This window comes from Trichomycterus rosablanca, chromosome 18 (genome assembly GCF_030014385.1).
Source record: "Trichomycterus rosablanca isolate fTriRos1 chromosome 18, fTriRos1.hap1, whole genome shotgun sequence".
Taxonomy (NCBI): Eukaryota; Metazoa; Chordata; class Actinopteri; order Siluriformes; family Trichomycteridae; genus Trichomycterus; species Trichomycterus rosablanca.
Window position 1 is genome coordinate 5,252,712 of NC_086005.1, and position 72,089 is coordinate 5,324,800.

A 72,089-nucleotide genomic window follows, 5' to 3' on the forward strand; every position below is an offset into this window, starting at 1 on the left:
TGTTTTAATTGTGACAGGCCCTTAATGCACTGTGAACATAGTTCATAAGCACCAACATGCTTACACATGCTTACAAACATACACTGTTCATGAGTGCACACAAGTCTACACACACACACACACACACACACACACACACACACACACACACACACACAGAGGTACAGAGTTCATGAGCGCTCACACACACTCACACTGTTCATGAATTCACTCGCCAACACACTCACTCATACACACACACACACACACACACACACACACACACACACACACACACAGTATCTGAGTGCTCACACTGTTACATTAAGGTTAGGGTTTGTTATTTGAGAACAGGAGACACTATTGCTGCATCAGCTCAGTTCAGGAGGATCAAGTCCTGCACACAGTAAGTTTATATTTGTTACACAGTGACTTTATTTAGTGCTGATGTCTCAGAAAACCTGCAGTTTGTTTAAGCTGCTGAAATGAACATTTGTGCACAATGTAAAACGTCTCATTAAATGAATGCAAACATGAAGTTCAGGTTCAGTGTTTGTTGTAGTAGCTAAATCCGAGCGTTTGCAGAAGGTGTGTTTATTCAGTGTTATGTGTGTTTGCAGTAAAATATGAACATAAATACATTCATTATTCAGTATTATTCACTTATTTTTAAGCAGATGGTTTTATTTGTGCTGGTTGTAGTGCTGTAAGCTTTCTGAAGCGCTAGCTATGTTGCTAACTGCTATAATGTAAAATAAACACAGACTGACCTGAATGTTAAAACACTGGACTGGATTAAAATGACTTAATTACTTCTTGCACTTGTTTATAAATCATCCGATGGTTTGTAGTTTTTTGTATTAACTAACAGCTTGCAAGAAAGTTTGGACACCCTGCACAAACAGACTGCACAATGTCTGTTATGTTATTTTATGTTACATATGGGCAGTTGAAGCCTAGTGGTTAAGGTACTGGACTAGTAATCCAAAGGTTGCTGGTTCAAGCCCCACCACTGCCATGTTGCCACCGTTAGGCCCTTGAGCAAGGCCCTTAACCATCAAGTGCTTAAACAATACACTGTCAAAGAACTTTGTAGAAAAGCGTCTGCTAAATGCTGTAAATGTAATATTTGCCAAGTTCAACATATTGGGTAAAGAAAAACAATTGTGCAATAACTTTTGCACTGACCTAGTGATTTTAAAGTAAATAATCAGTAAATAATTAGTATTTGTGCAACAAAATGTGCAGAAATGTATTACCTCTAGACAAAAACAACACACCATGACTGTTGACCTGTGGTGTCATAACTTTTGAATAAGAATGTACATTATAGGCCTTTTAAATTTGCCTTAAATATTTTCATTGCTGCACAATATGTAGTTTATTTTAGGGTCATTATACGCAATCTTAATGCTCCACAGTATTAACAATTATCATTGAATTTAATATTAAGGATATGCAGGTCATTAAAACACATCACCGTAAACTGTGCTTCTGCTTTATTCTACACTGCTTTATTCCACTTTACTCTAAAATTCTACTTTTGCTTATATATCATTCATTTATGTACTTTCACTAAGTACTGGCCTGAAGCCAAGTGGGAATACACCATCACAAACTACCCAGCCATTCAGTCACACCTAGGCAATTTCATCTGCATGTTTGTAGGAGGTGGGCAAAGAAAAACTACAATACCTGGAGAAAATCCACATGGACACAGGGGAACATGCTGAATTTAGAGTGAATTTACTGATTCGGTTTATGTGTAGTATGAGCTCTCGGGTAGCATATTTATTTTTGACTCATTGTGCTTAATGGCCAGCTGCCCCTTACTTGTGATTAAGCAATCAATTTAAATTCATGCAATTGCTCAATTTTGTTGGTTATGTCAGTGAGCATAATGTTATTAGACTGTAAAAATGTAATCTCACTGTTTTTTTTTACTAGTTTATAATTGCCTGAAACAGAAAAGGTTATAACTGGATAAATAAATTTGTCCTCTGAATGTTTGTGTGATTTTAGGGGTCATGGCCTTTTTGAGGGGCGCAGTGAGGAGGGCGGATAAGTATCGGCGAGCCTTGGGTTCTCTTTACTGTACTGCACCTCGCTGCTACAGCGTTCAGAGTGAGCACACCACCGAGAAGAGCGTCCCCTACGCCAAGACCCTCAAACAGGAGGACAGTCAGGCCGGACCCACCAAACCTCTGCCCAAGTCTGCAGATGCAGTGGTGATTGGAGGGGGCAGCCTGGGATGCCAGACACTGTACCACTTGTGCAAGTTGGGCATGACCAATGTGGTACTGCTGGAAAGGGACAGACTGACAGCGGGCACCACCTGGCACACTGCAGGTACCCACAATGCTGCAAAAAAAACTGTACTTAGTAACAGATTACCTTTAAAACTTTAAAATATGTTACATTTTGAAACCTCACATCTCTTGTAAAGCAAAAAATCGATATATAAATAATTAGGTATATACTGGTTTTTTTTATTTTATATATATTTTTTTTTATTGGTCATTACATGGTAAGTTAAAACGTTATGGTCACGCCCATAAATTGCTGTCAGGCTAGTTCTAACCTGCCAAGGAATTGCCTCTAGAAGACCTCTAAAGGTGTACTGTGGGATGTGATGTCAGGACTTTACTAGCAGGGTCCCACATTGCTCATTTTACAGATAGTAGCTTGGCGGCACGGTGGCTAAGTGGGTAGCACTGTCGCCTCACAGCAAGAAGGTCCTGGGTTCAATCCCCAGGTGGGGCGGTCCGGGTCCTTTCTGTGTGGAGTTTGCATGTTTTCCCTGTGTCCGTGTGGGTTTCCTCTGGGAGCTCCAGTTTCCTCCCACAGTCCAAAGACGTGCAAGTGAGGTGAATTGGAGACACTAAATTGTCCCTGACTGTGTTTGATATAAACTTGTGAACTGATGAATCTTGTGTAATGAGTAACTACCGTTCCTGTCATGAATGTAACCAAAGTGTAAAACATGACGTTACAATCCTAATAAACAAACAAACAAACAGATAGTAGCTACTACTCCTTGTGTTTACAATTCATACATGCCCGGCCATCCAAATAATTTATAAAGCCAAATGACTTTTTGGCTTCATAACATTTGTGTTTAACCCTCTCACCATCTCTCTCAGGTTTGTTGTGGCAGTTAAGGCCCAGTGATACGGAGGTAGAGCTCTTGGCTCACACACGCAATGTCATCAGCTCAGAGCTGGAAGAGGAGACAGGACTGGAAACAGGGTGGATTCAAAATGGAGGCCTGTTTATTGCCTCCAACAAGCAAAGACTTGATGAGTATAAACGCCTCATGTCGGTAAGACATGCAGACGTGTGTGTATGCGTGTGTGTAAATAATGTGTATATTCATTATTGTTCACTGTCCTGCAGTTGGGGAAAGTGTACGGCATCGAGTCCTATGTGCTCTCACCAGCTGAGACCAAAGAGCTTTACCCACTTATGAATGTGAAGGATCTCTACGGTACTCTTTATGTACCCAAAGATGGTACAATGGACCCTGCTGGTACCTGCACCACCCTGTCCAGAGCAGCCACTGCCCGCGGTGCAACAGTACATAAATCTACTCTCTCCTCTGAATTACATTCAGTTTTGCTATGATGCATTATGATGCACACTTTAATTTAACATTATTAATTTTACAGTGCATTCACTGGCTTTAATATTCTCTTTATATTAAATTGTTTTAAATGTTAATTGCAGGTGATTGAAAACTGCCCAGTGACTGGCATTCAGGTAAAGACGGACCATATGGGAGTGAGGAGAGTGAAGGGAGTTGAAACGGATTACGGCACTATTGAGACTTCATGTGTGGTGAACTGTGCAGGTAAAGAACTGTTGATCTGTTTTTTTTTTTTTTTTTTTTTTAAAGCACAGCTTTTTACATACTTTACCAATTAAGGTAACTCATTAATTTAGTTGCTGCTTCATTCTGATCAGCGTCTCTGTGGAGCTGGATCCCACCTGAAATACTGGGCACAAGCAGGGAAAACACAATAGACAAAGCTTTGGTCTATTACGTGGAATCAAATGCTCACCTATTAACTGGCTTAAACCTAAGGGTGCTTTAAACTAGCCAGCTCACTGTTTTGCCTGTATTTGAAAGGGAAAACCAAGGTACCTGTAGGAAATGAATATGGACACCCCTGATCACTGTCCTAAAAGATTGTAAGATAAAATAAGATGATAAGATAAGATAATCCTTTATTAGTCCCACAGTGGGGAAATTCACAGTGTTACAGCAGCAAAGGGATAGCAAGGCACTCAGTACAAAAAATTAACAGTACAGTGTATAACAAATGATATATCAAATTAAACTAGAGTTCAAACCTCACCTCTAAAGACCCTGGGTCTCTGTGGCACTCAAACTACGTGCTGCATCAACGTGCTCCTAATGATCAGAATACTTACAAACCGTGTAAAATAAACTTTTAATGCAATTTCATGGCTTTACCAGCAGATGTCACCAGAGTGACGGAGAACCGTTTGAACGTAGCCGGTGATTTTTCTGCTGACTTCTCACAGCCAAACATTTTTTTTCCACCTGAGTCTGTGCTGAACCGTGCTAAATCTTTAATTGTATTAAAAAAAACCACAAAAAAAACCCCAAAAGGTCTAGTTAATTAACAGTTTACAAAAGCCAACCTGGTCAGGTTACTTGTCCTCTTTTTTTAAATTTACATGTAATTGCATATAGGCAAAACTGTGTTGGTAAAACAGAATATGCTGAAAATAAACATTATATAAAAGCTCAAGATAAAGAAAATATAAAACAGTGAGTGGACATGATAGCATAATCATTAGATAAACACAGAGACTGTATGTATGTATTTTATGGATAAATTTTTTAAGGGATCAAGTAATAACAGTTTCTTGATTTATAAAGCACAGACAGCATTAATCACATTAAAGTGTCCTTAACTTTTTTAATCATTTTTTAAAGAGTTTGCTAAAATTAGACATAACGCTATAACAAATTGAGCTGGGGTTAGAAAGCTTTTTTTTTGTAAAACACATCTGTTGTGATGACGCTCTCTTCCAAATGAGCCCAGAATTGGTCCAGGGTACAGATTAATGTGCATTACAGTCTATTAACATTTTGACATAAATATAAATAGCTGGCAGGTCTCTTTATCTGGATTTTCTTTAGCTAATGGTGTTTCTCTTGTCAGGTGTGTGGGCCACCAAACTGGGTAAGATGGCTGGGGTGAATGTTCCTTTGATTGCTATGCACCATGCATATGTGGTCACAGAGAGGATTGAAGGAATCCAGGTAAGATTATTTCTGTAACCTGGTTATATTTACATTTACATTTTCAGCATTTAGCAGGCGCTTTTATCCAAAGAGACTTACAGTACTGTGACAGTACACTGTCTAAGCAACTGAGGGTTAAGGGCCTTGCTCAAGGGCCCAACAGTGGCAACCTGGCAGTAGTGGGGCTTGAACCAGCGACATTTCGATTACTAATCCAGTACCTTAACCTCTAGGCTACAACTGCCAATATACCTAATTGTAATAATTGATGCCCACAGTTCTTTTAAAAAAATTTACTGCTACATGTTACTATAGAAAACTATTTATGTTTACAGGTTTTCGTTTGTTCTATAGTTTATGGTGACTAAATAATGAAATGTGTATTTATTATTGTTACATAATATAAAGGCGGCATGGTACTGTGCACTAGGTAGTGCATGAGTAAAGAAGCAAACGAGGGAGTGAACGAGTGAGTAAAGGATCAAATGAGGTAGTGGGAAAGTTAAGAAGCAAACAAGTAAGGAGTTAGTAAAGGAGCAAGCAAGGGAGTGAAAAAGCAAATAAGAATAGAAATGAGAGAGTGAGTCTCCTGAGGCATTGTGGAATCAACTGAGGGAGCAAATTAATGAGCATGCTATGGAGTCAAGGAGTGAGCAAGTCAGTGGTGAGCAAGTGATTGCTGGCAGTTGCCCCAACAGAGCAAGAAGGACAAGACGAAGATCGAGGGCAGGCTGGTCTGTGTGGGCCCAGATCGAGTTGGGGTCTTACTCATCCTTACTCTTTTTGTCTTTTTATTACATTTCCGTCTGTCTCTTGTTTATCTTGGTTTTTTTTAGCTCTTTTTATATCCCTGTCTCCCTTATTATTATATTCCATTATACACACTCACTTTGCTGTGTGTGTGTGTGTGTGTGTGTGTAGAAGCCTGTGGAGGTGTGGGAGGTAAATGTCTTCGAATAAAGTGGAACTTTTATTATTATCCTTCGTTACGCAACAACACAATTTCTACACTAGCGCTAACACACAACAGCCACTGAGAAATCATGCTGAGCCATAGCTCAAAGCTTCAGCAAACATTACGCAAACAGTTTGCGCATGTGTGTGTGTTTGTGTGCAGTGTCATTAGCTTTGCCCACCAGATGTCCACTTTGTAGCTGGTATTATAGTAGTCACAGAGTCCTCTCTTATGCCAAGAGAGTGAAGTCCTCATATGTCAGCCACATGCTAATTGGCATACAAGCTTGTGTATGATTTGAGTGAGGAGACGTTCAGTGATCCGGTAGAATTCAGCCTCTAAACTCATCACATTGAGCAAACACGAACACGCTAGATGGCCCCCTAGCCGACCGGTAGCAACACCGAGTTTCGAACCAAGGAGTTCAGAAACTCTGTGCTGGTGTGCAAGCGGAATATCCCGCTGCGCCACCTGGTCACCAACCTGTCATTATATTTGGCTGGACATGCTGTATACAACAAAAGAGGAAAAAATAATGCAGATGTGGTGTGGGGCATTTTGCTGACATGGTGCATGACCACTTGCCTTCCTAATGTAAAGGTTCATTTTTAAATGATTACTATTTTCTAATGTCTAAAATAATCGTTTGCGAAAGTTGGGAAGCACCTGGTTCCAATGCCATTTTTTTAAGTAAAAATAAGTTAACATCTTCTACAGGACAGGGACAGTGATAGCTCAGTGGTTAAGGTACTGGACTAGTAAACAGAAGATTGCCGGTTCAAGCCCCGCCACCACCAAGTTGCCACTGTTGGGTCCCTGAGCAAGGCCCTTAACCCTCAATTGCTCATTGTGTTCCACTCATTGTGTGTAAGTCGCTTTGGATAAAAGCGTCTGCTAAATGCTGAAAAAATGTTTTAAAAAAAATGTAAATACAGGAAACAACTTCTGCACACTTTCTTGGTTTGTTTTTCTTGCTAAACTTAACATGTTAAAAATAAAAACAAAAAAGGTAGCCTTTGTGACAAATATTAAGAATTGTGGTTGTGAAATTCACAACAATTGGCATTTTTTTGCATACAGTTTTGACTTTTGATTGTACTCCACACATAGATTAAATGTAGTCCTTTATGCTTTTTTATTTATCTTAAATGAAAGTAGTATAAGCTGATAGCACAGTGGTATATTACACTAGCCCAACAGGGTTATGGCCTGGTTTTAGGGCTTGATCCAGAGTTTGATCCAGTGTTTGAATCCCCAATTGAGATATTGGCAAGATGGGCATCTACACACAGACATGACTGGTTGAAGACAATTATTCTGGGCACTGGGTCGGGTACCACCATGACCCTGACCAGGATAAAGTGGTGGTAAAAACATAAAAATGAACTAAAAATAAAACTGGACACACTAACTGCACTGCTTAGTAATGCAGTTATCTGTAATCTGTTGTAAATAGTGCAGTATAATATAAGACACAAATCTCTACACACTTTTTTTAGTAGTCAGAGGGTATAAATCATCATCACCCAAACCTACTCACATCAAATCTCTAAAACTTGGTTAGATTTAATGCAGTTGTTCTTCAACTTTGTTGTGTCCTCCTTCAGAACATGCCTAATGTAAGGGACCACGATGCGTCCGTGTACCTACGTCTGCAGGGAGACGCGCTGTCCGTGGGAGGCTATGAGCAGAACCCAATCTTCTGGGATGAGGTGAGTGTTCCTCTCAGACTTGCTATCACATTACAAAAATAATAGGACCGAGATGCTTTTCTTAAACTCTTTGCATTCCTGAGTGGGATGTGTGAGTGAGAGCAAATTTCTAATTTCAGTAGTCATGTGGGAGTTCAGAGCCAATTTCAGTCACGACAGCAGCACAGACCTGCTTAGAGTTTTACTTTCAGAACATTTCAGTTCTTTATTGTGTGGACAGATGAATGCAGACGTGTGGTTGGTATGATCACGTACACATCAGTAACTATTGTACGGTGTTTAAGGGAGTGAAAATTGGTTTGTGGTATGGTCACACATCTTTGATGTTCACCATTTACATTTATGGCATTTAGCAGATGCTTTTATGACTTACATGAGTGACTTACAATTATGACTAAATACAATTGAGGGTTAAGGGCCTTCCTCAGGGGTCCAACGGTGTCAGCTTGGTGAAGGTGGAACTTGAATTGGCAAGCTGACCTGGGATTGCCCATCATGTTTTTATCACTGAATAATTAATTATATGTTATGTGTACAGTATACAAGGGGGCCCATGTTTTTGGTTTCTGGCTCACAGTTTTAGGAATTTTGAAGTTCCTGCTGTAGTGTAAGTACTTCAGGCTTAGAACTGTAATGAGAGCAATTTTTACATATGACCAGCAGCTCAGTTCAACCTGTAGGAACTACTGAGACAAGGCAGAGTGACAGCGTGGATACAAAACCTGCAGTTTTATTTATAAACCGGAGTGCTTGTACACACAGTTCTTAAGCTGTGTGAACATACAGTGCTGTAAAAACACCAATTTTTTGATTGCATTTGTTATTGTATATTTGACACTTGAAATAAATTCAGGTTAAACAGAACTTGTTTGTTTAAAACTCATCCAGGAAGGCACAAATGATCCTGTTGATCTGAGCTTGTGAGCAGGCTGTACTAATATTGCGTTTTCATTGCACAGGTATCAGATAAGTTTGCCTTCAGTCTGTTTGATCTGGACTGGGATGTCTTCATGCAGCATATTGAGGGAGCCGTCAACCGGGTACCTGCACTGGAACAGACCGGGATCAAATCCACTGTTTGTGGGCCAGGTATGCATGTGCACACACTCACAGCACTTGTATATTAGAAAAAAAAAAGGTTTAAACAGTGAGCACATTATCTGCCAGTATAAACATGCTTTAAGATTAAAACCACAGGTAAACTTTCACAGACAGAATGACAGGCCCACAGCTGAGTTTAAAACCACAGCAATCCATTGCTGGGAATCCAGAGAGTATAATTGACACAGCTCTCTGGATTTGAAGGACCACTTTCCTATAAAGCAATGGTTCCCAGAGTGAGGAGCTATTGCAAAAGCAAGGGGGCTCAGCAAGGCAAGTGAATGAGGCATGTTTAAGCACAGCTAACATAAGATGGACAGTTTGTGAAAGTTATGCATTAGAAATGAGAGATACAAAATGCATGTAACTTGTAATAATTTCAGTAAAGCTGATTTGTCTCTTTTTTGTTTAATTCAATAAGAAGTTGCAGCTTTGTGTGGAAGATAATGTTTTTTAAAAATTACAGTGGAGTGTTGAAGCAAAAGTCGTGTATGTGTGTGTTGGAGTCAATAAATTACCACTAGGTCTAAGAAAGTAAGTAAAGGATGACGTGTGTGATATCCTGTAAGACAGGGTCCTGTCAAGGGTGTAATCGTGCCAGTGAGAACTTTTTAATGAGCAAAATTAACACAGATATTTGGCAGTTTTCTCAAGTTGCTTTGTTCTTGTGTTATAAAACACATAAAAATCTGTTTTTTTTTAGAGTCCTTTACTGCGGACCACAAACCACTGATGGGCGAGGCTCCTGAAGTGAGAGGTTTCTTCCTGGGATGTGGCTTCAACAGTGCAGGTACAGGTTACATGGACATATTCACACATTTTCACCTGTCCCCACCATGCCAGTGCTCACATGAAATTAATTTGCATATAAATTGTAGCTTTGATGCTTGCAAAAATCTGAAATCTACTATGAAAAACCTGCAAACATTCAAGAGCTCAAGAGAATTATAGTGGAAGAATTGAAAAAGCTGCCAGCAGACAGGTGCAGGAATCTCATGAATGGCAACATTGACAGTCCATGAATGTTTTTGTAGCAAAGGTTGTGCAGGCAAATATAAGAAAAGGGCGCCTTTAATTCTGTCCATGTCATTATACTATGTTTCCTCTTTATTTCATTTAAAGATGACTGTATGTGTGTTACCACACAATATGTATTTGGACATGCAATTAAAATATTCAAATTATATTTCTGAGGTATTGGCTTTTTTATTATGGACAATCGAGGGTGTCTGTAATGTTGACCACAACTGCCCTTTTGTGATGTCAAATTAATTGTCAAGTGATCTTTGAATTGAGATTTTATACTGAATAAATCCTTTTTTCAGACCACTTGTATGGGACACAATATTCGACTTTTTGCCCATATCTATCTTGCCAACTTTATAATCATGTTTATTTAGTTCTTGTTCAAGTGTTGCACAGAAAAGCAAATTGCAAATGTATGTGTTGTGGGTTTGTTTGATAGTTTTGATAGATTTGTGGGAAACGACTTGAATTTAATTTAAAAAGGGTCACATGAAGTAGAGAGAAGTTTCTTTAGTGCTGTTAGTCCTGGAGCACAGGGGACTCAGGGACTCCCTCAGAGAGGTGTGAGTACATGCACACATTCCTGTTGAGGTGCATTAGTATGCAATGCCACGAAGTCTTCATTTGCACTGTCTGGTTTTCCTCGTCACCTAATATTTCATCTGTCATCTTCATCAACTGGTCTCCCTTCCTTTTCTGTCACTTTTTTTACTCTGCCTTTTTAGGGCCTTGTAATTTGCAATTCTCCTCGGTACAGCTAAGTTTTTTGCCAAAAGACTAAATACCAACCTTGTCTCTAAATACTTAAATGGAGACTCACTCTAAACACTTTGGTATTAGTGTTGCACATTGCAGTGAATATCCAAGCATGGATGTTTCTTTAGGGTAGCAGTCATTTTTATGTGTTACCCTCCCATGAATCCAGTTTTTTTTCCTGGATGACATCTTCAGTTCTTTAGGTGCTTTTCTAGGATTTTTTGTCATTCACTGAATTAGATTTTCTTTCTAGTGTTCTTTTAGCTTTTTACTTAAAACTAAGTGCTTCATGCTATTGGTTAGTATTAAAGTGAGATATATATTCTAGAGGTTATTTCAGTAAACAATAGGGCAATTTTTAGTGGGTTATGTGTGTTGTTGAATTACCTACAAAACATATCCACATATCTGAAGTCCAAAAAATCAATATAAAAATAGGGCTGTAATATGCATTTTATATGCAATTGCTTGTATCAGAAAAATATCTCGATAGAACCAATTGCGAGTGCTCTGTACACGTCTGTTCCCATTTGACAATTGAGAGTAATGTTTCTACATTGAAATTTTAGGCATGATGTTGGGAGGAGGCTGCGGTAAAGAGCTGGCACACTGGATCGTTCACGGCCGCCCTGAAAAGGACATGTATGGTTACGACATCAGGTGTGTGCAAGCGTGTATAAACATAATTGTGTATGTGTGTCCCAGTTGGAACAATATGTTATTAACATTAATTATCACACATTTAAGTACCTGGGTTTTGAAGAAAATTCATGCAAAATCATGCAGATTTATTTTGATTAATCACTGCCTGAGACTGACGCTGTGTGTGCTATTATTAAGAATTTGCTAGTAAACAGAAGTTTCATCTGAAACGACATACAGGTTTGTAAAAAAAAATCCTAATTTTATTTAAAAAATGATATTCCTGATTTAAAAAAGAAAAACTTGGAAGCATGATGATGTAAGGACTGAAAAAAAAAATCATAAAATTAAATATGTGCAATAATGTTCCAGATTTGATAGTTACGTAGCTAATTAGCAACAAAGATGGAAAAAGAACCACAGCCAGCTAAATATTGCTTGGCTTGTTTGCCGTTCTTCTCATTCCTGTTTCTTTCATTTTATTTCTTTGGTAAATTCTGAAAGGTTGGAGTTTCAGCAGCACATCTTTTCCTTGTTGGTCAAATCAGTGCTGCTGTTTAGAGGAACATTGGCAAATTTTTTTCCCTCCCTATCTAGTCGTATCCATTTACCTGATTGCATCCTGCTTCCTCTCTACTGATGCTGATCTCCACACCTGATTGAGGAGAGCGAGACTGACACACGCCCCCTCTGACACATGTGCAGTACCGACTGCATCTTTTCACCTGCATGAGGCGAGTTCATATGTGGACCAGCTTTGTGTACGGAGAGCCACACCTTGATCAACACATTATTTCACGGCTGCAGGCGCCATCAATCAGCCAGCAGAGCAGAATTGCATCAGTTATGAGGTCTCGGCTCCGGCTCCCACCCTGTATGAACAACAGCTTGTCGTTGTTCATGTGGACCCCCAGCCTGCTGGATGGCTGAGCTGAGTGTCGAACCGACGAGTTCGAAATGTCAGCTCTGGTGTGCTAGCGTGTTTTACTGATGTGCCACCTGAGTGGTGGTACACTGGCAAAATTAAGATGAACATGATCACTTGGCCAGCCATCTTGAAAAATCTATGCAACCCCTTTATGAAACTAGTTAAATTACACATTGCTAAAAACATTGTTAAGGACAATTCAGCACTGAGAGAGGTCATGTCGTGGCTCTGCTGTCTGTACTCAGATCTCAGACCCATAAACGTGATTAATCACTTAATGAGAGAGAGACATTAAGGTTGATTCTTTAATTAAAATGCAGACTCTGCTCTGGTCAGGCTCTTCTTGCTGCTGTTAGCAAAGCAAACACACACACACACACACACACACAGAGAGAGAGAAACTAGTGAAGCAGGCATAATTAGTGCTGACTTGTATCAGAACATCCTGAGGTCAATTACATTTGCCAAAATTGCAAAAACACATTAAACATTATACATTATGCAACAATGTGTGTGTGTGTGTTTGTTTATTTGCTCTTGTAGGAGGTTCCATCACTCACTAACCAACAATAACCGCTGGATCAGAGAGCGCAGCCATGAGTCCTATGCCAAAAATTACTCGGTGGTCTTCCCCTTTGATGAGCCTTTGGCTGGACGCAATATGAGACAAGACCCATTTCATCAGGTCAACTCTCTCTTTTACACACACATGCGCACACACACATACACACACACACACACACACACTTTTTAAGGTTGACATTTAAGATAGTGATAATGAAATTTATGGATTTTAAATCTGGTGTTTGGATAAGCACATTTACATTTTTGGTATTTAGCAGTTGCTTTATTCAAAGTGACTTACATTACAGTTACAGTATATAGTCTGAGCAATTGAGGCTTAAGGGTCTTGCTCAAGGGCCCAACAGCAGCAACCTGGCAGTGGTGGGGCTTGAACCAGTGACCTTTTGATTACTAGTACCTTAACCACTAGGCTACAGCTTGCCGTACCAAGCACCAAGGGTTTGCGTGTCTGTGAGTGAGTGGCTGAAGTCCTGCGATGCACCGGCACCCTGTCCAGAGTATTCCTGCCTCATGCCCAGTGTTTCCTGCCAACATCCTGACCAGGATACAGCGGTTGATGAAAATGAAATGAAATTTAAAGAATCACTGCACTGATTTACTGAGCTACACATTTTTATAGTAAAGAAAAGTTTACATAATAGCAGCTATTTAGTTAGGCAACGTTTTGAGAATAATGAGAACACAGTTACCTTGAGTACTCTACCAGCTTTTAGCCGTGTGTGTTTCAGACAGAAATATTCTGAGAAAATTTAACTTTCTTCTTTCTTTGCCTTTTCAAAAGCGTATTTTATTTTCTCCGCAATTTACAATTCCTCACGACTTACTTGAGGCTGTGTGCACGGGTCTAAAGGACTTGTTGCTAAGCTACTGCTAAACGATAGTGCTTAAGTGTTTCCAAAAATACCTCTTCTGCTGGCCAGCCGTGCGAGGCTCATCCCGACAGAAAAGCAAAACCATGGTGAAACACTGTCAGTAATTAAGGAAAGAATCCCAGACACTCAGTTGTAAATGCATGCCTTGCTTACATTTTTACTGAGATTACTGGTTATCTTAAAAAGAAAAGAAAAGATGGCAGAACATTCAGACCAGACGAAGCTAATTGAAAGTCTGCTGCTGTAGACCTCATATGTATTTACAGACACACACACACACACTTGTAAAATTAGAACTATGTAAGCATTCTTTCTATTTCTAATTCTAATAAGATTATATAAGCAATCTGTGGGGCAGCACGGTGTCTCAGTGGGTTGCACTGTCTCCTTACAGCAAGAAGGTCCCGGGTTTGATCCCCAGGTGAAGTAATCCGGGTCCTTTCTGTGTGGAGTTTGCATGTTCTCCCTGTGTCTGTGTGAGTTTTCTCCGGGAGCTCCGGTTTCCTCCCACGGTCCAAAGATGTGCAAGTGAGGTGAACTGGAGATACAAAATTGTCCATGACTGTGTTTGACTGTGTTTGAAAATGTAGACTGAAAACTGCCTAAATAAAATGTTGAATTCTATTGAAGATAGAAGCCTCTGGCCCCTGCCTGGCCCCCCCACCCCACATGGTCTAGAACCGCCACTACTGTCTGTTAATCAGGAATCAAGTCGCTAACTGATTTAATGATCAGAGCACACAAACATGCAGAAGCACACCATCAAACACAGATTATTTTTACTTTTCACCCAGCTGCACCCCATTACCATTGCAAAAACAACCCAGAAAAGACAGTGACTCATATGCTTACACACATACTCGGCTCTGTTCCTCAAACTAGCTTAGTCTTACAGAAAATGGTGGAGAGCAAGTCGCTTAGCAACCAGCTTTTACTTACGACCAGCCAGGAAGAATCAAAAAAGAAAAACATAAATAGTGCACACACAGTTACAATCGGAAATATTCAGCCCCTGAAGAAACTTTTCTGCAGATTTTTGCCAGATTTTGCTTTAAATGAAACCGTATCAGTTGATGCAGTAAATAAAGAAAAATTTTAGAGTAGCAGGATATTTTTTATACTGCCATGTCACAATTATTCAACCCCTACATAATATTGCTGATCTCAAAACCTACTGCTAGTCTGTTGGACCTAAAGTTCGGTTACAACATGATTAAACGAGTGGGCAACATGATTGCACCAAAGGGGCAATGGGTATAAAAAGATTTCCAAGACTTTAAACATTCTTAAAAGCACTGTACTCCTGTACTGTACTGTATTCCTCTGTGTAATATTCCATATGTTATGGATCAGGGTTGTACTGTATTCCTCAGTGTGTAATATTAAGTATGTTGTGGATCAGGGTTGTACTGTATTCCTCAGTGTGTAATATTAAGTATGTTATGGATCAGGGTTGTACTGTATTCCTCAGTGTGTAATATTAAGTATGTTATGGATCAGGGTTGTATTGTATTCCTCAGTGTGTAATATTAAGTATGTTGTGGATCAGGGTTGTACTGTATTCCTCAGTGTGTAATTTTAAGTATGTTGTGGATCAGGGTTGTACTGTATTCCTCAGTGTGTAATATTACGTATGTTTTGGATCAGGGTTGTACTGTATTCCTCAGTGTGTAATATTAAGTATGTTATGGATCAGGGTTGTACTGTGTTCCTCAGTGCGTGATATTACGTATGTTATGGATCAGGGTTGTACTGTATTCCTCAGTGTGTAATATTAAGTATGTTGTGGATCAGGGTTGTACTGTATTCCTCAGTGTGTAATATTAAGTATGTTATGGATCAGGGTTGTACTGTATTCCTCAGTGTGTAATATTACGTATGTTTTGGATCAGGGTTGTACTGTATTCCTCAGTGTGTAATATTAAGTATGTTGTGGATCAGGGTTGTACTGTATTCCTCAGTGTGTAATATTAAGTATGTTATGGATCAGGGTTGTACTGTATTCCTCAGTGTGTAATATTAAGTATGTTATGGATCAGGGTTGTACTGTATTCCTCAGTGTGTAATATTAAGTATGTTATGGATCAGGGTTGTACTGTATTCCTCAGTGTGTAATATTAAGTACGTTATGGATCAGGGTTGTACTGTATTCCTCAGTGTGTAATTTTAAGTATGTTGTGGATCAGGGTTGTACTGTATTCCTCAGTGTGTAATTTTAAGTATGTTGTGGATCAGGGTTGTACTGTATTCCTCAGTGTGTAATATTAAGTATGTTGTGGATCAGGGTTGTACTGTATTCCTCAGTGTGTAATATTAAGTATGTTGTGGATCAGGGTTGTACTGTATTCCTCAGTGTGTAATATTAAGTATGTTATGGATCAGGGTTGTACTGTATTCCTCAGTGTGTAATATTAAGTATGTTATGGATCAGGGTTGTACTGTGTTCCTCAGTGTGTAATATTACGTATGTTGTGGATCAGGGTTGTACTGTATTCCTCAGTGTGTAATATTACGTATGTTGTGGATCAGGGTTGTACTGTATTCCTCAGTGTGTAATATTAAGTATGTTGTGGATCAGGGTTGTACTGTATTCCTCAGTGTGTAATATTAAGTATGTTGTGGATCAGGGTTGTACTGTATTCCTCAGTGTGTAATATTAAGTATGTTGTGGATCAGGGTTGTACTGTATTCCTCAGTGTGTAATATTAAGTATGTTGTGGATCAGGGTTGTACTGTATTCCTCAGTGTGTAATATTAAGTATGTTGTGGATCAGGGTTGTACTGTATTCCTCAGTGTGTAATATTAAGTATGTTGTGGATCAGGGTTGTACTGTATTCCTCAGTGTGTAATATTAAATATGTTGTGGATCAGGGTTGTACTGTATTCCTCAGTGTGTAATATTAAGTATGTTGTGGATCAGGGTTGTACTGTATTCCTCAGTGTGTAATATTACGTATGTTATGGATCAGGGTTGTACTGTATTCCTCAGTGTGTAATATTACGTATGTTGTGGATCAGGGTTGTACTGTATTCCTCAGTGTGTAATATTACGTATGTTATGGATCAGGGTTGTACTGTATTCCTCAGTGTGTAATATTAAGTATGTAATATTAAGTATGTTATGGATCAGGGTTGTACTGTATTCCTCAGTGTGTAATATTACGTATGTTATGGATCAGGGTTGTACTGTATTCCTCAGTGTGTAATATTAAGTATGTAATATTAAGTATGTTATGGATCAGGGTTGTACTGTATTCCTCAGTGTGTAATATTAAGTATGTTGTGGATCAGGGTTGTACTGTATTCCTCAGTGTGTAATATTAAGTATGTTATGGATCAGGGTTGTACTGTATTCCTCAGTGTGTAATATTAAGTATGTAATATTAAGTATGTTATGGATCAGGGTTGTACTGTATTCCTCAGTGTGTAATATTAAGTATGTTATGGATCAGGGTTGTACTGTATTCCTCAGTGTGTAATATTAAGTATGTTATGGATCAGGGTTGTACTTTATTCCTCAGTGTGTAATATTACGTATGTTATGGATCAGGGTTGTACTGTATTCCTCAGTGTGTAATATTACGTATGTTATGGATCAGGGTTGTACTGTATTCCTCAGTGTGTAATATTACGTATGTTATGGATCAGGGTTGTACTGTATTCCTCAGTGTTTAATATTACGTATGTTGTGGAACAGGGTTGTGTTACCTAACGTCTTTTCTCTATTGTAGGTGCTGCTGGAACAGGGCTGTGTGTTTCAGGAGCGACATGGCTGGGAACGACCAGGCTGGTTTAACAAAGAGGGACCAGCACCGGTTAGACACCACACACACACACACTTGCTTACAGTTAAAAAAATTTCTAGTTGTCTTATATGCATGCACATAACCATCAAGTAAGATACTTAAAGACTTTACAGTGTTATTTGATGTTTACATCAAATATCATCAAATTAAGCTGGTATTATTATTAAATACCAATTTTTTCCTAGATCTTGGTATTGTAAGAACTCCTAATATCCATTAAGGCTACTAAATAAACTTGTAAGTTGTATGAACATAGATGATCATTTCTGCACTGTGTATAATTAAATATTGAAGTTATTGTTCTGTATGCAGGTTCTAGATTATGATTATTATGGGGCCTATGACATTTCTGAGAACAGCAACTACAAATATAATGAGCTTCTGGGCAAAGAGTACACCTTCGACTTTCCTCCTCATCATGACACGGCAAGTAAGCTTTAGCAGTCTAAATCTCCCCGGGTTCTAACAGCACAGTAAATAGTGCAGCTCTGACTATAGTGTTATTATTGTTTGGACTAAACCTATAAATCCTGCATGAGGTGAAAATTCCGGGTGTTACTATTTTTAAAACCTTAATTATGGTGAATGTTTTCATAACCTATATTTCAAATCAATTATCTTTTTACTTTATATTATTTACTATATGCTAATATTGATGATTACATGGAAAACATACTCAGAGCTCTGCAGCCCAATCTGGCTGTCTCCTGCAGACACCATTAGACCAATTGTGTTTGTAAAGCTCCTGATCAGGTCAGTGGCATCACTGGACTCAAATCTGTGTCCGGTGTCTGTGGTGGTGGACTGGAAGGTGTGAGTGCAGGGGGAAATTGTACATGTCTAAATTGGAAAAATGCAACAAAAAAAGGAAAATAAATAAAAGGTTTTTTTTTTTTAAACATTTTTTTAGATGTACATACATGGATAAAAAATATTGAGACCCCTCTTTTAGTTATTGAATTTATGTGTACAAAGCAAGCTCTGTTAAGACGTGAACTAAAGCTTGGTTAAAAGAAACTTCAGTGGGCTCCTGCACAGAGCCCTGACCTCAGCCCCACTGAACAACTTTAAAATGAGCTGAAACATCAGTTAAGGCTTTCTTGACCAACATCATTGCCCAGCCATACAAATGCTCAAATTCCCATAGACATACTTCAAAGTCTGGTGAGAAGCCTTCTCAGAAGAACGGCTGCTCTTATAGCTGAAAGGATCACACAGAGGTCACTGTTTAAATACTATTTGTTTTTGGAATGAGATGTCCAACATGCTCCTGGTCAGGTGTCCAAATACTTTTGGCCATATCGTGTCTGTCTCATGCACATGCACATAAAGAAAAGCAAGAAACACGCAGCAACCATCCTGCATGCACATTATCGTATTTAATATGAAGAATAATTACGGCCTTGGTGTGAAACTGTATGGCGGAGATGCCCACACATCTCATCACGTACTGTGAACTAAACGGCTGATTATTTATGATGTGTGTGTTTGCAGATCAAAGACGAATGTTTAGCCTGTAGAAACTCTGTGGCTGTATTCAACATGTCCTACTTCGGCAAGTTTTACCTGTCTGGTCCTGATGCCAAGAAAGCAGCTGATTGGCTGTTCACCGCTGATGTTAACAAGGCACCAGGTGAATCCATCGATAATACTAATACTAATTGTTTAGAATCTGGTTTGAGTAACCTAATGGAAGCCTGTATAAACATGCCTGATGAAGTTTAAACACAGAAGGTGTGTGTGTGCATTGATATGTTTTACAATCCGTTAAATAAAAGAGCAACTGTCATGCAGGTTTAAATCTGTAACTATAATCAAAATGAATACAGATAGCATGAATATATCAAACAATGATTATGGACCTGAGTTCTCCTAATGACAGGAGTTTGTTTGTGTGTGTGTGTGTCTATTTCAGGATCTACTGTGTACACCTGCATGTTGAATAAGAAGGGCGGGACTGAGGCAGATCTCACGGTCAGTCGGTTGGAATCAGGCCCTGCCTGCCTCCCACTGGCACCTGAATCTAATGGTGGGCACAACTGTACAAACACAGGGTTTCTTAGGAACGTTCTGTTCCTCACGTACTTCGTATCGTCACCTCAAATGAACTGAAACAAACATGAGAGACAAGAACACTCTTGTACAAGTTTGGTACTCTGTGTACTTACTTTATTGCTTCATTAGTCTTGTTTTCTTTTAACTAACTTTGCTAACACATGAGGATTTTGTAAGCTGGTCAATGTAGAATGTATGTACTTTATGGTGGTAAATGTTTAGAGAAGAATAATGTAGCCAAAATCCTTTGTCACAGTAACTGTACACCATATAGACAAAAGTATTAAGAACCCCTTTTCATGTTTGAACATGTGTTCAGGAAATTCTATGCTTTCAGTTTTGCTGCAGAAGTTTAGGGAAGGTCCTTTCCTGTTCCAGCATGTCTGTGTCACTCTGCACAAAGTAAGAAACTCCAGTGACCTGCACAGAGCCCTGACCTCAACCCTACTGAACAGCTTTAGAATGAACTAAAACATCACTTAAGGCTTTCTTGACCAACATCATCGCCCAGCCATAGAATTTATTTTAACTCGGTGGGCACAAATTAGCACAGACATACTTTAACGTCTTCTGAAAAGCCACAGAAGAGCGACTGTTGTTGTAAATGAAAAGATCACATATACGTAGGTCACTCTATTTTTCCATTTGTTTTTAAAATGAGATGTCCAACAAACTCATGGTCAGCTGTCCTAATACTTTAGGCTGTATAGTGTATGTATTACAGTATAACATTTGTTCGTAAAAATATTTTAGAGTAGCAGGACGTTTTGTTAATGTTTCACTTATTTCACTTTTTAAAAAGTTCCATTTGTATGTGTCCATTACTTTATTCATTGTGTGTGCGTGTGTGTGTAGGAGATGTGTACTACCTAGCTGTAGGAGGGGGTGTGGCACAGCACAACTGGAGTCACATACAGACAGTTGTACAGGATCAGGGCTTTAACTGTACCCTCACTGATTACTCAGAGGACATGGGCATGATCAGCATCCAGGGACCTAAGAGGTATACACACACACACACACACACACACTTATGTGTATTCATGATAAAGACCCCACTGTAATTTGGGAGTGTTTGTGTGAGATTATTATTTCATTAAACACTGACTAAACAACCATGGATAACTAGTTCTCACTCCATTAAGGTGTCATTGCTGGCTCAGTGGGTAGCACTGTCGCCTCACAGCAAGAAGGTCTTGGGTTTGATTCCCAGGTGGAGCAGTCCGGGTCCTTTCTGTATGGAGTTTGCATGTTCTTCCCGTGTCTGTGTGGGTTTCCTCCAGGTGCTCTGGTTACTGGTTTTACTACATCAATTTTAAACTGACCTTAAACTATGTATCTAAATGTGTATTATATAATATTTACATAAAAATTATGCAGCCCTGAAAAAACTACAATAATAGCACTGTTAAATATCTAACATAAATAGCTCAGAACCAGCATGGCTGTCACAGTTCAGCACATGAGTGTGTGGCAGATAAAGATAGAGGATAATGATATTCGTGATGACGGGAAAAGTCTGTTTCTGCACATTCTGGCACTGAAAGGATTTAATTAATGCTGCCACTCGTTAACAATTACATCAATCAGATTGAGAGCTGGAGATGTGAAAGCCAATCCAAAACAGAAGCTTGTTCCTGGAAGAAGAACAGATGGATAGAGGGAGGAAAGAAAGTCAGATGGTCACATGACAAAAGAAATTACTGAAACTTCCCTTTGCTTCTTTTAATTATTAATAACGTCTAATTATGTTCGGAGATCTTTATCATGTTAGTGTATCAGTGAATCTGAGTGACAGTGGCTGTTATTAACGTGTGTGTTTGCAGTCGAGATTTGCTGCAGGAGGTTCTTGATGCCGACCTGAGCAATGAGGCCTTCCTGTTTTCCACTCATAAAATTGTGACCGCTGCTGGACACAAGGTCAGTAGCCGTTTCTCTCTCTCTCTGTATCTCCTTCCTATTTTTCTGAACAGGTATGCTTCTGTTTTACATGGGTTTAAATAGTTATTAGATGGTGCTTAGCATATATTAAATAAATTGTTCCGCTAGTTGTCTCGGTTATTTGAGGTAAACCAGTAGCCTGCATATCTTTAAATTCAGACCCAGATACACCAATCCTTCCCGACATGTTGTCAGCATGCAGGTCAGAAATAAGTTAAATATACATTGACTTTGCTTTGTCTAAACTCACTGTAAGGACTCTGCAATGTTACTTTTGCAATAATATTACAGACTCAAGAGTTTTGTTAAACAGCTTTATTTACAGCATTCAGTGATAAGCAATAATAATGATAGAAAGTATTAAGCAATCCTCACCAATCAAAAATTCAAAACTACATCCATGCCTTTCAATCCTGGAAAGCCCTCGACAGTCTGGCAGGAGTCCACTTGATCTGGAAGCTCACCCGTGAAGTGGACAACTAAAACACAAACTTTTAATTCATTGTCAAACTGGCCCAAAACAGCTTTTTCTTTTACGGTGGTAATGTGTGTGCACAGGTACCAGCATCTTGTCAGTGCAATTGGGCAAGTTTCACATCAACAACTTGGGCTCATACAAAAATAACTGTACTGTGATTATAGCTGCTGCATTGTGGCTTTGCTAGTTCTCTTTCCCAGTAGATCACAGCTGAATTGATTATTTTCTTGTCTGTATTAAGTTTAGCTGTTTTTGCAGTAAAGGTAATGTTTCAAATTTCTGTTCAAATTAATGTTTCAAAGTTCTGAAAAGTCTCTTATCCACATTTAGTTGTCAGTGCTTGAAATATGAACAACTTTCTTTGTGCAGGTTCGAGCTATGCGTCTGTCCTTTGTGGGAGAGCTTGGTTGGGAGCTGCACATACCTAAATCCTCCTGTCTTCCTGTCTACAATGCTGTCATGACTGCTGGTGCAAAGTATGGTGTCCAAAACGCAGCCTATAGAGCGATCGACTCGCTTAGCATTGAAAAAGGTTCAGACTGTCTTTGTTTGCAGTTTTATTATTTGACAATTACTAGGAGTGGAATTAGCTTACTGTGAAATATTTGCTTTTAAAGAACTAAACAGTGGGGTAGACAGCACTTGAGATGTGGTATAAGGTTTGAGTTAAGGAAAGTTGTTTGTTTTAGGTTGTGTCCAACTTACTGTAGAAATTTAACATAATAGTAGCCATTATTTTTACATTTACATTTTCAGCATTTAGCAGACGCTCTTATCCAGAAGTCTTATTACAGAAGTGCTTCTATAGTGAACATTTTATTTCTCAGGTTTAGGTAAACAACAGTCGAAGAACATACATCTGCTAAAACCTGGAACAAAATGTTAGTAAATAAGTACAAGTCAGCCTAAGTGTTTAGTAAAAAGGTGGGTTTTTAATAGTTTTTTAAAGACAGCAAGAGACTCAGATGTTCGGACAGACAGAGGAAGTTCATTCCACCACTTCGGCGCTAGAACAGAGAACAGCCTTGATGCTTGTCTTCCTCGAGTCCTGGGTGGAGGATCGAGCGAGACTAGAGGCTCGGAGGTTGCGTGGTACAGAGCGGGGTTTGATTAGGCCACGAAGGTAGCTTGGGGCTGGTCCATTTTTGGCTTTGTAGGCAAGCGTCAGTGTTTTATATTTTATTTTTTACATTATATTTTATTGTTGAAAAATGGAAGTGATTTAAATAATTTACCTGCCCCTTTCTCTTTCTGACCTTCTTTTCCCTTTTGTCTCAGGCTACAGACATTGGCATGCTGACCTTCGCCCTGATGACACCCCCCTGGAGGCAGGTCTTGCATTCACCTGCAAGATGAAATCATCCATCCCGTTTCTTGGTCGTGAAGCACTGGAAGCCCAAAAGTCCAAGGGCTTGCATCGTCGAATCGTCTGCTTTACCATCGACGAGTGAGTGTTAAAACAGTAACTACAGTCATCTGCAGAAGCTCAAAGCTGTGAATCTGAAGCTAAACTAATCCTGAACCACATTGACTGATATGACTGCTGATTCTGGAGTAGTTCAGGGTCAATGTACAAAATGGTGGTTTATTATATGCTTAAACCCATCTGACACCAACGACCAACAATGTGAATGTCAGCTTAGGCTCTTTTCATGATTCGTAGGATCTTTATGCATTGCTTTGCTGCCACGTGACTGGCAGATTAGATTTATGTTTGTGGCATGTGGCAGGTGCTTTAGTCGTAAGCGAGGGCGGCACGGTGGCTCGGTGGGTAGCACTGTCGCCTCACAGCAAGAAGGTCCTGAGTTTGATTCCCAGATGGAGCGGTCCGGGTCCTTTCTGTGCAGAGTTTGCATGTTCTGCATGTTCTCCCCATGTCTGCGTGGGTTTCCTCCAGAGGCTCCGGTTTCCCCCCACAGTCCAAAGACATGCAAGTGAGGTGAAATGGAGATACAAGATTGTCCATGACTATGAATCTTGTGTAACTGTCATGAATGTAACCAAAGTGTGTAAAACATGACATTAAAATCCTAATCAGTAAATAAATTATGAGAAGCGACTTATAATTGTGACCGAATACAATACAAGCAACTGAGGGTAAAGGGCCTTGTTCAAGAGCCTAACAGTGCCAACCTTGCCAGTAGTTGGTCTTGAACTAGGGACCTTTTAATTACTAGTCCAGTACCTTAACCACTGAGCTACCACTGTCCTGATTGGATAATTACATAAATCAAAAAAGAAGAACTATTGATGAAAAACTAAATGCATGCACTATTTGGAACCGATGTATTTGTTTGGGATTTAACATTCATCTGTAAAGTTAGATTATAACACATCAAAAAATGCTGGTCATAAGGTGCCTTAAGCAAGCATAATGGTTTGTAAATGCTGTATGTTTCTCAGTAGGACTCCATGTATGTTGGATTTTAAACCTAAAAAGGAGTGAATTCAAATCTGAAGATGTGTTGAGTCTGTAAATCAAACAAAATTTGTCCAAACATTATTAGTTTCCAAGGGTTATAAGCACCAGCTAACTGTTTACCTGTGACTAAATGAGTCAGGGCTTCCTATGACAACATCCTGAATATTCTACACTGTAAACACTTACATATGCTAATGTGGTGTATGTTCACGTTCCATTTCTGATGACTGTAAATATGAAAATTTGTTTTCTGTCTGTTTTTTTGCTTCCCTGCTTTAGCTTGGAGACTGCAAAAATTAGCAGTAGCATATGTAGAACCCCAGGCTAACGTGTAATGGGATTTGTCATATGCTGCTTCTTAGGATGTTTTATGTCTCAGTGTTAATCAGCTCAGCATTATGTAATCTCATAACCACAGCCTGGAATCATTCTGTATCACATAAACCAGAAGGTTTTATCCATTTGTACACAAGTACACATGGACGACAATAAAAACTGACCGCCTGTGTTTCTCGTTCTCTTCTGTAGGAAAGTGCCCATGTTTGGTTTGGAGGCGATCTTCCGAAACGGCGTTCCTGTTGGCCACCTGCGTCGTGCCGAGTTTGGCTACGCCATCAATAAAACCATTGGCTATGGATATATCCGAAACCCAGATGGAGGAGTGGTAAGTACAGTGTAATATAAACTTGCTTGCACACACACACACACACACACACACACACACACACGTCCCAACTAACCAGTTAACCACAAGGGCTATACAGCCTACCATGCTGATGAGTTTTGTGAATGGTATACAAATCAAGTTAAATAAAATTGCATATGTTTTTTATAGTGTTTCAACTATATCCTGGGTCCAAATATTTCTACAGTAACTTTTTTTTACACCACCACAAACCTATTATGTCATTTGGCGTGTGCCTTACATGCTTTTGTAAGCTTTTGACTTTAACTGTACACACAATCCATTCTATCATTAACATTTACATTTAGCAGATGCTTTTATCCAAAGCAGCTTACAAGTATAAATACAATTCAGGTTATTGAGGGATGAGAGCCTTCCTCTGGACCTCTAGAGTGGCAGCTTGGTGATGGTGGGGTTTATACCATCAACCTTCTGATTACTAGTCCAGTACCCTAAACACTGAGCTATCACTGCCCAGACAGAGAAAGGAAATGTTTCTGTTATCTGTGTGAAGCTTGTTTATATTCTGCACTACTGACATGTGCATGAACTACAAGTGCAATTAGACACTTATACTTATACTTATGCCGCTGAGTGTAGAGGTCACACCTACACACCTCTCTCGAGCTTTCTCCAGTGCCCTGTCTCCTGCCCTGTCTCCTGCCCTGTCTTCACTTTGTCTGGAATTCACTGGCTGGTTTGTTCTGTGTGTGGGTCTGTTAGTAGGTTTATTTAGATGTATGTGGGTGTAGGTCTGCAGTGTGTGTGTGTGTGTGTGTGTGTGTGTAATGGCAATTGACGGCAGGTCAGATACAGAGGGACAGGTGTGGTAGCTTTCAATCCCTCTTCCAGTTAGGAGAGCTGAACAAGTGCACCTGACCGCTGCTACGGTCACATCACCCTCCAGACACATTTGTTCACTGACCTGGAGCTCCAGTAGGTCCACGCTTTATCCAGTTAGTCATTACGTTTACAAGCTTGCAATCCCTTTGTAATTGGAGTGATGGCTCAATCTGAATAAACAAAAATAAGGACATTCTTTGAACCCTATTTTGTATTCTAATGATGATTTATACTGAATTATTGTTGTTATTATTATTATTAATTAATTAATGTATTTATTTTCCTTAGAACATTTTTGTTTTGATCTTCATGCATTCTAACAGTAACCAAGTGGACTTTGCAAATAATGTAACACAAAAAGGCGTTTTTAATAAAAAACATTTTATGCATTTAAAATCTCAGCTGATCCAGTATTAAAGTAAAAAACCTACCTACTTAATGTTTCAAGAAAATGCAATGCAAATGCAATTTAAATAATTGGTGCCCTCGTGTTTGTCTGGTCAGCGCACGTCCAATAGAGGGTTAATTACTGCAGCCTCTGCCCTGGACGGCCCTGAGCTCAAAGGTCACGCTGGCTTTTGTTTACGGTGCTTTCTGAATCTCTGCACTGTTTATGATGGAATGTGGACAGAATTTATTAAACGTGAGAATAAATAAAGTGATGTGTTAAAAGAAATTAAGAGAAAGGAAAGGAGATGTAAGTGATGGATGTGGAGAGAGGGAGGGATGATAGAGACTAAAACAGATGAAGATGGTAGAGCTGTGATTGATTTGAAAAGATTTAAACAATTTCCTCAGTGAAGTAGGTTTATGACTGATTTATGCTTGAAACCTTTTAAAACAAGCGTGTGTGTGTGTGTGTGTGTGTGTGTGTGTGTGTGTGTGTGTGTCCGTTTCAGGTGAGCCCTGACTTTATCCGCAGTGGTGAGTTCACTCTGGAGAGAATGGGTGTTGTGTATAAGGCCAAAGCTCACCTGAAATCCCCCTTCGACCCCGAGAACAAGCGTGTTAAGGGCATCTACAGTGCAGAGTAAATGTCTCGAACTCACCTCTGAAGCTGCAGGAGGTAAAGCTAAACATTCATGGAGAGCGGTTCATGTTTGTGAGGATCCAGGAATGAAAAGCTGCTATTTTTCTTCATGGATAGTGTTTAAAGATATGAAGAGAGATAAACAAGCTGGAAAAACCACCACAAGCTGGAAGGTAAACTAACAGTCTTAAATGAACAAAACTTAAAAAATTATTAGTACTTAATTTAAATGAGTATAAATATTACAGAATTGTCTTTTATATGGAGCGTGGTTACACAGACGTGAAGACTTTGGTACGTTTTTTATAATGGAGACTGTGTGGCAGTTTACATGTGTATACAGTTTACACACATTTCACATTGGCACAGTGCTGCTCTGTTAATTGATTTACTTAAGCTGTAAGCTTATTATTTCTGAGAGGGATCAGTGTAACTAAAGCTAAGGTATCCACACATGTACACACACATCCGGGAGAAGCAAAGTGTTTATAAGATTTCTTGAATCTGAGCATCACTTTAGGCTTGTATTGTACATGATGTGAAATCTGTTTCCGATTAAAGATGAACAAGATTATGTCATGATAATGAAATAGTTGTGTGTAATTCTTAAATTACTAAGAATGTTTAAAAACTGTTACCCTAACTTGTAACACAAAATAAATGACTAAAATTTCAGCATGTTATTTTTATTGAGAATGAATGTATCATTAAGAAGATATCATGATTATGAAGTTAATGTTCTTTTATAAGAAATTATACATCATGAGTAAGTTGTAACTTCATGCATCAGAAATGCATTAGGTAAATAGATTTATACTTTATTGATCCCAAAGGAAATTTAGGATGCATTATCAGATCTGTAACTCAGTTTTGCGAATACAAGCCTTATATTATTGCTTTTAATCCTAATTTTCATCCTTACAACATGCTGTGATTACAAATCTTATTTCCTACTTGCTGCTTTTCATGCTACATTTTCAACTCCTTAGTTAAAAAATCCAAAACGCAATTTCGCAGATTTAAATGGAAACTATTGCTATAAGCTTTTGAGGAGTGAGATCAAGAGCAGCCTCAAAGAGGTGAATAGAGACTATTAGAGAGACTAATAGAGACTAGTTTATTTGAATTACAAATAATATGGAAGTTATGTTACTACCCTCTTTATATGATTAAGACTTACCTTAAACCAGGTTTACCTTCTGTCTAAGGTGATAGATGTTAGTACTGAGAAAACAGTGACATTTTGTAAAATGCAGTAAAAAGAAGAATATGATTTGTTTATTCTCATGAAACTTTAACTATTCAAGTCAAAAGAAAAGATTTCCATTATTTCCATATTTTTACTTTTATTGAAGCATTTCACAGTGAATTAGTAACAGGTGAAGGAATCATGACTGGGTGTAAAAGTTGCATCCACCATTAAGTGATACTGTAATTTGTCAGGAGTTATGATGCTGTTAGCTTTGTATAATGAAGGCCTAGATGGCAAAACAAACCAGGTTTACCTTCTGTGTAACGTAATAATGATAATACCAGAGAAAATAGCATTTGTTTAATAGCATCTTTATTTTTTACTGATGTCTTTTCTAACTAAAGGTCTTGATGGGTTCAGCACTTACCAAAATACATCCTTCCCAGGGCCACACACATCAATTTACTCACTTATTAAATCAATGGGCGAATTAGAGCAGCCAGTCTAATGAAGCACCTGAAGAAAACTCACAAGATCAAAACTCATCCGTGACCAGAGGCGAGGATCGAACCTCTGATGTCACTGAGTGGCACTTATTCTACCAGCTGCAATAACATGCCACCCTGGATGAGTGACTGGTACTTTTATTTAATCAGCTGGGGTTTTTTTTATTTATTTTTTTTAAGTATTTTATTTTCAATTAAGTAACATTATTCAATGTACTGTATTTCCATCCTCTGAACATAACATGAACAAAATATGTTTAATAATTTACAGACATTTAATAAGTTTAGAATATAATTAGTGAATAAAGGTACACAATTTCTGACTAGAGATTTGTGAATCATAAAGTAAAACTAATGTTACATTCAAGTACATTTACATTCAGTAGCAAATAACTTCCATTTGTGTTACTTTTATAAAGTTACATCATTTTTATTTCATGAGCTTCATTTTATTCAGTGCAATAATTTTCTGTAAAGAATTAAACTATTCCTCTAAACAACACGCTGTTCGATTATAACATGAAATCTATTTTTTACATGTTGCAATAAATGTTTTTAATTACAACTTCAACTAGGACGTTTGTATTTAAATGTGTTTTGGCTGAACCACCGTAGGGCCACTCTTCTGGTTCGTTCTTCGCTTGAGCTCACAAGGGTTCGGACTGGGCTGCAGCTCTTCTAACACCTCAGGAATCTTCTGTAGCTCCCAGTCTCCCTGCAGGATGAATGAAAGGATGATTAGCTGATCGTATATGCAGATAGCTGCTTAGCTGTAGGTTTAAACCTTTTTTTTTTTTTTTTTTTAAAGTGCTTTGATTGGCCCACAATTACATGAACCAGCTCTGGATAAAGTAGGTAGGTGAATTGGAAGATGTTATTTTCTGGTCCACATAAAAGGTTTTATAACACAGGCTAACACTCACTCACTTTCTTAACCGCTTATCCAAGCAGGGTCACGGTGGGGGGGTGCTGGACCCTATCCCAGCTTTTCAATGGGCGCAAGGCATACAGTAACACCCTGGACAGGGTTCCAGTCCATCTCAGGGCAGACACACACACACATACACACACACCCATTCACCTATAGTGCAATTCAGTGTCTCCATTTAACCTGACTGCATGTTTTTGGACTGTGGGAGGAAACTGGAGCTCCCAGAGGAAACCCATGCAGACATGGGGAGAACATGCAAACTCCACACAAAAAAGACCTGGACCGCCCTGCCTGGGGCTTGAACCCAGGACCTTCTTGCTGTGAGGCAACAGTGCTACCCACTGAGCCACCGTGCCCAACACAGTATTCTCATATGCATTTAAACGTCTTTTAAAGACAAACATCAAGGTTTAGTCTTTAGTCTTTGAATAGCTTATTCAAATCACTATAAAAGTATTATGTACAATGACAAAAGCCATTTTCGTTGATTTAAAACAGTAAATTGTGTGATTGTTCAATTAGACTTTAAAAGCTTTAATGTGTATCATTACATTCTCATTAGCACATAGCAGGCTGAATAACAAAGTGCTCGTACATCATTCAGAGGTTTTCTGGGGCTCTTCATTGAACACCAAACATGTCGCAGCTGAATAACTAGTTAGGGTAGGATTTAGTTTGGTTTTAACTAGTGATTTAAAGCAGTAGAATGCTGTAACTGTTAGCATTACTCACAGGAAAGAGCTCTGCTGTGGACTGGTTACAGTGCATGGAGAACGGTGATGTGGTGTACAGTGAGTTTAACACTTCAGCACTGAACAAGTCCCAGGAAACGGAGGAGAACTCGTCCTCCACTGTGGTCTGAGAGCAGCTGCAGCCTGCACCTCCATGAAACCTACCAGCAAAAACATCAATAACATGGATTTAGCAAACAGCAACACTATGTTTAATGAGTTTTAGTTAAAGTAAACCAAATATCAGTGAGTTTATACCAGTATCACATATTTCTGTGTTAGAATAAAAAATATTTCCTTTTTTTTTTTCAGTGTTTTTCAGTCAATTTCAGGATAAAAATAAGGTGGTATGGACAACAGTGAGGTCCCAATTTAATAGTGGAATTGCTATTTCTTAAAAAATAAATTAAGGTGGCGCAGTAATAAAACATGCTAGAACACCAAAGCTGACAACTCAAAGTCTTTACCTGTTCATAAGGCTGAAGTATTTCTGCAGGTAGCCCGGGTCTACATGGCTCTTGCACAGTTCCAGCTGTGTGCGTGGGTAATAATGCACATAGTTTACACACATCTCCTCCATAATCCCGAATCCACCCTACAACCACAGCACAGTGAGATAAGTATTTCACTCCACTGTCATTCAGTTATCACAAAAAGCTGCAGCAAAGAACTTTCTCAAGAGTGTGGCTACACCAGACTGTAAACAGCTCACATTCACTTTGGGACGGACATTCAGGAAAATGAAGCTATGGGGGCTTTTTGGAAAATTATGCATTTTAATGTTAAATATAAATTTCCATTAATGTGCTGGAAAATCATCAACTTGTTCTAATGGGTTCTTGTCATTTTTATGGGTTCTTGTTCTAATGGGTTCTTGTCATTTTTATGCGTTCTTGTTGTTTTTATGGGTTCTTGTTGTTTTTATGGGTTCTTTTTCTAATGGGTTCTTGTTTTTTCTGCATTTATAGATTGCAGATCTTTTGGATTTATGGATTGCAGATATTTGGATTTTACAAACCACAATTTTAGGAAAGTTTGTACATTTTGACAAATGCTCTGAAAACACAAAATTGCAATTTGTTAATTGGCAAATACAAAAGAAATTACTTTTAATGTTTTGAATAACAAACATGGAGGAGGTGATGGAATGATGCCCTTCCTAAAGAAACCCTTCTTATTTTATCTGGGCTTGGGACCGGCACTGAGAGCGCATTGACAAGTGCATCTTCCAATGGCTGGGTTGTTCACACACATGGTAAACAGAGAAGTCTAAATTACCCTGGAAATGTCTGACAATGTTTTATAGATACTTTACAGAGAAGAAATACAGTAACGTTAAAGTCATAACCTGATATTATTAAGCACTAATGAGCTTTGTTTTGTGATTGTATTTGGGTCCTAAAAACAAGCAGTTAATCCACTGGTTTAATTCACCCACAGCTGCTAGCTACTCCTGAGATTAGACTTATTTCTGTGCACTATGTAAACTTTAGTCTGTCTTTTCTTGATCATGCATTTTTGTTTAACCTGTATTTGTATACTAGATGAATATTTGCAGATTTGGTACCCTTGCACTGTTGGCAGGCCGGTACACGTGGGTACATGTTAATATGCATGTGTGCCATGTGTTCACACTCACCACTGTAGGTTTGTTCCTGTCCTCTGTGTTGTAGGTGCATTTTGTTAGAAGAACATCACCCTGTGTGAAACAGAGAGAATGAGAGACTGTAATCTTGTACAATCAGCTTCTATTTGGAGAAAGTTATTTAAAACCTAGCTTGGTGGTGTTTGGCAGGCTTGGGCGAAACTGGCAGCTTTCACTGTGTGTGTGGGAGCTGATATTGACAGTCTAAATGCAGAGGATCTGTTCTTTTGTTGGTGGCTTGCTGCCTCCAGGCTTTTCCTGTGATGTCTGTGGTATCAGTGATTTATTTTATTATTTATAATTTTTTGGCTAAATAAATTGTTTAGCGTGCATCACTCATCTTCCTTCATACAGAACCGATGCTGGCATGGACACTTACTGGCAGAACAGTCACCATCTTCCTCAGGATACGGATGATCTGGAATAGCAACAGAGAAGTGTTATCAGTGTATTAATATCAGCTAGAAAGCTTTTGAAAACCTTCTTTTTTTGTTCATTATCTCAATGGTTAGCCTCAGCCACAAAATGATCACATATATCTCTTTAATCATGGTTGTACTTCTGTATTAGGTGTGACCAAGCTGGGATTGATTGGCAGAAATAATTCTCAATTATGGTACACTAAACAGTTTAGCCATGACCTAGTATTACATTTACATTTTCAGCATTTAGCAGGCGCCTTTATCCATAGCGACATACATTACAGTTACAGTATACAGTCTGAACAATTGAGGGTTAAGGGCCCAAAAAAAACCCACACAGTACAATAAATACAAGTACATGGTACTGAGTAAATGTTAAGTGAGGATGTGCTAAAACAAAAACAATGACATTTTGCTATATGAATGCTTCACGAAATGTAAACCTTAGGCAAAGTTTTACAACAGAAGTCTGTAAAACAGAGTGTAATGCAGTGAAAATACTGTCACAAGCTGGTTTGGCTGTGGATTTTCACTGTAAGCACCCTATAGTACAAAGTAATTCTGAATTTCAAACCCATATGACATGACTGGTAATGCAAAACCACAAACTTCTGCAGGGACATTATACAGACTTAGAGCTTAAAGTGCAAATACATTTAAAGAGTTCAGTGAAGCAATCTGCAAACATATGTTTTGCATAAATTGTTATGTTCCAACGACTGTCATTATCTATGAGTTCTGAACATATGCTACAGATGTGGTAGATTAGGCTGGAAAACACTGCATTATTACTTTAGAAATGTGTATTATATCATTACAAATAATAATACTGTTACCCGTTTCTACTGAGGAACCTACAGAATGTGTGGGATTGTACAGTGAGGCACATAATTATGAGCATATACTTTCCTCACAGACACATGTAATTATGTGTGCTACCTGATAGTGTGTGCTGAAGTGTCTGTCCTCCTGTACCACTTCCACCTCTCTGCCTCCTCGTACCAGTACAGTCCTGACACCTCGCCCGGCCAAGTGTGTGTGCAACTGTGATGCAAATATATGAATCCCTCCAGGAGGCAAAGCCTGAGATGAGTACAAACATGCATGTTCATTATCCAGGAAAAGCATATTTCAGTATTTCATAAAAATCAAATAACTCAAATATATACAATTACTCAAAATATAACCACTACATAAACAAGCTACAAACTAAATACCTAGGCTGTATTAATACTGTCAAAGATTTGAACTGACAATGGAATTAACTAAAGATAATTCATTTATTTTCTTCCTTATGGTCTCTTTGATTCTACAATTTTGTACATAGGGTACCACAATTATTCCACTAATTATGTAGTGCAGTAAGTAGCAAATATGTAGAAAGTTTATATTTGCCAAGCTAGGTTAGCTAAATAAAACACAGAATTACTCATTTCTGGTGTGTGTGTGGGTGTGTGTGTGTGTGTGTGTGTGTGTGTTTTATAAACTTGGAAATACTCATTTGGAGTTCTGAGTTCAAAGAGTTATTTAACAGCTGTAAGAACATGGCCAAGAAATAACCAACTACTTAATTATTTACATCCAATTTTGAATGTCTTAATCTGAAAAAGAATTTTAATTATAAAAATATAATAACACTGGTTGTAAGTATATATGGAGCTTGGACCGTTTGTGTGCACTTGGACGTGCAGTAACCCGTGAGCTGAAAGTTTCGCTGGTGAGGAGGAATAGCCATAACAGGTGTGTAAACCAAACCAAGCTCCATGATCCCAGCATCAAAGCGCCTCAGAGACGGAGTAAACCACAGTCTGATACCAGAGGAGTCATGGCGTCCTGTAAAACACACAATCATATTTAGACTTGTGTGACATATTTATCAGAATGATCCGCAGTTGCAAACCCTTAAAAAGTACAGGAGCAGCCAGAGGGGAAAAAAAGTTTAATTAGGAAAACAGTACAGTTTTGTGTTTCTAATCTACTGAATTATCAGCACGATAGTATCAGCACTGTTGTCACGTTAGGGTTAAATAACTAAATAGGACGATATAAGAAAACAAATCTGCATAAATACTAAATGTACCTCTGAATCATACAATTAAAATTACTTGTTTTGAATAATAAATTAACAACTAAAATGAACTGGCTGAGGCCCTGTGATGGATTGTCGCCTTATGTCCAGTGTTTCCCGATGGACCTGCACCTGCCACGACCCTCAACAGGATAAAATGGTTGATAAAAAGTTAAATTAAATTAAAAAATAATAATAATGATTTAAACTTTGGTGAATGAGTACGAAACTAAAATCACAGTTATGTCTACCTGTGAGAAATGTAGTTAGCAATGTACAGATTACCAATTAGATACCTGGCCTGTGACTATGAAATATCAGGAGGACAAAGTGTTACCATTTTTTAATAGGTTAATTAATTTTAATAGGTCCTCATATTTGTAATTCAATGTTGAATTGTAGATGGCTATTTCATTTATTTATTTATTTTTATTTTAACGTCATGTTTTACACACTTTGGTTACATTCATGACAGAAACGGTAGTTACTCATTACACAAGTTCATAAGTTCACAAGTTTTATGTCAAACACAGTCATGGACAATTTAGTATCTTCTATTAACCTAACTGCACAGCAGGAAACTGCAGGAAACCCATACAGACACGGGGAAAACATGCAAACACCACACAGAAAGGACCCAGACCGCCCACCTGGAGATCGAACCCAGAACCTTCTTGCTGTGAGGCGACAGTGCTACCCACCGAGCCACTGTGCCGCCCTAGATGGCTGTTTAAGGAGTTTGCCAAAATTTAAAAAGCAAAACTAACCTGAAATACCAATCTATATAATAAAAGTAGGCATAGTTAAAGATGAGCTTATATTTAAAAAACAAAACAAACCAAAAAAAGGTTTTAAATGTAAAAGTACTGTAATGCACCAGTATGAGAAATCTATTTCTGAAGACTAAGTGAAAATATAAAGGTGAAATGCAGATGAGTCATAACATGATCAGAAATTAACCTAGACCAAGAAACAGTTCAGATCTGAGTATCTGTGTAAGGAAGAATATTTACCTGAGATAAGAAGTGGGTTGTGGTAGTGCACCTCCAGACGTAGGAACCTGGAGGAACCTTTACCCCCCAAAGGCAGGCCGGCATCAAGTGGGTAGTAGAAGGGCTAAAAATAACCAAAAGTGTATAAAGAAATGTATTATATTTATCTGAATCACCAGTTGTGAGCTGGCTGTGAAGGTTTGCCAGCACTGACTCAAGCAAAGCTATAATAGTCATCTGTGTTCTTTTACTGAGTGATGGACAGTGAACCCGTTGAATGGGGTGAACATATCCCATCACGGCTTGTTTTTAAAAGCCTTCAGAGATGCTGTCCGAGAATTTGTTTACATAACAGCCATCTTTTCCTCCTCCTCCACTTTTTTCTCCCATATTCTCTCTCTATCTTTTATCTGGCCTCAAAAATGTGAAATGCATATTACCTCTGGATGTGGAACAACACAATGCAACACTGTGCGATGAAATGAAACACACCAGAGGCAGCCATTTACTGAAGTCTTTGGTGCTAGTTATACTTTAATTTAGACGTCTCAGCACACTGTGCCAGTCAAAATGTTGACAGGCTGGTAGCAAGCGTGGGTGGGATTTGACTATTTCAAGCACACTCACTTATAACTGGAACTTTTAATCAGGCAGACATTCATGTTAGTGATGTTATTTTTATATAGAAGTACTGGCAGTAATTACAACATGGCAGGTTCATAGAATTATGTTCCAACAACTCAGTTCTTCAGTGCTAGAGCTGTCTGGTCAGATGTCAGTGGTGCTATTATGAGAACGAAATGTTTAGGAGTAACAACAGCTTAGCAAGTGTATAGTATAGAATTAGTTTATCTCAGTGGAATCCATAAATGTTATTACAAATGGTTCTTAGATATTGTGTTTTCTTGAATTAGCAGCTCCACAAGTGCCTAAGTTCACCATTAGCATTGCCAAGTTTTACCTGTTTTAACTTTGCAATACCAAGTTTTAACACCATTAGACACTGGAACAGCGCAGACATTTTCTGCAGCAATCTGCTGCATTAATCTGGATTTAATACCAGAAGAACACTATCTTTCTTAATGAACAGTGATAACTGCACTTAATACACTATATTACCAAAAGAATGTGGACACTTTGTTCACCTCAGCACCCAGAGCCCAGGCTGCCAGGACATGACGGCAGGAGTTTAGTTTAGGTGGCTTCATCTTGGAGTCACAGGAGCCGCTGTACTGAGGGACCGCGTCCATGTGAGGAGAGCATTCGAACACTTCCATATGATGCACGATGGCCTCGTTACCAGGAGTCACCACTGCTTCGTACTGCTCAAATGAATAAAAGAATGATTTATTCAGACTCGCTTAGACTTGATTTACTGTTTCACTGTAAGTAGCTCAATTTAGGTTCACAAACTCTTTCGCATCCAGAGTCTGAAGAACAATGCACATGTGAGGGGGCCCTAGTCGCTGGAGCACCATTTATAATTTTTTCTCCCTAATTCTTTGAAAATTCTCCTTTTATGACAGTGTATAAAATATAATGATTTATGGTGTAATTGTATGTAAATTGTTTATAATGCTATACAAATGGGAACATAAGAAAGATACACTAATAAGAGAGCGGTAGGGAGAACTATCTGACTCGCAGACAATACTGTGTTAACCTCATAATTTAAGCTAATTGCATTATATTAATTTCATTTTATTCTCATCAAACACTTTATCCTGGTCAGGGTCTCAGCTGGCCCGGTTTCACCAGTAAACACTGGGTGCAAGACAGGAATACCTTGGACTGGGCACCAATCCATCTCCCTCAGACAGCCAATCATGTCTGTGTAGACGCCCGGGCGGTAGCACAGATGAGACTCAAACCCAGATCTTAGTGGTGGTGGGCTAGCATAATAAAACACTGAGCCACCAAAGTGCCCTTCATTGCAATAGTTTAGTGTCATTCCAGAGGACAAAAACACCATGAGAGCAAAAGTACTTCTTATTACATAAATCACTGTGTGAGCAATATAAAAGTCATCAGGTTTGATGGATGACTGAAGCTCAGGATGTAAAGCATAATAAAACTTCATCAGTGTCACAAATTCGCATTTACATGCTAAAACATCGACCTGACTAAAGCATGTATGGATAATTATTTATTATTATTCTTTATTCTTAATTTTAATTTCACTATCACTAGAATTCTGGGCTGATAATAACACTGGTCAACAGAGATTTTGTTTCTTGAACACTTTTGGGTGTGTCTTAGGTATTTTGAGCTGCTGATAACAAAAATCACCTCAAATTTTTCCTATCACGTACCATTTTATTGATTCATGCCTCAAGGCTGTCTTGTTATACAGTGACAATGTCTATCCTTCAGTACCTGTTGGTATGCTTTACACATGAAGGAAACATACCAGAACATGGAACTGTTGTTGAAACACATCAAGTACAGCAACAACAACTGAAACATCTGGAGATTTAGAGTGGCACTGCTTCTTGGATTGCAGCTCAGATATACCAAGTATTGCTGCTTCATTTGCAATTGGGACAGTCATAAGAAGAATCATATTACACTAAAAATAACTGGCCAATTCAATAATATTGCACATAAACCACTTGTGGACCCAAAAAAAAAAAATATTCACTTCACTTAAAACTCGGGCTGATGAAAGATTTTATAAAGGCAACGAACAAATAAAAAGCAAGAAGAGTTCGCAAGAATAACTGATACCATGATTAGTGAAGGCATTTCTGTTGGTCCACAAATGCGACACATCATGAATGATCAGTTCAAAGAGCTGGTGGTGAGACCTGAGAAAATCACTTGGAAATCATTCCAGGATGTTGAAAAATTCTTTTTTTGCAACTATCGAGCGCCAAACTTCATCAAGCTGGGTGACAACCTTCTTCAAGCTTACAAAGTGATGAAGTGCAACGTCACTGAAAATTCATTTCCTGCATTTCTTCCCTAATCTTGGTGCAGTAAGTGATGAGCATGGCGAATGCTTTCACCAAGACATTGCCACAATGGAAAAATGTTACCAAGGCCATTGGAATCCGTCAGTGCTGGCTGACTATTGCTGAACACTAATACGAGATGCACCAGATGTTAAGTAGAAACGAAAATCAGCAGCAAAACACTTTTAGCTCAGTTGAACTAATGACACGTATAAGATTTAAATGTGTTATAATCAGTAAAGTTAATCTCATGTTTCTCAAAATTTCTATGTGATACAGACAATCAGAAACTACATTTGTGTTCAGATCAAATGGGTCTGTCACAATCACCAAAAAAATTCAAGGTAACAGAACTTTGGCAAAAAATTGTTGTCCAGTGTAATATATAAATGATTCATTTAAAGGTTGAGTAATGTTTAATGATTAAACCTATGAATTAACTTTGATTTAATTAGAATGTTGAATACATTTATTGGACTCAATTTTAAACAGATCTGACAGATTTACAGATTCATCAGCTTATTTATTTATTCAGTGACAATTTAATCAATAAATGCATCAACTAGATTATTTATTTAATTACAGACTTTTATAAATTATAAACTGGTACATTAAATGAACTAAACTGCTTTTAGTTATTAATAAAATTTAGTAGTATTTACATTTACATTTTTAACATTTAGCAGATGCTCTTATCCAGAGCAACTTACAGTAGTAGTTTTAAACTGGTTGATTTGTTTAAGGATTTGTTAGTTTATGGATTTATTAAATGATTAATTGTTAGGTGACAGTTTGGTTTGTCTCTGTAATAATTAACTTATAATTTACAGACAGTTTGTTTTGTTTAGTCATTTCTGTACAAATGAATGAACTGTTTATTAACTGAAGTATTCATTAACTGATTCGTTGTTTTAATTGCAGACATCTATTAAAGGATTTATTCATTTATGTTTTGCCATACTGTTGTATTTATTACATTATATTGTGTCTGGACGTGGACATATCACATAAATGCCAACATCTATATATATTCGGTCCTGTGCTAAATGTTCTAAAACCATCATCACACAGTTATCATGAATAGTATTTACTGCTGTTACCATTACTATGTGGTTTTTGGGCATGTTGGGGGGCAGCTGGTACATGTAGCACCAGTAGGTCGTCTCCTGGTTAGGAATGATGATGTCAGGAGCCAGAACCTCCAGTGTGCGCACATCTGTTGGGAGGGACGGCGACGGTGTGTCTGGACGCAGCAGCAGAATTCTCTGAACACCAGGCTGGAGACGGGACACGTTGAGCTCCCGGAGTGAGTGAATCGTCCCATTAAATACAGCATAAATCACGTGGACTGTCCCTTCCTGCACATCAAAAAGATGTTCAGTCAGAAAATGTTAAAGCAAGTAGTGCATGTAAACATGTACACCAGTATGTTTTTAATTTAGCAAGAGGGTTTGTGTGACTAATGAGGCTTTTTGAGACTAAGAAATAATTTAAGGCCATAATTTAACAATTCAACCAATTTTACTTATGTTCAATCTTCTTAATAGTTTTGAATTTTCTATTTCCAGATTTGTTTCTGACTCATGGGCAAATGCTTGTTTTTGTTGATGGCTTAGACACTTAAAAACTTAGTAATTATGGCATTTGGAAGTGTAGCGGTAAAACAAAAGTCAATTGCACAAGGTCGAATCTCAGCTCGGCTACCGACAGGCCGGGCGCCTACCAGCAAAATGATTGGCTTGTCCAAAGAGTGGGAGTGCCACAGGGTATTCCTCATGACTGCTGCAATTATGATGTGTGTTGGCTAATTGATGGTGCTTGCACAGAGACGGGGGATAATGGAGATCAGTGCGTGGTTCTCTGTGAGCGATACGGATTCCCATATAAACCCAGCTTGTGCAGGTAAAAAAGAAGCAGTCGGCTACTGCAGACTGCACAGGGGCATGTTTTATCTGACCCTTTGTAGTGAGGAGTGAAGGTCAGCCGCAATAGAGGAGGTAAAATAAGACCATTGGGAGGAAATTGGGGAAAACGCATAAAAAAATATTTGTAATAAACTGAACGGGTCGGCTAGAAAATCAAGTTAGTTCTAAATATAACTGATGTGTATTTTAAACAAAAAAGTTACAGACTTACATTGACAGTTCACAATTTGGCTAAAATTGCACCATTTATCCAAAGAGAAGGATTTAGAGCTGTCTTTGTGTTCTTAGATACCACATGGATAACACAAAACTTTAGAAATAGTAAGAGCATTAAAACCTTCTCTCATGTGTTTCCCACCTTAACACCTTCATTATTGATGAATTCTAATAGGAAACACTTACAGGTGTGTGGGGTTCAGTTCAGGCTCCAGTGCTTACAAGGTGAATTACAGCAGCAGATGTTTTCTCCCACAACCACAGTAGCATAAGATGCTTATCAGTTAGCTAGGGAGTCTAGCATGGCTTTTTGTGGGCATGAAACATTTTTGTTTGGTGGAGTAAAGGGCTCACAGATGCCTGTCTACAATGTGACAAAGCAGGATAATTGTAAACAAGCCATTATGACTCTGTTTTTTTTTAAATGCTGTTTTCTTAGAGTTATGACACACTCGCATTGATGAAGTTGCTTAAAACGTTTTTGCTTATTGCTTCCCAGATATTTTGCATTAGAACAATTACATACTGGCCAGGGCACATTTAAAACTTAATACAGTTTACAACTCCCCTCAGATTACTAAATTAGATGAATTAAAAGTGAGTTTTAAGTCCACGGTGGCTCGGTGGGTAGCACTGTCGCCTCACAGCAAGGTCCATCCACATCCAGGATGTTACTGTGCGCCTTGCGCCCGATGAAAAACTGGGATAGGCTCCAGCACCCGCACGACCCTAACTGGATGAGTGGATAAGAGTTTTAAGTTACCAGGTTGTACATTATTTTCTAAATAATGTTTTTTAAATGATCATCTTTCATGATTATTTTCATAAACTTCAGATTTCATAGAGATCAAATACCATTATGCAATAGTTTCCATCAGCATTGTTCATTCCCTTATACATCATTACACCCAATGTTAAACAATGTGGGTGTGTACATGAGTCTGTGTGTGTGTGTGTATGTGAATAGTACTACAGTGCCTCTATGACGTAGTCATGGGTGTCACAGGTGCTAAAGGGCCTCTTGAAGAGCAGTAAAAAGCCCTCTGGAGTGTTCTGTGCTTCCAAAAGCTCATAATCCTGTTGACTGTCCAACGTTACCCTGCCTTCGTCATCACTCCATGCATCCTATACATACAGACACAAAGCCACACCAACACACATGAATATTAATGTACACATAGAAAGCATAATCCCATAGGCGCCCATATACACATGCACAGACACAGTCAAGCTCATGTAAGGTTGTATATTGTGTATAAACACATGCAACACTCTTTAAGCCGATTCCCTCTGAAACCCACATTATGTTTGCATTCAGAAACTTTCATTTGCAAAGACATAATGGCATTTAAGAGACAGACTGGCATTCTCCCCAGGCGGTATGAGCATTTGGGTAGCGCTTCCTCTGTGGCCCAATTCAATTTCAGCCTCCTTTAATTCTGTCTTTCACTCTGAAAAGGCCAGTGCATGTGCAAGTTAATGTTATTCTTAGAAATAACACGGTTTAATTAAACAACTATAAACCATAACTGTACATTCTGGTGAATAGCATCATTAATTCTTACATTGGATAATAAATTGCTGATATAAAAATGTAATTAGATTGAAAGGAACAAACACTATTCAAACTGAACTCAATTTAATAGAGAAGATTCATTAATTTTACTATTTATATGCAATATAAAAATCTGTGTTATTTCCCTAAATTACTACCAGTCTTACCAGACTTGTGTGACAGAAAAATGGCACACATGCACGTCTAAAAGCAAATTTGTTTTTTTTACTACAGAGTAAAGTAAATACCAACAGAAATACCTTCTCTGAGAAGGGTCTGTGTTCAGCCACGTACAGAAGGTAATTTTAAAGTAACAATATGAGCTGACTGTAAAAATTTTGCAATTGGTGAATTAAGTTCTTTTTTAAATTAAGCTTGGTTTACCACCGTTTTATCCTGGTCAGGGTTGTGGTGGGTCTGATTCATTGGGCAAATAGCAGAAAACAACCAGGACAGGTCACTAGTCCATTACAAAGCAGACACACACAGGGTAGATTTTAGTTGCTCCTATTAAGCTGACAGCAGGTCTTTGGACTTGCGGATGAGAACATGCAAAATTCAGAAAGAAAAAAAAAACCCACCGACTTCACCAAATCTAACCTATCTGGGGAATCTAGCCAAAAGTGGCCAGATTGGACACATTTCCCCAATGGCTCAGAAACAACTCATGCAGGGAGTCACCAAAGAGCCCATAGAAGTTTCAAAGAACAGCAGATGTATTTAGCCTTAGTTAAGTTTAGTGTTCTTGCCTCCACCATTCAAAGAAGGCTAGGGTAGCTATAAGAAAAAAAGCACATGTATCCCTTTTGAGATCATTTACTATATGGTCGGACAAATCAAAATTGATTATGTGTTTAACATGGGTCTCATTATGCCTGAAAAGATTGAAACTATTCTTTAAACAGTGTCCTAAACTTTCTCCACAGTAACATAAATAACATAACATAATTAGTGTTTAATTGCAGTTACTCCTGCTTGAAAATGGTACATCTAGTTAAAGCGACCATTACTATTTTATTTATACTATATTTATTTTCTGTATTGGATCATTTTCCTTTCTGAATAAATGAAACCATGCTTTACAAAATGTACTGGATTAGTTGAGTCTCATTGGGGCATATGTTTTGTTTAATGATCCAAAATTATTCTGTGTCATATGCAATACCAAAGGAAATAAGAAAGGCCAATTGTGTTTTGTATTCTAAAAAAAATCAGACCAATGTCTAACAATACTGTCTCACCAAATTCAAATTCAAAAATTACCATGATGCCTCCTCATACATATGTGGTAATTGCTTTCATAAGTACATTTCAGTTTCTCCTCCTGTGTCATGCAGGTGTTGGTTTAAAGTGGCAATTTGACACATCATTCACAAATAAAATAAATAAATAAATAAAATCATGTCATTTCTATTAAACTCAAACAAATACATTTAAACAAAAACACACCAACAGTTTAAACACAATCATCCACATATGTACTGTATATATGTCCACTCTTACCCCAAAGTAGGACTTGTATCCATCACTCCACAACAACACCAGATCAGCATTGGTAGGTTCTCCACGGTCAGACATTCCCAACAGGAGGCCGTAGCGCAGCTCTTTAGCGCGAAGCTCCATAAACACCTCTTGCCTGGAGTAACTGATGTTCCAGTAGAGCTCCAGCTGCCCGGCCGGGTCCAGTGGCACGTGGTAGGGTAAAGATATTCTGGAGTTGACTGGTGATGGAGATGGAGCATGGTATGGGGCCACCAGAAGAACTACCAGGGCGGCAAGCAGGATAATGTACATCACTATAACATCCTGCAGACGCAGGTCTTTGTCCAGCAGGCGCATTTTTCCCTTAGTTATTTAGGACTAATTCTTTGCAATCTGGGATTAAACCTAATATATTATGTCTGATGGGCTCTAAATTGTGTTTATTTCCAAAAACAGGTTCTAGTATGTGCTGCTCTTGTTTGAAACTGGAGTTGTCCTTATTCGTCCACTTTAAGCTTCAGTGCTGTCATCTTTATGACTTGTGTTTCAGCTCTCTTCTCTCAAAGCCCTTGTGGTGTTTCAGTCTGGTTTAGTGGATCTGATCTGAATCTGCTCGTCCCCTCTACTCTTGCTTTTAAGAGCACAACCCTGTGACAGGCTCTACTTTATTCAGGCTAATTGTGTTAGCGTTGGTTAACGAAAATTGGATTGTTTATTTACCCTCTGGTCAAACTTGTTTCTTTCCCTGTTTTTCTCCAACATCTGCTTGTCTTTGCTGAAGAGGTGTGATGTACGGATTGTGAAGTTTGTGTTTCAAACCTAAATTTAAAAAGGTTGTGCATGCAGCCTGATCTGAATTATATATTTATTGCCAATAAAACTTTATTGAACAGGTAATGCGTTTTTCCAAATCTTTGAATCTCGAGGTCTAATAGCTGGCACAGTATTTATATCTCATCCAAAACTTGTACCAGCAGTTAATACACTTACATGATTTAACTTGCTGGATTCACATATTTAATGAAGCCCTTTGTTGTTCATTGATTAGCTCTGTTGACATATTGGGTTATATTCACACTGCAGTCCTGTTTGCAATTCAGTTTGAAGACAGTGACTAAAAACCAGAATCTTAGGTCTGACATGCCACCTACTTTACCAGCTAATTTTCTCTATAATCGCGTATTTCTCACATTGAATGATTATGGATTATTAAAAAAAACCTTACATTACACAATGTAATGTTCTCAATATGAAATGCTGTCATTGCTTTTCACCAGATATAATGAGAACTTTGTCTAAGATATAAGACTTTTCATTGACTTCTCCATAGAACAATATACACACAGTGCAGTACATGTTTCTCAAGGTCAGCAGAGATTTCCTTTTTGCTGGCATCTCATGAATTTTATTGTATCCTAGTCTATTTTATGTAGTGGTGTAGTGACCACTGATCTAAGATTAGGAAAAATACTGTTTTGCAATGTTTTTTTTCTGGGATATTTTCTGACTTGTTGTCACTGTGTCAATGGGAACATTACAGCAGTCTGGATATTTATATACAGATTTCTCCAGAGACTCCAGCTAGAATACAGTGTATCACAAAAGTGAGTACACCCCTTACATTTCTGCAAATATTTCATTATATCTTTTCATGGGACAACACTATAGACATGAAACTTGGATATAATTTAGAGTAGTCAGTGTACAACTTGTATAGCAGTGTAGATTTACTGTCTTCTGAAAATAACTCAACACACAGCCATTAATGTCTAAATAGCTGGCAACATAAGTGAGTACACCCCACAGTGAACATGTCCAAATTGTGCCCAAATGTGTCGTTGTCCCTCCCTGGTGTCATGTGTCAAGGTCCCAGGTGTAAATGGGGAGCAGGGCTGTTAAATTTGGTGTTTTGGGTACAATTCTCTCATACTGGCCACTGGATATTCAACATGGCACCTCATGGCAAAGAACTCTCTGAGGATGTGAGAAATAGAATTGTTGCTCTCCACAAAGATGGCCTGGGCTATTAGAAGATTGCTAACACCCTGAAACTGAGCTACAGCATGGTGGCCAAGGTCATACAGCGGTTTTCCAGGACAGGTTCCACTCGGAACAGGCTTCGCCAGGGTCGACCAAAGAAGTTGCATCACTGCATCAACTCGGTCTGCGTGGTCGTCATCCCAGAAGGAAGCTGACGCACAAGAAAGCCCGCAAACAGTTTGCTGAAGACAAGCAGTCCAAGAACATGGATTACTGGAATGCCCTGTGGTCTGACGAGACCAAGATAAACTTGTTTGGCTCAGATGGTGTCCAGCATGTGTGGCTGCGCCCTGGTGAGAAGTACCAAGACAACTGTATCTTGCCTACAGTCAAGCATGGTGGTGGTAGCATCATGGTCTTGGGCTGCATGAGTGTTGCTGGCACTGGGGAGCTGCAGTTCATTGAGGGAAACATGAATTCCAACATGTACTGTGACATTCTGAAACAGAGCATGATCCCCTCCCTTCGAAAACTGGCAGTTTTCCAACAGGATAACGACCCCAAACACAACCTCCAAGATGACAACTGCCTTGCTGAGGAAGCTGAAGGTAAAGGTGATGGACTAAACCCAATTGAGCACCTGTGGCGCATCCTCAAGTGGAAGGTGGAGGAGTTCAAGGTGTCTAACATCCACCAGCTCCGTGATGTCATCATGGAGGAGTGGAAGAGGATTCCAGTAGCAACCTGTGCAGCGCTGGTGAATTCCATGCCCAGGAGGGTTAAGGCAGTGCTGGATAATAATGGTGGTCACACAAAATATTGACACTTTGGGCACAATTTGGACATGTTCACTGTGGGGTGTACTCACTTATGTTGCCAGCCATTTAGACATTAATGGCTGTGTGTTGAGTTATTTTCAGAAGACAGTAAATCTACACTGCTATACAAGTTGTACACTGACTACTCTAAGTTATATCCAAGTTTCATGTCTATAGTGTTGTCCCATGAAAAGATATAATGAAATATTTGCAGAAATGTGAGGGGTGTACTCACTTTTGTGATACACTGTATATGATTAAAGGCAACAGATTTTCATATGTTTGATGTTTGATGATGGTGCAGCTGACTCTCTTACACACACACACACACACACAAACACACACACACACACACACAAAATGTCCCATCATTAATGAATTCAGTTTATTTTGAACTCTATAAAAGTTTATTTTCCCCACACAACACTGGGGTCTCTGGGGCCTCAAAGTACAAGGCAGTAAAGTCAGTGTTCACAAAACACAGGGGTGAATGACTTTTCACCAATTTAAAATGATGACAAATTTATCCTTGGATGAATCTAAAAGTTTTGTAAATTTGAAGGCGCATCACAAATATGTCTGTTTGCCATCATTAAAACAGTTATTAACAAACATGCTTTTAATTCATTTTAAGCACAGTATGTCAATACTCATTTAGCTGAGTTATGTTTAATGATTATTATTGACTGATATATACCAGGGTCACGCTCATAAACCCACCACCAAGCTTCTGTTATGTTTACTTTTTAGTGTTATTAGGTTGTGGTATCCCTTGGATCCTTTTAAAGCATTAAACACACAAAATGAGGCAGTACTCCTGGTGCCATTATCAGGAACACAACTGTTTCTAATGTTTTTATTGCACTAGTTCTCACATTATGATATCCAAATATAATCATTGTGTGTGGCTTCAATTAAACTACAACAACAACTACAACATTTTCCACATAGACATGTATTATAAATCAAGACAGACAACAAGGCACTAAAAATAAACAAATGACATGTGGTTGGCATGTGCATTCACAGACTATTATAACTATACTAGTCTTAGCTCTGAATTCACACAGTATGATGGTGCTTTGTCATGGTAAAATGTTTGTAGAAGATCCCATGTCACTTGTGCTTGAAATTAAAAATAAATCAAAATAAAAGTGTTGGATGTGGTAGCAGAACATCCTTTTCCCACACAGATACCCTGGAGGCAAAGAACTACAATGCTGCAGCTGTCAGTGGGGCTGTTTCAATCGGGAAACATGGACACCTTGTTTATAAGGGAGAGAAAAAGAGCTAAAAGGTTATCTTGGTCCCTGGGGCTATGAGACGTGGTGGGGTGGTTGGATGGAGGAGGAGGGAGATGAGGCAGATGCTGGTAATGAAATGAAGGCCCAAGGCAGTAGGGAGAAGAGCGGCGTTTGCAGCAAAGTGGACGTGACTACTGCTCTTTTAGTAAAAGCAGTGGATCATCATGGATGTGAGGCAGCAAAAGGAAAAATATATAACATGACCAATCTGTCTAAACATTACATCGCTTCAAAAACAAGAATAACAAGAGGATGGCTGGTAAATCTCCTGATGTTTATTCCAAATGTTTACGTTGGTGGTTTAAGGCTTATTTGAATATTTAGGAATTATTTTTAATTTCATTTTCATCAACCGGTTTATTCTGATCATGGAGGCAACAAGTACAGCTCCAGCGAAAAACACTGGGCGCAAGACAGGAATACCCTGGACAGGGCACCAATACATTCACAGACATTCAGCTACTCGCCCCTACTTCCCAGACATAGCCAATTATGTCTGTGAAGACACAGGCTGGCAGATAGCACTACTTAGGCACAATTTAATGACATTCCGATTAAGAAAAGCTCATTTAGCTAGTCAGCATTCTCACTGAGATCAGAATATCTATGGAGTAGATTGCTTATATACATTCACAATCATAAAACTTTACATATTCATGCATAAAAGCCTCATTCTGCTTACATTTGGTCTGGCATATCTGTTAACAGCATCACATACTCACAGCCAAAAGTGAGTTAGAGTAGCCAATCCACCTTCATTTTTTGCTTTTTGCCCATCAAAGGAGACAGTGATCAAAAATGAGGTTTAAACCCAGAGACCTTGGACTCTCGCGCTGTATGTCTGCCATAAGTGCTGTGAGGCATGCACTCAAAATGAAATAAAAGACAAGAAGACGAAGAGAGACGGAGAGACAAGTGGAGTCATAAGTCTAGAGGCCCACGCTGACATTATTCAGGCTGAGAGCTGTACTCAGACACGCAGTGTTTTACAGCATTGCTGTGATATTTCTTACAGACTATTCAAAAGTTCATGTGAAATTCAGAATTTTTTGCAGACACAATGCAATTATTAATCATAGCATGAGTCACAGACAAGAAATGATCACTTCCCACCCAGAGACCCTTTATTCCAGTCTGTATATGACAGATTCGTGTGCGTCTTTTTAAGCAACCTCATATTACAGCCACCCACGCCAGTCACGCTGGGCCACCAGTAAACAGAACAGGTCGAGATGTGAGTGAAGCACACTATAGAGAGAGGGATGAGATGCTGAGGTACTGTGGCAGTGCAATAAAAGGATGAGTGAACGAAGGATGGGGTAAATAGCTTTACTTCCACCAATCTTCCTGCACTAATGAATAATTCAGAACTTTGTCACTACTATACAGGCCAGTCTCTGCCTCGTACTAGGTGTAAGCTGAATGACTGATTTGATAGAAAAGCTGCTTTTAACTTTTCTTTAAAAAAAATTGGGGGAACGAAAAAGACATGGATGGATGAAAAATACAAAGACAATCACAATAGAATGGACAAATGGAAAAGGAAATAGATTTCATATCTGTATCTTTAATGCAGGCATAAAAATATATGAAACAATAATTAAAAGATGATAGAGTGGCGCACAGGAGGCACAGCAGTAAACTACTAGTCTACTACCGCTGGGAACCAGGGTTCGAATCCTGCAGTGCAATCGGCCAATCAGACATCTACATACAGACATGACTGGCTATGTCTGAGGGGTGGGGTTGGAGGCTAAGGCCCTGTGATGGATTGGCAGTCTGTCTAGCGTGTGTTACTGCACTGAGCCCAGCGATTCCGTGGAAGCCCGACCCACCACAACCCTGACCAGGATAAAAGTGGTGGTAAATCATGAAGAAAAAAAAAATAATAATAAAATAAATAACAATGAAAGGAATGAAAGAAAGGAATTGTGGGACAGAAAAAAATGATGGATGGTAAAAAACGACAGAAATGGCACAATAGATGACTATGGGTGGATGGATGAAGGTAAAAGGGTAACAAAAAGTGATAGAAGAATGATAATAAAGGGGGAAATGAAGAAAAAGAAACAGATCGGTGTAAAATTGAATTTGACATTTTCTGATTTGATATTCTGGCAAAATGTTTTCTGTAAATGTGATTTTTACTGTCATGTGATGATCTACATAAATACACAGCTTTCTTATACTTGTCATCATGCCTTTGACAATAGGAATAACACACACACGCACAGACACACACACAGACAGATACACACTCAAACAAAAACACGCTTTCAAAAAGGAAGTAAAGGAGTAAAACTGACAGCAACTGAGTTTCCAGAAGCAAAAGAGGCAGCGAAAAAGGCTGCAGTAATTTAAGCAAACCCTTGGAAGTCTGATTGAATTTGCAGTTGCTTTTTACATTCCTAGGGTCACACGTTGGGGCAGTCAGCAGATGTTTCCAGTATATTGTATAGATATTTACTTTATTACTAACATGCATGTTGAAATTAGACAGAGGAATGATAATTGTGTCAAGGCAGGTTACCTAGCTCTTAATTTTGAGATTAGCCGTAGTCATTAACTACCAAAAAAACTGTCTTGACAAATTTCTCAGCAAAGTCGACTTGGTTGCCGTATAGATGTAAATATTGGAACCTGCCATTATTAACTCTTTAGTAATGTAATTATATTAAAAATAAGAAAAAAAGTATTGGGACATCATTTTTAATTAATTGACCAAACATTTCTGATTGAATAGAATAAATATAAAGACATCGTAGGCCCGACAGGCATTACCATGAAAATTGTCTCCACATGGACATGTTCTAAACAGTAACTGTGCTTGCTCTGTGCGGCTGAGACGTGGTGATTAACATGCTGAGTTGTGCTGGCCAGGCAGATGGGCTTGTGCTTATTTTGGCCTACATCCACATCCTGCTGGACAGACCTTACCTTCGTTATATCATTCATTTCATTTTTATCAGGTTATGTGGAGAAATGCAATGCTGTTTAAACATTATGTGTGCAATGTAATTAAAGTAAAAGCAATAGACTGAGTAAGAGAGAAAGGGGCGAGGGAATGGGGGCGGGGGTGGGGGTGTTGGACATGGAAACCATCCTTCATGTCTATGGCACCAAAAAAAGAATTATGCTTCCTGTGTCCTGTATTGACCATAAACAGCCACTGGTTCCATCAAACAGTCAGACAGGAAACAGCAATCAATAAGAAATGGAAATATTATTGCAATTTTATTGCATTTCCTAACAGCAGCTTTGTGTCTCAAGTCTCTACTATCCCACTATGTTAACATGCCCACAGATGAGCTGTACTCCTGATATATGCACAGTAACACAGATTTGGTTGCATATATATAAATGGAAAATGAAAAATGAAATTGCTTAAGTATCCAATTCACTCTCCTGTTTACACGAAGGGGCAAAAATTACATTTTACATTTATGGTATTTAGTAAAACGTTTCAGACGTTCAGGTGCTTATTTGAATCACAATTTCTTACACACTATTGTGAGAAAAAGAAAAAAATAAATACTAGGCACATACAAGACTAATGTTCAGCCTTTATTAATCATTAACTACAGATATCCATTGCATAAGATCCAATATAAGGGGTCCAACAGAAATGTTAGTGGCCCAGTCACATTAGGATTTCTTATGCTAACTGCCTCAGGGTACCAGCAAGCACGGCAAAAGGTTACCCTGCCTAAACAAGCCACCAATCCATCACAGTGCACCACAAATGTATCCATTTTACTCACCCAGGTCAAAGAGCTATTTGAAGCAGCCTCATCACCATTTGTGTGTTATTTCTTGAAGAAGGAAGGAAACTGGTGTGTCCAGAGGAAAACCATAATAAAATTGGGAGAACATGCAACATGCAAAGCAGACAGTGACTGAAGATGAGGCTTTAACATGGGTGTCCAGTACACTGGGCAGCAAGGCAAGAATAACTTTGACAGGGCACCAATCTTTAGCCAAGCACCCGGGACAGGACGGCAAACCATTGAGGGGCCTCTGCCACCTTTAGACATAGCCAATAATGTCTGTATGTAGATGCTGATAGCGCCGACAACTGTCTCCTATAAAACACTACACAAGTGAACTAAACAATCACAACACTGGTAACTGAATACACGGCACAATGTTCCATTCTACTCTGTCCATAGTTTCTAAAGTGGGCAATATATTCTGTGCAATATCTTCTTATGCTACTCGGGGCATGTGCAATACCCCACTGCTACCTCACTGCAGTTTCAACCATTGTCTTTTGTCTTTTTTATAATTATAGTTTTAGTCTTTATTCTTTATATTTAAGATTTTTTAGGTACACATACATGTGTATGAGTATTGTGTATATGTATATACGTCTTGTTCCTATGTTTACTTATTGTATGTGTAAGCGCGGTTGGATTGCTGCTCAATTTCGTTGTACACTGTGCAATGACAATAAAGGCATCTTATCTTATCTTATTTTATCTTATCTTATCTTATCTTTCTTATCTATTGGATTTGGTTCCTATTATTATTATATAATAATATTATTATTATTATTAGTAGTAGTAGTAGTAGTAGTAGTAGTAGTAGGACTAGGCTTGTTACTCTTTCTTTTTTTTCCATGGTAAAATAAAGCTTACTTGACTGTGAACAGTGTTGCCCATGTTTAGAAGCTTTTCATTTCTATCAGACCTGTTGGTGGTTTTTCAGTGAAACCGGTATAGTTGTTATTTTTCGCCAAGTTACACATTTCAAGCGATTTATGTCTATTTTTAACCTCTTCTACTTTAGTTTTTTTGAGTTGCCATGACAACCGCGTTCCGCAGCATCACCTGTTCCAGGGAAATTGCGTTCCTGGGAAGTTTATATGCGCGTTCCCGTGTGATGTTTTTTCCCATATAGACCAGTTTCTTAGAAACGGGGGGGTCATTTATTTGTTCTTGTATTTCTCGATGTTACAGTTGAAAGGAAATGAAAAGCTGGAGAGAGAGACTCGCCATTCCTGAAACAGCAGAACCACCTCGGACATGCGGACGTGCACTGATCACAGTTGCCAGATTGTTCAAAATTCAACCTTCTTGGCTGTTGTTCAGGTACATGCCAAATCTCCTGGACAACTGGTTTTAATGCGATTTGCCTACTTCAGACTTTAAACTTCAAATCTGGTCAGATATTCCGGTCAGGACAGCGGTGGGTCCAGTGCCATTCTGAAACACTGGACACCTTGGACAACCTATCACACTCACGCACACAGAGGTCAATTTAAAGCAGCCAGTTCACCATTAACTGTCTAACATTTAAATCTAACATTTAATTCAAGTAAATTTGTTTTATAAAAGCAAAGATATAAAAGCACTAATCAATCTATAATCCCTCCAGATCCTACAGGCTCCTGGACTCTTTATAAACTGAGTTTCTTAATCCCCACTGTGATTCTTTCACTTTAAACTTTATTTAATTTTTGTATTAATTAGGTCAAACTTTATTAAAATATTTAACTTACAGGTTTACTTAACACAGTACTGTTTTTATCTGCTTAGATTAATTCAATATCTATTTTTAATCATTCTTTTTTCTCAATAGTGTTTGCTTGGATAGTGATGGTTTGAGTGTTATAGTATCATCTATAATCCAGCAGGTTAACTGGAGACTCACAACAAGCTTTGTATTGTACAACAAATCATTTATATACTGTGCATGATAAATAAAGACATAAAACACTTCCCCTTTAGCTCATGTTTGTTATATATTCTTACAAGTTCCACAGCCTTCATAGGAAAAACAGCCCCAATATATTACAGCCTCACCACCAAACTTAATAGTGGAAATTAAGTTATTTTGGTCTTTCCAACCTTCTGTTTATCCAAAATTTTGTATTTCATCTAGTCACCTGCTGAAATCTAATTAATTTATGTAAGCCAGGACCACAACTATTGGCAGTTTGTACTGTGTGTGCTGTGTGTGGTGGGGTTGGGGTGTTTGTGGTTGCATTGTGGCCCACAGCATGACAAGATCCATGATAGTTAGTTCCACTAATTAACCATGATGTTTCCCAGCCAGACTTCTAGCCTATACCCCCATGTAAATAACTTACATTATAATTTTATTTTGTGAAAGTAACTTCTGTACAGGGAGAGAGGAAGGGGAAACGATACGGCTTTGTGAATGCGATAACATTAGGGAAAATAAATATATCTTATATATCTTGTAGGACAGTGGAACAGATATTTCATAGCTAGAACAGAAACTGGTCTAAATCATCTAGAATTGGGTTTTGGATGTCACACAATGCAATTGACGCACTTCTTATCACGTACACCATGTACACATCCAGTAACATTCTGTTGCCCTCTCGAGGTTAAAGACTGCAAGTCGAGACTGCAGTGCCAACAATGCTGCTCCTGCTAGATGGGATGGGAACCTGGCGTGTTTGCACCAAAAATGTCCAGAACTTCCAACGGACTTTATCACAAACTGGACTGAACAATTAAGAACTCCAATTATTTTATTTTTTTTGCTAGTTATAACTTTCAGTTAAATTTAATTTTGTGTTCATATGATGTTTGTAAATCCTATTCATTTAAAGTTTCCTCCAGGCCACCCAAAGAGCATGGGTCCCTGCTGAGTCTGGTTCCTCTCAAGGTTTCTTCCTGTAATTTTAAGAGAGTTTTTCTCTGCCACTGTCGCCCTCGGCTTGCTCAATAGGGGTTTTTTGGTCTGTTGGTCCTGGATTCTGGAAAATTTGCTTTGAGACAATGTCTATTGTAAAAAGCGCTATATAAATAAATTTGACTTGACTTGTAGCAGTATTCAGAATATTGGAATATGACTACTGGATCTACATTTTCTAAGTAGTAATTGATAATGTAGTAAAACTTCTAGTGTCAATTAACGTTTTTCTCTTACATGTTCTTGATTTTTTTCTCTAGGCCAATGAACAATAATTTGGCAACATTGCAGTAGAGATGTTTAGTGTTACTCTGAAGAGGAATTCAGACCTGGGTTTGAAGCAACTGGTCCAATCTGGCAACCCTGACTGGTGATTTTTTTTTTCTCAGCTGCGACTCGGAGCTTTTCCTTGTGCTGCTGACTCTAATCATCCAGGATCAGAGCAGATCCACCTCGATTCCTCTGTTCTTAAGTTTATACAGCGATTCAGCATCTGCTTTAGGGATGGGACACCTGAGACGGATGGATTTGAACCAGAAGTGCTGTTTTAAACATGCATGATTCTCTTTTATATGCAGCTGCATTTAGCTACACAGGTTCACCTCCTGTACTTCGTTTGTGCTGATGTTAAGGACGTTGCTGGACAGAGAAAATATTTCTGAGGCTTTTTTAAAGCTTTCGGTAACAGCTCAGCCGGAGAGTCACCAGTCCTGCGTTTTTATGCTCTTACTGATGTCCGATTTCATCCATGATCCGTCTGAGCTGCATCTGATCTGATCTTCTCCTCCTGCTGCTGAAGGTAAGTTTAATATTTCACATCATGTTTAACCAACTCACTGGTTTCTCTGAGCATCAGCTTACTGGAATATGTGGATGGAATAAATGACATTTACATTACCAGTGTACTAGTCTAGAGAGAAACGTTTACTACACATGGTAATCAGTGAGAATTGATCCTGCTCCTATAGACAGTATACACCGGTGTGAAAAAGAAATTGCCCCCTTTCTGCTTTTGCCCTTGTTGTTGTATATTTGTCACTCAGAATGATTTCAGGCCATTGAACAAAACATATTACACAAAGAAAACTCAATTAAAAACAAAACATTTTCTAAAACACACTGTAATTGATCATATATTGTCGTAGGATGTTTTGTTGTATTGCTGTGTTATTTCGTGTCCCCCTTTTTACCCAGTTAACCAGTTTACAAAATGTAAGTGGTAAGCCAATGTAGTTAATTGAACAGTCATGCTTGATGTCAGCAAGCAATGTTTGCTTGTTTGTTTATTAGGATTTTATCATCATGTTTTACACTTCGGTTACATTCATGACAGGAACGGTAGTTACTCATTACACAAGATTCATCAGTTCACAAGGTTATATCGAACACAGTCATGGACAATTTAGTATCTCCAATATACCTCACTTGAATGTCTTTGGACTGTGGGGGGAAACTGGAGCACCCGGAGTAAACCCACGCAGACACGGGGAGAACATGCAAACATGCAAAGGACCTGGACTGCCCCACCTGGGGATCGAACCCAGGACCTTCTTGCTCCACCTGTGAGGCGACAGTGCTACCCACTTAGCCACCGTGCCGCCCGCAAGCGATGGAGATCATAAATCAGACTCAGCCTCAACCACCCTATCAAAGTCAAGCAGCCGCTCTAAAGTTTCTAAAGGAACACTACGCTATAACATTCCAGAGAAATTAAATGTTACATGAAGTGTTACAAAGCCGCTTCAAAGGCTCAAAAACTTCCCAAACCTGTTACACTTTCTCCAGTTGCTTAGTTATTCAGTGGCAGCTCATCAAGGACATCGCACAAAATGCCAGACAGACATCTAAACATCTAATTTTCACTTTCCATCAGAAAAGTATTTACGAGAGTCTAGTAGATTTATCTGTCTGTTAGCTGAAGCTGAGGTGCAATCAGGTTACTACAACTACACGTTCATATTGTTTGGAATATGAAAAGAATTAGTTCATAGCCCGAATGTTTTGATGTTGCTTAGTCAATGTCTTGGTTGTGCTAAATAAAAATGTTTGTTGAGATCTAAAACATGCAGTTAGTGCCCAAACAGATAACAGTGTGTCTGATTTTAAGAGGTTTTACAAAAATAAATGTAATCAATGCACTACATAACAGACTCTTTAGTTGTTTGGGACACTGTCAAAACATCACTGTGCCAACGATGTTCTGTGGACTGTGTAAAAATGTCCACCTGAACATGAATGTCAGTTGTCATATGTTTGTTTGTTTAATAGGATTTTAACGTCATGTTTTACTCTCTTTGGTTACATTCATGACAGACACAGTAGTTACTCGTTACACAAGATTATCAATTATTATCAATTCACAAGGTTATAATGAACACATTCATGGACAATTTTGTATCTCCAATTCACCTCACTTGCACGTCTTTGGACAGTGGCGCACTGGAGAACGCTGGAGCACCCGGAAAAAACCCACACAGACACAGGGACATATGTCAGTTGTCATAACTTTTACAGTCAGTTGAATGTAAAATACAGCACGTTAAAAAGGTTGTTCTCTAAATGGTGTTGGGGGTTCAGAGTTTATTACTATTTAATATTTAACAATGTGACAGTAGTGAATTGATCACTAATTCAGGTTGCATTCGTTGATGCAAAGTACAATAAAACTGTGCAAACATCCCCCTCTTGGAAAGGAACTTCCACCTGTATATAAAAGAGATCTGATATAAGAATCCGGTCATTTTGCTGTTGTTACTGTAATGAATGAAACTCCTCCAGCATTAAACAGGACTAGGTTTTTTGTTTTGTTTTGTTTTTTAATATTAGTGCTGTTCATAGTCAACTTTTGTCAAGACTTTGTCCAAATTTCGAATTCTATCAGCAATCATGACCAACACCAGGGTAAAACTACAGTTCAGGCTGTGAGCTGACCGTGGTACTGAAATCAGAACGGAATTGATCGAGCAAGCATGTGAAACAAACTAAAGCTCAATCACATGAAGTCATTAATCTTACAATTACAACAATTACCATGTCTCTTTATCCTAAAACAGTTACCATTTCTGTTTATAAAATAACGTAACTTAAACTGATCCTGTATACATTGCTATATAGAGTGCTACCATAGAATGCTATTGCCACAAGAAACCTAGTTCTCTGATAAATGTAGGAAATTACTTATAAAAAATGAGTACCTTAATAAAAAATGAACCAATTTCACAGGAAACCAACCAGCAACCCTGTACAGAAAATACAGAAATCTGTCAGATTTCCATCCACCTACTTCAAACATGCCATTATCAAATTTACCAAACCAATCCATCATCAGATTATATTTAGTTTGATGATTATACACAAGCTATAACACAATAATGTCATGCTGTACAAGATTGCTGCTCAACAGTCTGTGGTCATTGTTGTCTGACTCTTATCTCCATTATGTGCCATACATTTCCATTTGGAAACAGATCTGGCAGGCCGGCCATGCACATGTGCTCTTTATCTTAATCTATGAAGAATATGTTATAGTGCAGGCAGAATGAGGCTTGGCATTGCCTTGAAAAAAAACATAAACGTCATGGGAAAAGAAAATGCATTAATGCCAACATATGTCTCTGTATATTCTAATATTTCTGTGTCAGTGGTACCTTCACAAATATGCAAGTCACCCATGCCGTGGGCACTGATGCATCCCCATACCATGATTTGGGCTTTTGCACTTTTTACTGATTGCACTTTCTAACAGTCAGGATTGTCCTTTTTGTCTGTGACATAAGGAACTTGATGTCAGTTTTTTCATTAAACAAGTTAAAACAAGGAGTCATCTAACCACAGCAGGTTTGCATTGTCTTTTGGTCCATCTGAGATGAGCTCTGGTCCAGAGAAATCAGCTGTGTTTCTGTATAGAATTGAGTTTTGGGCTGCATTTTTTGATGCAGCTGTAGACTGTATTATGTGGCAACAATTTCAGAAAGAACTCCTGAGCCCATGCAGTAATGTCTGAAGGCTCAGAGGTCACATATATTCAGCAGTGGTTCTGGTTTCTGAAGTTTTTAACAACATAATGTACAGTAGATGGTGAAAGACTGAAATTATTTGCAATCTTGTCTAGAAATGCTCTTTTGGATTTGACCAGCAACGTTCACACAAAGTTCGGCACAGTGCTCAGCTTGCTAAGCCGGAGTCTTTGGGGGATCCTCTTTACTCAGTGATGATAGCCCACATGTTACCAATATACCAATGAATATACCAATGAATTCAATGAGCCTTTTATAATTGTACTGTTACTACTGTTTTTTTGTCCTGACTATTTTGTGTTGGAGGCATCAAATTCAAAATGTGTTCATAATTACAAAATACATTTAAATTGGTCAACCAATTCTTTGTACTTTAGCCAGTTAAAAAAAGGCTCAACAATAAAGTTAACAATCCACAAATTCTTGTTTTATTGCATTTTATCCTATTTTGGAATTGGTGTTTGTAAATAGGTCCAGCAAGATTGTGGCTGCAATTGTCAAAGCATAAAAAATTTAATCAGATGCAAACTGTCTTATATTCATGATTCCATGGTCACGGGTCAGAGTTGTTAGTTGCTTTTGGTTCACCAACATGTTTAAATGCTGTTAACATGGCTCTAGTTTGACATGACTTTGTTTAGGCATCTCCCAGAACTAGAACTAATGAGAATGTTTAAAGGTTACTATAGTAAAAATGTACCATTAGTCTTCATCAAAAGATTTACTCTGACAGCATCTCCTTCATGTAAAATATAATGGATCTGCAGTAGGTTGTAAAGACATCACCCAAACACAGCTGTTCCCATGATGCTTTCACTTCCCATAAACCTGTAAAAGGTTTGAGGGGCCTTTTTAACTGGGGCTGTAAAGGGGGTTGGTCATTTCCTAAATGATTTCATTAACAAATTGTTCTCCATTCCCCCTAACCCCTCAATTTTTATTTCCCTGGCCTCTACTCTTTACCATCCCCCTCAGCCTGTTTCATTATTCATACACAAAGACTAATTTGGTTCCCCCATTATTCTGATCAATGATAAAAACAATATCAGTCAGTAATGAGATTACACCACAGCCATAAAATGAAACGGAGAAATGAGAAGCTTTAGCATCTCAATGTTTTATCTGAACATGCAGCACCAGCTCTTTTCTACCCGCTGTTTCAGAGAAGTCTCTTGAAGTTTTTATAATCTGTGCTATACACAGAAAACAAGTATTAAGAAAGCATATTACAGCACTGCTTTGAGCTTTAGTCAACTACAGGGGCTTTTGAACTGTGTTCCATTGATTCATAAACTCTTGTTCCAGAAAAGTTCAAACATTTTGTAAAATGCAGTAAATTCTCCACTTAATGATGTGCTGTACATTTACAGTTGGAGACAGATCTGAAATGCAGGCAAGCCAGTCAAGCACTTGTTCTCTGTGTCTACTAGCCATGTTGTTGTAGTGCATGCAGAATGAGGTCTGGCATAGTCATGCTGAAATAACCATGGGTTCTCCAGTAACCATGATGGCAGCATGTGTTTCTATAAAATCCTAAAATACGCCTCCAAGTCAGTGGAACCTTCACGCATATGCAAATCACCTATACCGTAGGCACTAATCCACTCCCATACCATGACAGATGTTATCTTTTGCACCTATTGTAAACAGTCAGGATTGTCCTTTTGTTTGCGTTTCTTTGAGTTTCAGGTTGCATTTCTTGATGCAATGGCAGACTGTGTTATGTGACAACGAATTTTAAAAGGAATTCCAAGCCCATGTGGCTATATTTAACACAGAGTTATAAGGTTTTCTCATACAGTACGACCTGAGGGCTTAAAGGTCATGCACATTCAGCAGTGTTTTTTTTGGTTGTTTGTTTGTTTTTTCATTTTCCCCAATTTTCCTCCCAGTCTAGTCAGATCTAATTACCCAATTTCCTCTCTACTGCTGCAGATTTCCACTTCTAACTAGGGAGAGCCGTGACTGCATCTTTTCACCTGCACGAGTTTATGTGGGGCTCGGTCTTGTGTACGGAGAGTCATTCACCGATCTCTATTATCCCCTGTCTCTGTTCAGACACCATTGATCAGCCAGCAGAGGCCGTATTTGCATCAGTTATGAGGAATCCCCTCCAGCATCCAACCTGACGGATGAGCCAATCATTGTCCATGTAGATGCCAAGCGTGCCGGTAGCAGAGTTAAGATTCAAACTCACGAGCTCAAAATGTCAGCTCTGGTGTGCTAGCGTGTTTTACCACTGCACCACCTCAGCGCCCTGGAGTTTCTGAATCTATCTATCTATCTATCTATCTATCTATCTATCTATCTATCTATCTATCTATCTATCTATCTATCTATCTATCTATCTATCTATCTATCCACCCATCTATCTAAATACCCATTTAATTATTTATTTATTTATACACACATCTTTTCATATTTTCTAACTGTGTATCTATAAATGTACCCATTTAAAGGCCACACATTTTGTCTACCTTTGGTACCATTTCTAAATAATAGCACACTAGTTACAAAAAGTGCTGTACATGCAGTAATCAACTTGCCACAACTTTTGCATAATAGCTGCATTATTTATTATATATTTAATGTCATTTAGTTGTTTTTAGTCCTTTGTCTGCCATTTATTAGTCCAAAGTCATTCAGTCATGTCCTTTGCTGTCCATTCTTCCTCCCTTTCCCAGCCCACCCCCTAATTCAGCCCTTACACACCATCCCACCCCCTACTGATAGTGAAGCAGCTGCCATGTCTCCTTTTCCAAAGATGCATCACCAACAACATCCTCTGGCATGTTTGGACTCAAGAAACAACATGCCCGCTCATTTTTCCCCAAGAGTCCATGCTGACTAATGCTTCTGCTTTCATTTATCTTCCAGCTTTCACATCAAACAGCTCACAGCTACTTTTAAAGCAGTATATTCTTGGAGAACATTCTGTTTCTCTTCTGCTAAACTGCTAAATTAAATCCATAACAGCGATGTTGGTCCCTAAGCAATCATGAACAGCAGTTGCAACATGGCCCCCACAGGTGTCAGCAGGAATTTACCCAGCAGGATTCATCACTTCATCAGGGAAAGGCAAGCTGAAAGCTTTATAGCCAAAGCCCACAGTAGTCCTGTGGCCAGACAGATTCTGGAGTGGGACAAGATGTACACCCACAATACACATTCAGCAGAATGCATAAGTTTTATTGGAGATTTCAAAACAACTAACAAGTTTAAAAGGTCAAATAGTGAGTGCTAAAATTAGCAATTGCAATGCTTGGTCCTATAACAGTCATATAACTTAAGGTTTTACAGGACTATGTGTGCACTTAATGGTCACTCTTGGTGATGTCCCTTTGTCCCAGGAGTCAATGTTTAATCAGCATAAATTACAATCTATTCTAAGCTAATAAATATAATCAACTAAGTCCTCTTAAACAATGGTTTTCAGCTTTGTGCCATCACAATGTGAGTAACATTTCTATCCCATTTTGTGGGAGGCGATCAAAGTGGATCAGATTTGAGCTGAGATTTTGAAACCATCTTGAAATGATAATCATGACTTCTGTCTCTGCTGAGAGCTATCACAGATGATGATTCAGTCACGTCCATATGCAGTGTGTTCCTTTTGACAAACACCCCAGAGAGAGGAGTGCTGATTCAGTATCGTGATCAGATTCATTAGAATATGAACGGGAAGCAGTGATTCCTACATCAGCACTCTTAGTCAGAGAACTTTGAGCTGTATGACCGCTGGTTTTGGGTTTCATTCACAGTAAAGGTAGACATCTGGACGTTTTGAGAGGCTGCATGAAGATCGGTTTTAGTTAGTTGTAGAAATGGTGATTTTTATTTGTGGTTTATCTAAAATGCTTATTTGTGGCTTATCTTCAAACATTAGTTTTACATCGATGACAAATTGGATTTATTATTATTATTGGTGAACTAAAGTGTTCAGTATTTTTTTTTTAAATTAATAAAGTAAAATCTAAAGATTATCTGTACCAGTTTAACATCAGAGCAAAAGCAGAAATGCTATTAAAGGTGCAATTACAATGTACAATTATGGCTTTATTGGTGACAAAGTGAACTATAGAAGCAGATCATGTTTTTCCCCACAGCTGTAATAATAAAACCTCCTCCACAGACTCAACACATTATACAAACTAACTACAAAATGCTGCTTTTCTTAGGAAAGATAAGGTGGATTAAATCAGATCAGAGCTATTGTACTGATGTAATCAGTAATGAATCAGAGTGTTGGTCTACACAGCTTTTCTCTCTGTCCTTTAAGATGCACAATACATAGGCAGAAATATAACAAAGCTTTTGTCCATAAATGTACACAGCACACTTATTTAAATAATTTAAATGAACAACTTCTGTTTAGATTTAGTTTAACCAATTTTACATTTAAAGAACAAATACTTTATTTACATCATTATAATTGCAAACAAAAAAGCGCCATATCATATACAGTAATAAAGTATAATACAGTAAATGTTATATTGTGTTTTATTTACTATGAAAGGCATGCGGTTTTTCTAAGTCCCAGATGTACGAGTTTGAATTTAGATAGACAGACAGACAGACAGATAGATAGATATATAGAGAGATAAATAGATACTTTATTGATCGCTTGCAGTAAATTTCTTTGTTACAGGAGCCCACATCATACAAACAACCTTTTACATACATACAACATCCACTAAAAATAGCAAAGCAGATATCCACTAAAACTTGGGTAAACTGGTTACATAATAAAATCCAGCATGCGTTTTTGCTTTAAAAGCCCTAGTTGCTAAATTCTTTTACAACAAAGAAAAATAGGGGCATATTAAAATGGTAAAATGGTTGTTGTCTTATGTTCTAGATGTACTAATTATACCAGTGGGACCCCTAAAAATATTGTGATGACTTCTGCTAAAAACAGTGCCATACGTGACCACACCAGGGACTCATACTTACTATTTTTTGTTTGTTTTGAGTTTTTAAACATTGAAAATTTTTATTTCTGTTTTTATTACTGCATGGCCAACTGTAGATAGGCACTATAGGTGGATAAACCTCTTAATTTATTTTACACAAGTGCATCAGTAAATTAAATTTCCTCTCTGCTAGATCTTCACAGACAACTGAAAGTGCTGTTTTTGAGGTCTAGGAGCAACAACAGCTCAGTGTTAGGCAAAAGCAAAATCACATAGCTGGATTGCTGATTGCTGAAGCACATAAATATGATCTTGGGTTCCAGCCCTCACTGTGTATAAATATGGACTCCTAGACCTTAGAGCCCCGGCCTCAAGCCCATACATCACTTTTGAGATTTAATGCCAGCTGGGAGCCAGGCCTTATTGCTTACAAGTTCCTGGCCGTACTATTGCTCTTGTGACTAAATAGAAGTGAATTCCCACAGCCCTCTTTTAAAATGACAATTGGAGGCTGTTATAGGGGAACCAAATCTATAGTAATGCTTTGGAATGAGGCTTGGGTGTCGGTTGTTCATGAACATTCAGCTAAATATCACAGCACCAAAGATACAAACCACTAATAACTGTTGTTTTGTGTTCAGTCATGTTACAGATGCACTATTCATCACCAAAACTGTAAGTATACTAGCAATTAATGACTGATCCTCGGACAGCTGTACCTGCCGACCCCCGAGCGTACACTACTTTCCTTGTGAACGATCCACGCTGTGTGTTAGTGTGAATAACTCACACCAAACACCTGTGTCCTGTTGCCATAGCAATGTGATGCAGTTTCGAGTGGGGTGAAGGTCGTGCCTGAGAGATCTCGGCGCGGCCCATGTTGGCTTAAATTTTAGTCACGGTGCGAGCACATCACAGCTCAATGAGTCTTGTTAATTAATCAACTAAACGCTTAAATTAGAAAGCACTGGAATTCTGCTGTTCATGTCTGTGTATTCATGTATGTTACACTCCTGATAAATTACCTTACGTTCAGCCCACATTAATTACCATTCATGTATAATTCAATGTGAATAAATAATTGGAAAAGGAATTTATAGAACGCCTTTACTTGTCATATATACATACACCAACTAGGCATAACATTATGACCACTGACAGGTGAAGTGAGTAACACTGATTATCTCTTCATCACGGCACCTGTTAGTAGGGGGGATATATTAGGCAGTAAGTGAACATTTTATCCTCAAAGTTGATGTTAGAAGCAGGAAAAATGAGCGTGTGAGCGAGTTTGACAAGGACCAAATCGTAATGGCTAGACGACTGGGTCAGAGCATCTCCAAAACTGCAGCTCTTGTGGAGTGTTCCCGGTCTGCAGTGGTCAGTATCTATCAAAAGTGGTCCAGGGAAGGAACAGTGGTAAACCGGCGACAGGGTCATGGGCGGCCAAGGCTCATTGATGCACGTGGGGAGTGAAGGCTGTCCCGTGTGGTCCGATCCAACAGACGAGCTACTGTAGCTCAAATTGCAGAAGAAGTTAATGCTGGTTCTGGTAGAAAGATGTCAGAATACACAGAGCATCACAGATTGTTGTGTATGGGGTTGCATAGCCGCAGACCAGTCAGTTAGGAAGGTGGTCATAATGTAATTCCTGATTGGTGTATACATGTGTACAGTACAACGAAATTCTTTCTTTGCATATCCCAGCTTGTTAGGAAGCTGGGGTCAGAGTGCAGGGTCAGCCATTGTATGCCGCCCCTGGAGCAGAGAAGGAACTTATTATTACTGATTTAATATAAGAAAGAAACATCTGTACATAGAGCATGATGTTTCAGTCTGATTCACAGCCACTCCAGCCACACAATCATCAGCCAAGAACCATGATGATAAACGCTCAGAGGAAAACACAACCTATAAAAACAAATGATGCAAAACTTCTGGCACTCATACGCTCTTGTGTAACCTACATAGACTGTATGATTAACCTGACCGTGGCTGCTGCAGTGTTCGTTATAGTGTTGTATTTCTCTTGGAAAAGATTGTTATGCACAGATAACGAATCAGGTGGCACATTGCCAGTCCACAAGTTACCACTTAAACCTGGCACACACACTGCCGTGGAATAAAAATGATCTGAATGTGGCTGCCAGAACATAACTTATCACAATTATAGAGATCGCATCTCAGCAATAACATAGACAAGGGCTGACATTATGTGTTCACTGGCACATCCATTTCCACATGCCACCACACCTCTTCTTTATGCTCATCAGCTTTTTATATGTTATTTCTAAAGGATTGAGTGTAAAAAGGCTAGTGTAGAAATTAAATCATTTATTTATTGTTAATAACTGCTTTATATTGGTCACCAATGAAGTTCTTCACAGATTTCTTATGCTATAAGAAGCCAGCAGGGCCATAGCAAAGGGCAGAGTGATAAAAATAAAATAAAATAAAATAAAATAAAATATAGAAATATTTTACATGGCTACAATAAAAAAAACCATTTACAACTCCAACACCATTTATTTTATTTCATTGCAGACAGCATAAACCCAAGATATTTCATGGTTTGTCTGGTAGTTGAAAGGTTTTCTCCCATTACCTAGTCATGCATCATAGTCAGTAGAGGAAGTTGTTAGTAAAAATATAGATCACAGCAGAATACAGATTTGCTTTTTATCCACTATCTACCGATGCACCTTTGTGCTACCTGAATAGTTTATTTTTGAAAGGAAACAGCTGAATGAACTCGGGAATAAATAAAACCAAGAGATCTGTGACTCTCACTCTCACTCACTGTCTTAACCGTTTATCCAATCAGAGTCGGGAAGGGGGCGGGGGGGCGCTGGAGCCTATCCCAGCTTTTCAAAGGGTGCAAGGCACACAGTAACACCCTGGACAGGGCGCCAGTCCATCGCAAGGCAGACACAAATACATACATACACACACACAAACATACACACACCCATCTACCTATAGGGCAATTCAGTGTCTCCAATTAACCTGACTGCATGTTTTTGGACTGTGGGAGGAAACCGGAGCACCCGGAGGAAACTCTCCCTGAACATGCAAACTCTGCACAGAAAGGACCCGAACCGCCCTGCTTGGGGATCAAACCCAGGACCTTCTTGCTGTGAGGTGACCGTGATAGATAGGCCACCGTGCCGCAGAGATCTGTGTCTATGAGTCTGAAATCTTTCATACAGTCACTGTATCAGTTGTTATTATGGGTAAACAAAGCTTCATTTAATCCTTGTAATACAGGCTTATTTGTGAAGCATATTGCTCTCATTTCAACGTGAATCAAATATGGCATCATTTGTGTGAAATAATTCATCCTTGCAGCTTCAGCAAGATATTAATAATAACCAGATGAAGATACAGTCGATTGTAAATGCTGCGTGCGCTGGTGTTGTATTACGCTCACACCCATGATCCACTATATCTATAAGCACTGGGCAGAGACGCAAGACAAGGATTTGGAATCATAGAAGTGGTTTAGTCCGTTCTACTCATCACAGGCGAGTTATGGCTAGTGACAAGCGCCATTGCTCACAGGGACACAAATGTCTCACCATATTCCTTTTTACTGTCATGCTGTATTACTGCACCCTCGCTGCGCCTAACACTGAGAAATGGCCTTGTTTGTGTTTCTGACATGTTTTATCAGCTTCTTCACACTGTACATTAGGGTAATGTGCATGCTTTCGTGTGTGTATGTGTCTGTGCATGTATGCACGGCCGGTGCTACACAGACATTTGTGAAGGAGGGTTGTGGACAAAACAGCTTGGTGGCGACCCTTAAACCACTGGAGCAGCTGAAAGAAAAAATTGAATTTTATGTCAGGGTAACACAGAGACAAATTAGGTTTGCGACCAACACAAGCGCAATATTAGTGTACAGTGGAGATAGACCAGTCTTAAAACCCAGAACAGACTTAGAAAGTGTGAGTGTGTGTATGCCTCAGTATGTCTCAGGAGCTGTTCTGTTCTTTTTATTTGTTTATGCATTTTTCCTTTTTCTCACAATCTAAACTTATCCAATGACCATGTTTATATCCATGTTTGCTGCATACCCCTACCCTGCCTGAGGAGAGTCGTACCTAACTAGTGCCCTTTTCGACACGTGTGTAGCTCCCTGCATGAGGCAGGTTCACACAGGGATCAGAATCGCTGTGTTACACACTGCTCTCCATTATTCACCATCTCTGTGCAGGTGACATAAACCAGCCAGCAGAGGTCGTACTTGCAGCAGTAATGAGAAATCCCTCTGACTCTCCCAACTGGCAGATGTTAGCCAATCGTGTCTGTGTGTAGGCGTCTGGCCAGCCGGTAGCAGAGCTGAGATTCAAACTCGCAACCTTGACATCTCAGCACTGGTATTCTAGCATGTTTTACCGCCATGTTGCTCTGTTCTCTGTTACGATTCACCATGCATTCTCTGTTCTAGCACCCAAATGGTGGAATGAACTTCCTCTGTCTGTCCGAACATCTGAGTCTCTTGCTGTCTTTAAAAAACGATTAAAAACCCACCTTTTTACTAAGCACTTAAGCTGACTTGTACTTATTTACTAACATTTTTTTCCATTTCCAAAAAAAACCAAAACACTTTGGTTCTAACAGGTTTCAGCAGATTTGTGTTCTTCGACTGTTGTTTACTTAAACTAGAGAAATGAAATGTTTACTATGGAAGCACTTCTGTAAGTCGCTCTGGATAAGAGCGTCTGCTAAATGCAGAAAATGTTAATGTAAATGCTTACTGTCATCAGCACCATGGTTCTTGTCATTGGTGTGTGTATGTGTATGTACGACTTACTGTTCTGTTCTAAAACACATTTACTGGTTCCTGTACAACATGGTTACTGTCACTGGCACCAGTCTGTGAGTTTGCAGTAAATAATTAAAGCTATATGTCGTGTTGCATCAACACACTTCACACTGAGATCTAATTAAGATCCCCCTCAGGGAGGTGACGGAGGCATTCTGCTCCAGTCTAATGGACGACCTGCTTGGGTTCACTAAGTTCCAAATGTGTGCATGCTTGTGTGTCCATGCAAATGGGGATCTGATTAGTCTTTTCCCACTAAATGTGCTGATAATTTCTCATAATGTGAAATGTGTGTTGAGACATCATGTAAAGAATAACCTCTTTGCACATCCATCCATTCACACATTTATCTTGCACTTGTGGATCACTTTATAATTTATATTTATAACAAATTACATCTCCATATGTACCCACAGACCCTGTTGTTGTAGTGTGTTGTTGTTATAATGCAGGTCTATCTATCTATCTATCTATCTATCTATCTATCTATCTATCTATCTATCTATCTATCTATCTATCCATCCATCCATCCATCCATCCATCCATCCATCCATCCATCCATCCATCCATCCATCCATCCATCCATCCATCCATCCATCTATCTATCTATCCATCTATCCATCTATCTTTATAACAGGAGAGTTTGGAGGGTACACCACACTACACATTGTTAGTCTCCATGAGGTAAAGACTGACAGATTAGTACAGATTTTTACCCATGCGTTCCATCACCTTCCTATTAATGACATTTTTAATGGTTTAGGAATAAAGGACTTTTGCCTATTCTTGCTTAATACAAGATTTAACTGCTCAACAGTCTGTGGTCACAGTTGTCTAATTCTCCACTTCATCAAAATCAAAAGTATTTTTGTTAGATCTTTACCAATTAAATGTGTGAAATATGTGGGTTGTTGGCCTAAACGTGCATGAATGTAATATGTGAGAAAGTATTTTACCATGCAAACAACAGTAATATTAAATCATAAATAATAAAGTCATGTTAAAAATAGCAAACATTGTCATTTTCTTTAGCTAACTTGGTAACAAGAACAAAATGAAACTCTAGGCTGCTGTTTACATCCCATCATGCTGAGTATCAAAAAGCAGGTGGTCTCCTTAGTGCTGGTCGTCTCCACGGTTTATCTTCTCAGGATCTAATAAAAACTAACAGTCCTGTTCCATTTCCAACCAGAACTATTGATTACATTTAGGCACTGAACGAATGAGATTAGTTCACCCTAATTTGATTCCTCTGGACAGGTACGAGTTACCCGAGGACAGCTCGGCTAATTGGCCAAGACAGATGCCGTTTACAAACAGCCACAATTGAAAAGGAAGTTTAATTGTTGTCTGTGCTCCAAAAGATTTACTGTGAAGGAAACAAGTATTTAACCACTTTTGTTTTTTATTTACTCAGTGCATAAATCCACTTCAGATTTAATCACAATTGCTTTTTAACTTATTTACAAAGAAGTATTAATAGAATTAATATAAAAAATTACTGTTCATCACCCGAGCACCTATAACTTTATTATCTTTTTATTTACTGACAATACATGTATGTAAATCAGGATTTTTTCATTATTAAATTATAGAATATCTATGATTTTATTACATTAGGTCAGGGTCACAGAGGGTCCAGCTCCGATCAAAAACACTGAGCACAATGCAGAAACACACACTGGCCATGGAGCTGATTTTAAATATACAATTATTCATTATCTGATGTTTATTAAACATTTTCTTATCAAACCCATGATTTTCTTTTCATTCTTTTATAACTTTAGACTATAATAAGGCTGCATGGGCGGCGGGGCCCCAAGGTTGATGCTGTTTAAGGCCTCATAGATCACAAATAGCCCAGGAACCTGTGCAGGTCACAGCTTACAATGGCTCCTGTTACCATGCCAACATTAATTCGTCTGTCTCCTCCAGTCTTGGCTTTTACGGCTTTATCAGTTTGAAGCAGTATCACTCCATCTCCTCAGCTCACCTCACTGGGCCCTGACCTCATTGTGACCTGCGTTTAATCTCTCGCCTCTGCACGGTATCAGGGCTCTTAATCACAGCAGGATCCTCTATTACACCCCTCTCTGCCCTCTGGCATCACTTCCTTTTTCTCTCCTCTGTTCTGCACATTTCACCTAACAGTATGTGGTCATTATATATTCAATTTGTACCTGCAGCAAATAAGCAAGTAAAATATCCATAGCTTTTTCTTCTGACACATTGGATTGAAGTTAATTGTGTTCAGCGGGAGACAGTAGGGAGGCTACCTGATGACAGCCTGCTCTTTATACGACTCTCTCAAGGACATTTCTACGTTTAGCCAGTTATTATTTCTGATTATTTTTTTCAATTCTCTTACAGGGTGTTGATGGAGAGCTTTTCGAATGACAGCCGGGACAGTGGTCATCACAGGCGGGATTCTAGCTACAGTAATCTTACTGTGCATCATTGCAGTACTGTGCTACTGTAGACTGCAGGTGAGTAAAACTAGAGCCAATAATATTAATAATTGTCCTATTCATTTCTTAAAATGACATTTAAAGATTAAAGTTTATTTGTGATGAGGCACATATTACTCATACAAATATTTCACTATAAAATATCAAATTAAAACTCATTAAAATGTTTAGACAAAACATGAAAAAACTACAGATAGACTGGTTTTTGATCTGAATGTAATGTAATTAGTAACCCTGGTACTGAAAATATGAGGAAAATATTAAAAAAAGAAGACTTCTTCCACTACCTGAGAGGTAACTAATCCTAGGGAATGATTGGCTCAGCTGAATTAAATGCTTGAGATGGGCTATAAACCAGTAAGATATCCAGGAGCTAAATCATTTAGTTCTAGTGATTACATGGTGAATCCACCCCCTACTATAGGATGCTAGCCATTTAGCAAAAGTCTGCCATGTCATACCATGTTTTCATTTGTAAACAGTAAATATTGGCACGGTTCTAACATGACCAGCAGTAGAAATGTAAACAAGTCGTCCTGGTTCTGTGTTTTAGAAGCTTATTATAAACAATAATCACATTGATCAAACAATTCTGCCTCACTGGTGTTTCTTGGTATTTTACCTTATTTGCAATACGAGAAGTGGTTCAGTATTGACCAGTGCACCTTAACTAGGTCAATAGCAGGACTGTGCAGGAACAGTGGAGGACTGCAATATTCTAAACTAGCCAAAGCTTATTTGAATTGACAACTGAGCAGCCAGCAGGCAGCGTATAGCAGACCGATCTAGAGGGTCTAAAAGTAAAGCGCTAGATTTTAAGCATCATGTTGGCGCTGTGGAATCATCTCTATTGGAATCCAAACTGGTCTAAGGGAGTAAGATAAGGTAGTGCTGATTGAAGGGTAAATCACAGGTATAGATGGGCTCAACAACGTCTGTTTTAATGTGTCTGGAGGAAACCCACAGAGACACAGGGAGAACATGCAAACTTTACAGAGAAAGGACCCGGACCGCTCCACCCCCAATGTGTATATAAGTGAGGAACATGTGTGTTTTGTCCTGTCCAGGTTGTACTGTCCGCAATCCTCCAGAAGAAATGCAGTTTATGAAAATTAATAATTATACTATGCAAATGTCATGCATTTTATCTAAGCCATAAAAATATACATTCATAACTGCAAATATGATATTAAGTCATTTTAAGCCTGTCTGTGTTCATTACATGGTGGAAATCACAGAGCTCTACAATAAACACAATTTCCCTTCCACCCCCCTTCTATCTCCATGCACTCTTTTTCCCTCACCCATGAAGCTGAGTCAGTAAAACCATCTCTGCCTAGTGATTAAAGTGTAATGCCATGTTTTAGTGGCCTTTTCTC

The 72,089-nt window shown here is 38.6% G+C and overlaps 3 protein-coding genes across 3 annotated transcripts in view; 2 read left to right on the plus strand and 1 right to left on the minus strand.

Annotated features, from left to right (window-relative positions):
• The first annotated feature begins 234 nt into the window (after positions 1 to 234).
• Positions 235 to 27,770, plus strand: sardh (sarcosine dehydrogenase). The gene is made up of 21 exons (XM_063013745.1): positions 235 to 385; positions 2,002 to 2,328; positions 3,123 to 3,301; positions 3,376 to 3,555; positions 3,706 to 3,829; positions 5,175 to 5,275; positions 7,820 to 7,924; positions 8,884 to 9,013; positions 9,729 to 9,815; positions 11,377 to 11,467; positions 12,921 to 13,062; positions 17,567 to 17,650; positions 17,954 to 18,067; positions 19,136 to 19,274; positions 19,557 to 19,670; positions 20,552 to 20,699; positions 21,523 to 21,616; positions 22,485 to 22,647; positions 23,394 to 23,562; positions 25,066 to 25,201; positions 26,965 to 27,770. The coding sequence occupies exons 2-21, from the start codon at positions 2,007 to 2,009 to the stop codon at positions 27,097 to 27,099; spliced, it is 2,757 nt and encodes a 918-aa protein (XP_062869815.1). The 5' UTR covers positions 235 to 385; positions 2,002 to 2,006; the 3' UTR covers positions 27,100 to 27,770.
• A 664-nt stretch (positions 27,771 to 28,434) lies between these two features.
• dbh (dopamine beta-hydroxylase (dopamine beta-monooxygenase)) lies at positions 28,435 to 44,071 on the minus strand. Its single transcript, XM_063013714.1, has 12 exons — positions 43,736 to 44,071; positions 41,656 to 41,802; positions 39,637 to 39,894; positions 36,728 to 36,904; positions 35,604 to 35,706; positions 34,189 to 34,355; positions 33,462 to 33,605; positions 32,480 to 32,518; positions 32,095 to 32,154; positions 30,923 to 31,050; positions 30,457 to 30,616; positions 28,435 to 29,508 (listed from the first exon to the last, which is right to left on the minus strand). Exons 1-12 carry the CDS (start codon positions 44,069 to 44,071, stop codon positions 29,380 to 29,382), a joined length of 1,848 nt encoding a protein of 615 aa, XP_062869784.1. The 3' UTR covers positions 28,435 to 29,379.
• A 26,564-nt stretch (positions 44,072 to 70,635) lies between these two features.
• The window catches only part of fam163ba (family with sequence similarity 163 member B, genome duplicate a), a 9,727-nt gene continuing 8,273 nt past the window's right edge, over positions 70,636 to 72,089 (plus strand). The window contains exon 1 of the mRNA XM_063014480.1: positions 70,636 to 70,728. Coding sequence (XP_062870550.1) covers positions 70,636 to 70,728 — 93 coding nt within the window. The remainder of the gene's footprint in view (positions 70,729 to 72,089) is intronic.

Coding starts and splice junctions, on each gene's coding strand:
- sardh (XM_063013745.1), top strand. CDS start 2,007: ATGGCCTTTTTGAGGGGCGCAGTGAGGAGGGCGGATAAGTATCGGCGA. Junction 3,302..3,375: donor AGTATAAACGCCTCATGTCG/GTAAGACATGCA, acceptor ACTGTCCTGCAG/TTGGGGAAAGTGTACGGCAT. Junction 9,816..11,376: donor ATGTGGCTTCAACAGTGCAG/GTACAGGTTACA, acceptor TTGAAATTTTAG/GCATGATGTTGGGAGGAGGC.
- dbh (XM_063013714.1), bottom strand. CDS start 44,071: ATGCGCCTGCTGGACAAAGACCTGCGTCTGCAGGATGTTATAGTGATG. Junction 41,803..43,735: donor GATACAAGTCCTACTTTGGG/GTAAGAGTGGAC, acceptor CTGTATGTATAG/GATGCATGGAGTGATGACGA. Junction 36,905..39,636: donor CCAAAAACCACATAGTAATG/GTAACAGCAGTA, acceptor TCATTTGAGCAG/TACGAAGCAGTGGTGACTCC.